Below are 72,089 nucleotides of genomic sequence, written 5' to 3'. Positions count from 1 at the left end.
CTTCAAATACCCACAGAATTTCTCCCATCATGTGGCTCATCGTACAGTATTTTAGCCCTTCTCTGTGAGGGCATCTCTATCCTCAGTGCACAGCCCAGCACCTAGTTCATGTCATACAGCTCCAGAAATATTTGTTGAAGTGAATTTAAATTGAACCATTGTTTATATTCTTAGAAACATTTCCCCTTAACCTTTGCTTTAATTATATTGTGTTTCCTTTTACCATAACCATGTAAATTTTATGTTAGAGGACATATAAAGATATTAATTTTACTTTTTTTAACAACATTTTATGAAGTATTTTCAATTTTACTCAGGCTTTATAAACTTCATTTTTAATGACTGCATACTATTCCATCAGGTGCATGTACTCTGATTAATTTATCTTCTATTGTTGGACATTCGAGATTGTTTTGCCTGCTACAATTTGTTAATAATTTTGCTATAGGTAGCGTTGCTTATTTTGGGGCATAAAGCTTTTTCATATTTTTAATTATTTCCTTAAAACATCCAATGTAAAATGTTAAATTCATTAGGCATTTAAAGTTCTTAATACATGTTGCTTAACTGCCTTGGCAAAGTGTTATTTTTCAATTCCTATTGCCACCAGCAATTTATGTGAGTATTCATTTCATTCACCCTCACCAAAGTCACTTCATTTTCAATTATTAAAAACTTTCAAAGAACATGTACCTCCCAAAGGCAGTGCCAAGAACACAGGGACGACATTTGTCCCTCTCCTCACTCTCTAACGAGGGCAGTGTCTCAGTTCCATCTTCAGAGTGCAGACTTGCCCAGTTCTCACCCCACTAGGGTGTATAATCATTCTGAGCATCTGCTTCCTCCTCTTAGGGGAGTGAGAGAGCTTTACGTTTGCTCTGTTTATTCTATTTCAAAACCTTTTAGATGGACCCAGGGCAACCTCTACCCTCATTACCGTCATTTCCCACCCTTCCATCAACACACACACACACCTCATTCATGAATAAGTTAAAGTCCACCTGAGGGCAATATCCACTGAGACCACCTTCTACTCACCCTGTCTTTTTCCTGGCTGTCTGATTCCTCTGCTCTTCCCTCTAGTTCCTACTCTTTACCTCCTTTCCTCCCTTCCTCCCTTTCTTCCTTCCTTCCTTTATCCAATTATTCAACAAATTTATCAAGCAACTACTACACCAACCATAAGTGCTGAGATACATAGAAAATAAGGCAGCAGTAGTTCTTGCCTTCATGGAGTTTGTATTCTAGTGGGGAAGACAGATTAAAAATAACAAGCAAACCTATACCTTAAAAGTTACACAGTGTTATGGGCATTATAAAGGAAACAGACAAAGGCTGAGACAGAGAATATTGGAAAAGATCTTTAGATAGAATAATACCTCCCTCCCTTCCCCTTCCTTCCTCCTTAACCCCTAACTGTGCTTTCTTTTCTCCATTTACTGGTTTGTTTACTATCTATTTCCCTCAACTCGAATGTAAGCTCTAGGAGGGCAGGGGTTTTGCAGTTCACTGCTGAGCCTGCCCCACTGCAGGTTCTCAGTAAGTATTTGCTGGACGACTTAGTATATGTGAAACTGGGGCCTGAGGATGAGAAAGAGCCACTGGTGAAGGCAGGTGGTGTCAGAGGTCCAGGTGGAGAAAACAGCAGGTGCAGAGGCTCTAAGGCAGGGAAAAGGGACGGAGAGCAGCCTAGAGTGGCTGAGTCAGGGTGAGCAAGGGGGCCAGCGACACCAAGTGATGACATTTAGCTGGCAGGCAGGGTCCCTAACGTGCCAGGCCTTGTAGGCTCTGGTCAGGGGGTTTGGATTTCATTCCAAGGGCAATGAGAAGCCACTAAACGCCTGGCTTTGCCACGACACTGGGATATGCCTCTCTGCTTTAGCAGAGTATAACTAAAATATTTGTGTGTGGTGGGGAGGTTTGAGATAGGGGTAATTCACATGGTGAGTTCTCATACAGATTTGTCCTCACCCTATGACCCATATTCTCTCTGTTGGGTGTGGAGGACCAGACTCCTTCCAAGCCTATTGTTTTGGGACCCAACAATTATCAGGCAACAAACATAAAACTACACTCCCCTCTAACATGTGTCCTTATGTTTTGATATCCAACTTCTGGTGGTTGACCCAGAGGGTAAACCTCACTCCTGAAGTGGGGTCCAGAGCTGCCATTTTTAAGATGACAGTAGATCTGATACAGATTTGGTGACCTGGGGGAACATCTTTTATATTTTGTGATCTTAACATGAACGTGGAATCATGGCTTTCCCTTGAACTCTGCCCTTTGGTCTGATGGAGTGGAATTTTGCCCAGCTTGGTTCATTTTTACCAGACCTGTTTGGGCTCTAGTTGAGTCTTGCTGTGAGAAGTCAGGCCCTGTAAGAGCAGGAGAGGCCCCCCACAAGGGAGAGCTTGCGAGCTGTGCTGATGAAAAGGCCCACTGCGTCCCAGCGCTTGTCATCTGGTGGCCTTCTTTGGGGGGTACCTTCTGTCTGGCCTCAGACTCCTGCGGCTTTGGTGCTCTCCCTTCAGCAATCCCCACAACTGACCACAGCTTTTGGCTTGTTCCACTGGCAGCTCTTCCTGTCACTGACTGTTTGCACCGGTTGTTTCAGTCAGTGCAAACAACCTCCTTCTCACCCACCTACTTGCTTGGATACTGTTTGCCTTGCCCTTCCCACTAGGGAAGGCCCGCCATTCCGAGGCAGCATTTGTCAGCTCCCCTCAGGGAAGCCACGTTGTCAGCTGTCTCTGAAAGACCTATTTCCCTTTGCTCAAACTGGGGAATCCATGGGATTGACAGAGCTGGAAGGGGTGTGAGTAGCATTAAACAGAAGGTGCCAGTGGACACTGGGCAGCTGGCAGACTCAGGAGACTATAACATAAGGCACATTAGAGATGCCATTTCCCCTCTTCCTGGAGCAGCCATGGAGATGGAGGGGATCCGTTTTCTCTTTTGATTGTGAGCAAAGGGCCCTGTGTAAATCTGATTACTGTATTTGAATTAAATTTGCAGCACATATTTAATAGAATACCTAGTTGTTACTGGGTTGCACGGCACTTAGGCACACCCTGTAAACAATTTACTGCTGTATCATTTCTTTTATTTGGCTAAACCGTGTTTTGTTTTTCTCATCTCACTTTATTTCTCTAGCATCTATAATTGGCATTGATGGTATTCCACCATGGTGCTATATTAATTTCACATGAGCACATCACACTTTATAGCCATTATTATCCTGCAGAGAAAATTAGACACAGAGTCCATACACATAATTAACAAGTGGAAGGGGCCAGTACTGTGCTCCGATCCTGGGGTTCTGACTTCAGCCCACATTCTTTCAACAATACTGTGAGCTGTTGCATAATCACTCTCACCCAGCACACCTGAAGGTCTTAGGACTTCATCAGCCAGCAGCAAGGGGAGTGGCTTGGGCAGGATAAGGACATACGTTCTTGCCCTTAATTGAAACAGAGCTTTGGATTCCAGGAGCCGGTGGTGTTAGGGTAGGAGGGTGGGAGGGGTGAAGTAAGGTTTAAAGGAGGTGGGGCTGACAATACAACCCCAGTGCTCTATATTTTCCCTACTCCCACTCCGTCCCTGCACCTAAAAAATGCAGAATTCCCTGGCCAGAGAATGCCCCCCTCTTACTTGCATATTGCTCAAAGAGATACAACATTTTATTCCAAAACTAGAGTAAAAAGGCAGAGAGGTGGGAAAAGAATATAAAGCATCAGCCTCTGGATATGTGACTGCAGGAGACTGCAGGGGGATGCCCTAGGAGGGTGGGGGGCAGGTGGAGCAGTTAATGGGAGGTGTGTCGGCAGGAGATTGAAGAGAAGATGAACTTCCTCACTCACCAATGTTGTGATGTGGTCCTGAACGTTACAGAAAGATTAATCTCCTTGATAGTCTTTGCTATTTTAGAGTGCCATGCCTATTCCTATGGGAAGAGGAGTTTTCTCCACTTATTTCCTACCATGGAACTTCCATTAAGTGGCTTGCCAAGGACAGGGGTCACACTATCTCCGATGGCAATCAGAATTGCTTAGTGGCCAAAGGAATAAGCTGCTTACTTCCGACAGATGGAAGAGCAGCAGGAGTTTGTACTCTACTTCGTGGCGGTCATGTGAACACTTTATTTTTCTTGGTCATTGAACCTGTATATGACTGCAAAGAAGGTGACAAGGAAGTGTGAAAAGATACTAAAGCCAGCTGAGCAATCTGTCCTTTGCAGGCTTGGGAGCCCCGAATAAAAACTACTTCAGAATAGGTCAAATGGTTAGCTGGCCAGCACACCAGTTGGGTTGCTATGGTAACCAACAAACTGTTTGGCTTTCAAAGGCCCTGCCCCGGAAGAGGATGATGGCTTTTGTTTTGATATTTGTGAACTGCACTTCATCTGTTTCTCCACTATTTATTTTCGAAGTTGTTAAGTAATGAATTACTCATTCATTACCTGCAGTCCATCTTTGCTGGGGTTTGATGCTACCCTGGCCCCCACCTCCCTGTCTGCTGTGGTCAGTGTCTGGTGTGTAGTTCTGACCTCTCTCATAGGCTGGCAGAGGTTTATGGGAACCACAGACAAGCATGAGGAGACCAGAGCTCTGCTGTGTGACTTTAACCACTGGGGCCATAAAAATATCTACCATACCCACCTTATGGGGTGTTTTGAAAATATATAAAGCTTTAGATGTAAAGATAATTTGAAAATGTTTAGTGCATTATATTCACTTAAATGGAGCATAAAAATTTAATGTCTCAATCTTCACACAGAATGCTTACTATAGATGACTAATATGTTTCCTCTTAAGTGTCAGTCCTAACTGAATGGTAGTGGCTGCCTCTGTGTTGAGAAGGATTTCAAGGCTGCACCTAAGCTCAGCTGGCAACAGTGCCAATCATTTAGTGATGTCTGCTATGCGTGCAGGAGGATGAAGTGGCATCACAAGTGCTATGTATCAGCTACCTTGATTTAGGACATTCCTCCATTGCTCCTTGTGCTGTATTTGGAAGTTGAGCATTCGTTACCGCCCTATAGCTTGTTTGGTGCTAGTCTGCCAGAACTGATTCATGGGAGATAAATACTAATATTTCAGGCTGAACTCTGTAATGATTTTGGTTTTTCAAAACAACATTTTGATTTCTTGCTGGTAAAAGTGAAATGTGTTTATCATTGGAAATTTGACAAATAACAGAGTAGCAGACAGAGAAAATAACAGTCCATAATCTCATCATTCCTGGGTAACTTTTAATATTTTGGTTATGGATTTCTTGCCTTTGATCTGATTTATTATTTTTAAATGATCATTGGTTGCTGTATGGAGAATGGATTGTAGGTAGGCAGTGTGGATGCAGAGAGACCAACTGGGAGGCTCTTACAAAAGTCTAGGGAAGAGATGCTGGTGTCCTGGGCTAAGAGCTGAGTGTGGAGATGGTGAAAGATTACTGGATTGAGCATATATTTTGAACATAGGGGCAAGGGGACTTGCTGATGGACTGGATGTAAGGAAGGATGGCAGGAAAAGGACGACGTTCAGATTTCTAGTCCCATTTCTGGCGAAATGATGATCCAGTTACAGAGGTGGAAAACAATGGGAGAGAAGTGTGTGTGTGGTAGTGGAAATCAAGAGTTTAATTCTGGATATGAGAAGTCTGAATGGAAATTTCACACCCCAATGAAGATTCTGAGTAGGCAGTTGGATATATGGTGAGAGCTCCGGGCAAGAGGACGGGACTGGGCATTTTAACCTAAGGATCATCAGCATAGAGAGGAGGAAAAAGAGATGACTGGTCTAGGGAAGTTAAATGCAGCTGGAGACGAAGACTGAGCACGGAGACCTAAGGCCCTCCAAAATGTATCTGTTGGAAAGAGGAGGAGGATGCAGCATAAGAGACCAGCCAGTGACTAGTAAGAAGTCTAGGAGAGGGGGCAGAGGTTGGTACCAAGGATAGAGGGTAGTTCACGAGAATGAAAGTGCTCCCTCTCTCTTTGCACACATAACACTTACATACATATATTACATGTATGTACACATGCATATTTTTCACCATGTATATTTTTACATAAATATAGGGCTTTTTTCATTTATCATGAGCATTTCCTCATGCCCTTAAAAAACCTTCTAAAATATTATTTCAAGTATTCCATCCCTACAGACGTAACCTTCAAAGAAACATCCTTGTATGTTCATCTTGCGTTCCTTTACATTCAATTCCCTGAAGTAGAATTACTGGTGGATATAAACATCTTTAAGGATTTTGATCCATGCTGTCAAAGTACCTTTCAAAAAGGTTGTACCAAGGCTGTATACTCCAACCGCAGCTAACTGAAACCAAGTATTTGGCAACAACTGTTACCATCAGAAAAAAAAAGAAAAAATATATAATGCGATGTGATTTTTTTTCCCATTTGCGTGACTTGATTAATGGAGGTTGAGCATGCTTCAGTGTAAGGCTTCTTGTGTGCAGTCTGAGTGGTGAGCAACTTGATCCCTGTATCCAAACCTTAGGTATGAAAAAAATGAATGTAAACCTCACCCAAGTCAGCCATTCAGGGCAAGAGGGCTGGGGAGGAGGAGCAAAGGTGGTTCCGGGATAGTTTCTCTGGTGAGGGGTGAGTAGATCTTGGTCAGCAGTACAGGAGATTGTGTGGTTCCCACAGCTCGCAAGGCTTCCTTCCCTCCCGGCCTGACTTCCTGTGGCCCAGCCTGGGAAAGGGCGTGGTCAATGACAGGCAGAAATGGGTCCATTTCCAACGTAGAGTCAACAGGATTTGCTCATAAGCCCGGCAGTGACAGCCCAGATGTGATAGGTGGTGGAGTCCCTGTTGCCCTGTGAACAATTGCCCAAATTGCCCAACTAAACAACAAACAGAGGGATGCAGGCAGCCTGCCCCACACAGTGTCCCTTGCTGACTGGGTGGAGCCATTTCAGTTCCAACAGGCCTGGTCTCTGTGTAGAGACATTAAGAATACTCCACCCAGCCTGTCTGGGCATCTGTCCAGCTGAAGTGGAAAGACCCTCTGTGTTGTGAAACTACCGTAGGCCTCGGCATCTTTCTGTTGTTCTGCTGCATTGCAAAGGACAATTGCACCACGCTGTTATGCTCTCGGTGTGGAAATTACAGATACTGAGGTGACAGGAATCCTTGAAGAACGTGTGGGACACAAAGATAGGTTGAAAATGGCGATTGTGGCAATCCAGTGTGCAATATCTCTCATTTCGTAACCATGCCAATAAGAACAGGAAATCTTAAAAAAAAAATGCAACCCAAAGGAAAAAATGAAAGATCACAGTCCTTTGCTTTCTGGATGGCACCGACACTTGTAATGTTTTCTATAGTAGCCAAGAAAGAATTCCTGAGACAGAACAACCTTGGAAGTTAGCGCATGCCCCAAACCCAAAGGAAATCATTCTGTGAGAAGTTAAAAATGAAAATGGAAAGCTTTCAATGGAAATAAGACTGGTACCCAGTTTCTTCGGATGTTTTCCTTTTTAAATTATAAAATAATATATGTCATTGTAAATCAACTCCGGGAGAAGTATATAAAGTAAAGCTGGTCTTTCCTTGCTCCCTCAAATGTCACTTCTACTTTCCAATAGTTTGGTGTATTTCTCCAGAGCTTTGTTCATGCCATTACAAACATTTATATAAGAGTATATTATATGGCTTATGTAGAGTATATTTATCAAACTGCCAGCATATAATTAGTGTTCCATAATATACACCCAAACATATAATTTTGAAAATGAAATTATACTATACAAATTCTGCAACTTGTTTTAAATTTTAAATGCAATTTCTTTTTGCCTCTTAGCAGGTGGTTTACTTTGATCCATGCTTTATAAAAACAAAACAGAAACTTTTTGAGCCAAAGACTACCAGATTCATTCATTCAACTATTTGTTGCCTGCCAACTATGTATCAGGCACTGTTCAAGGTGCTGGAAGTACATGAAATGATAAAGAGTGTTGTCCCTGTGAAACTCACCTTTTAGTGGAGGAAGGTAGACAATGAACAAGTAGAATACATGGTGATGTCAGACGTTGCTAGCAGGGCATGTCAGGCTTTGCAAGGCTAGGACAGGCCTCAGTGAAAAAGTGACATTTGAGCTGAGATCTGAAGGCGGGTGGGGTAATGCCAGGTGGATGTCTGGAGGAGGGGTATCCCAGGAAGAAGGAAGAGAAGGAAGGGTATCTGAGAAAGAAGGTGCGTGGCTTGCTCAGACAGTAAAGAGGCAAGAGTGGCTGGGGAATGGTGAGGGCAGGGAGAATAGAGGAGGTGGTTCGAAAGGATTGTGAGGGCCTTGTAGGCCAGCTGGGCCTTGGGCTTTTACTCTGAGTGGGACAAGATGTCACTCCGGGTTTTGAGCAGAGTACTCTCATGATCTGATGTAGGTTAAAATATGATCCCTCCGGGCTTCCCTGGTGGCGCAGTGGTTAAGAATCCGCCTGCCAATGCAGGGAACACAGGTTCGTGCCCTGGTCCGGGAAGATCCCACATGCCGTGGAGCAACTAAGCCCATGCGCCACAACTACTGAGCCTGCGCTCTAGAGCCCGCAAGCCACAACTACTGAAGCCCGCACGCCTAGAGCCCGTGCTCCGCAACAAGAGAAGCCACCGCAATGAGAAGCCCGCGCACCACACTGAAGAGTAGCCCCCGCTGGCTGCAACTAGAGAAAGCCCACACGCAGCAAAAAAGACACGATGTGGCCAAAACTAAATAAATAAAACAAATAAATTTTAAAAAAAAGATCCCTCCAGCTGCTGTTGAGAGTAGACTCTAGGGAGCAAGGGCAGAAGCAGGGAGACCAGTGAGGAAGCTACTGCAACAATTAAGGGGAGTGAAGATGAGCTTTGGGTCAAGGTGTTGGCAGTGGAGATGGTGGCATTGTTGGATTCTGGGTCCATTTCCAAGGTAGAGTCAACAGGATTTGCTGATGGATCAGATGTAGGATGTGAGACAGAGCAAAATCGAAGATGACCTATCAGGGCGAAGCAACACATGAAGTATTCCTAATGAGAGATTTACTAGTCAGTACAAGAAATAAAAAACAAGAGAGTATGGATGACAAGGGAGACCAGGACATGGAGACCTGGAGGAGCATTACAGATCCTTTCTCCTTCACCTTTTGCCTCCACAATATCATGTGCTGTGCCATGTATGTGTCTTGTCCATACTAGCATTTCTCAACCCTTACCCTAAGACCCCCCAAAGGCAGAAAAGAGTAACCAATCATTCCCAGCTGTCTGAGCCAGAGCCCAAAACTTGTGATGCCTCCCACTACAAGTAAGGCATTGCATTATTGTCTTATATTTTCAAAAGAATGTCAGTGTTGGATTCTACTCCAAAATATCTGTGTTTCTTTCAATATATTCATTACTTATAATCAAGTTAAATTGCTAGTCTTGTATAATGGGTCCCTGACATACACCAAGAACCCCTAAGGAGATATAAGGTTTTAAGATGCCATTCCCAGTATATACCCAGGGGAACCTCCTTCTAAGAAGTGCTCACTTATTCATTAATTGACCGGTCCCAGAAGCACCTACACGCTCTTGGGACCATGCTGTATACCTGTGCTGAGAAGAGCAGGTAACAGGTATGGGCACACCACCCAGTATTCTTCTCACCAGCTTGGGCTTTTTCATCTCTACACCACAGTACAGGCCCTTCCTTACAAATAGAAATATACCTTTCTTCCTTTCTTTTACCTGACAACATTTTACCCATCTTTGGCTTTTTAACCTTTTAGAGCCTTACTCAAATTTCACATCCTATTCATGATGCCTTATGTTACCATCAAAGTGATAACCCATTCCAGTGAATTCTTAGAGTGCTTATTTTCTATGCAGAGGTATTATACACACTGAGAACAGCAAAGTTTTGGAGTCAGAAGAGCAGAGCTTTGAAATCAGATTTACTGAAATTTTAATGCACGTGCTGCCATTACCTATCCGTGATTTTAGGCAACTTTCTTCATCTCTCAGTCTGTAAAATGGAGTTAAAAGCAGGGCAGGATGATTAAGTGAAAAGCATATGTGAAGCCCTAGCGCAATGTATAGGCATTTGGTAAATGTTAGCTCCCTTTCCCCCTTCACCTCTTAATTTGTCACTTTTAATATTCTACCTTCTACGATTCTACCTTTTGAATTGTTACATGTTCTGTCTCTTGAACTAGATAATAAACCCTTATAGGTTAGAAACTACATCTATTTCTTGACATTCCCAAAAGCATCCATCATGGTGCCTTGAACGTGGGAGATGATTAATAAATTTTTGCTGATAGATTGATTGATGGTTTCTTGGCAAGGTTAAAGCTGAAGGACATACTGCTCTCTGGAGTCAAGCACATAGCAATGAGCTTCAAAGAAGAAAATGAGCCTCAGCGTTCGTGGGGGAAGGTCATTGCCTAGCGCCTCTGGGAGACACGCTGCTGATGGATGAGGAGGATGCTGGACCGGCTCTGCTGTGCGGGTTGCAGATCCTGCTGGCCACTACGGAATGGTTACCCAGCCACACAGGGAGATCCTGATCACCCCACCACGACCAAATTCTTTTGGCAAAGCATTTCAACAGGCTGTCACAGTGGTACATGGATTGACTGATTGCACAGCTGTTATTGTGTGCTTACAAGGGAAATTAGGAGTAATTAATGGGCTGGGGATCAATAGCAGTACTATATCGCAGGGAACGATTTAATTTTCTTTCTGCGTTAAGAGGGAAGTGCAAAGATCTCACATAGTTAGAAGAGATGGATCAGAGTCATAGATAGGAGCTGCTAAATTTCTTGGCTTATATAAAAGTTTAAATTTTTAGTTTCTATTTACTTTTTGAAAAGGTAATGAATGCAAGCACATGGGAAGTCAATACAAAATGGTATAAAATGATTGCTCCCTAGAAGCAACCATTGGTAGTGTCTTGGGTGTTCTTCTATAAATGATGCCGTGTGTGTGTGTGCATGCGCACACGCGTGTCCCTTAGATAGAAGGATTTTCAAGAATCCAAGAACTTCCTGCAGGTCTGCTATGTCTTTTTGGTTCATCCCTATATCTCTGGTGACTAGAACAGGGGCCAGCCTGTACAGTCCAAAATTCATCGTCAATAATTATCTGTTGATGGACTGACTAGATCTATTTTAATCTATGACTGATTAGATCTATTTTAATTAGTGACTGACTAGATCTATTTTAGTTTTTAAGTGATTTGCATTAGCTTGGTACATCTTGTGAATTAACAAAAGACATACAATTTGACATGTCTAGAGAATAGAGCATTTTAATTAATTCTAATGTATTGGTACAATAATTTAAAACCACTGATGCAGAAACTGCCTGTTTGAATATTCTCCACTGACTGGAGGAGTTCCTTGGAAAATATATACCACCTGAGTTTAAATAAGGATTGGCTAATAAGCAAAAAAGAACATTAAAAAATATGTCAGAACACATGCAAATTAGTGTGCTTATTGCAAGTTGTTACTTTGGGAGACTGTATACTTTAATTGCCTCTGAGTTTATAAACCACATGTTACTATGGCTGCTGCTACATCTATTATTGCTATTGATACTACTACCAATATTACTATTTATTTAGTAAATAGTATGTACCAGCACCATGGAAGTATTTTACGCACACTATCTCATCACATAGCAACATTATCAGGTAGAAATTATTATCACCTGCATTTTATAGATGAGGAAACTGAGGCACAGAATGATTTCACAACTTGCTTATATTCACAAAGCTAATAAAATAGTGGAATGGGGATTGGGGTGCAGCTTGATATCAGAGCACATACCTCTGATCAATACTTCAAAGTCACATCTCATTTTTGACTAGCAATGGAGCATTCTTATTGATCAAACTTCCTATTTGCCAGATTTAGCTCCAAATGATGTTTGATTCTATCAACAAATGAAATCTGTCTTCAAAAAGAATGATGTTTTGTTAGCACTGTGGCTTTTCAAAAGATATGTATCAGTTGCTAAAATCAATTCAAAAAGAGGAACTCCCAAAATGGTTTGCATCATTAAAATAAGTGATCAGCTTCCTAAGTTTTCTACTTTGAAATGGGTAACACCCATTTGTGTGTATATACATGCGTGTTTGTTTTTTAAAAATCTGTCCTTATATTTATTGTCACATCTCATATATTTATTTAAATAACAGGGAATTTGGGGAGTTTCCTGTCAGATTTTTATAATCAGAAAATACCAAACTGCTTGTATTTCTTCCACTTCATCATTGGGGCTTTATGATCCAGATAGTCCTAGGCAAATCTGCAAATTATGCAAAATGTGTTGCCGCATCCCCTTCTTTCAGCACTTCCCTTTAATTATTTCTCCATCTACTCTTCTCCTCACTCAAAAATGCCAAGGGTTCAGAGAGCCTCAGCAGCCACGTGTAGAGCAAGTTCAAGGTCCCACCCTGTCCTATCCTTTCTGGGTGATCCTTTCATGTGCTGCAAAATTATCCTTCTTTTTAGCTATCTGACCAAAATTCTATTCTGACAGGATAACCAATAGCATGTAATTTTAAGGAAAAAAGACAGCAGAGGAAAATGAATCCACAGCAAGGTGTGAATGACTGATAAATCTAGCTAAATATAGAGGTCCTGGCACTAGCACTGATATTCAGAAAGAGAAATTTATTAGGCCAAAAGGAGTATATTCATTTTGGGCTGAATACCATTCTTGTCCTTCCTCAACTGTAACAGATCCTACATGGGGACCTTTCTTGTCCTCACTCAACTGAAGCTTATCTTACATCAATGGCTGGACATTAGTCTAAGATGACACTAGATACCTGCTTCCATTTTTGGAGTATTGTGGGAGCACTTACTTATTTTGGTTGGCAAAGGACGGGGAGGAGGAGGTGGGGGGAGGCAAGTCTTCCAAGGAGACCCTCAGGTGTGTCCATGAGAAATGCACTGAATTTATTATTCTGGAGAGGATTGTTTGTTGTGGTGGTGGTGGTTGTTTTTGTTTGTTTTTAATAGGAAGAAACTGAAAACCTTAAGTGGTCTTTACCTTGTTGCCTTTAACTATGCTTTTGATTTATAGGGTGTCTGTGGTTCCCTGACACACCAACTTTTCTGCCAGTTTCAAAGTGAAATAGTATTGGGGGCATGCCACCTAGTGGCGATAGCTTTTGGTTTATTGCTCATTGGAAGAAAGTAAACCAAGTCCTAGTAAATCAGTCTCCTAGGCTTGAAAGTCACACAGAGGCCATCTGGGTCATCCTTTAGCTTTTACGTAAGCAGGCAAGTACATCACCTTTTCTGTGGACCCGAGACAGAAAAGACAGGCAGTTCAAAGCCGCTGGGGCTCAGAAGCCCACTGACTCCCAATTCCCTGGTGAAATTTGAACTTCAGCGGCCTGCCTGCCTGGGGACACAACCCTGTATCCCCACAGGCTTTTTGGCAGTCCCAGCAACAAATGTTTGGAAGAGGACAAGGTTCTTTCTGGGTCCTGGCCTCGACTTACTGCCTGTCCTCTCTCTGACCTCTTTTCTTCCCTCTCCCTCCACCCATACCCCCCTTTCTCGGCTGCTGCTGGCCTGTCCACATTCCCTGCTGCGTTTACTGCTTTTCTTCCATGGTCATGCTTTATGTCCCTAAGAATCACCATATAATTCTTCTAAAAACTTGCCACAATTTCCTTTTTAAATTTCATTTTTACTTTTTCACCCGAAAAGGAAAAGGATTTATTCTTAATGTGGAACACTTAGAAAATGGAGAAAATCACACACAGACACCACACCACCATCATCTAGAGATAATCACTGTTAACATTTTGGCAAAAATCCTTACTGCCCCCTTTTCCTTATTTGTGTGTGCCTGTAGTTTTTAAAAAACAAAGAACAAAAATGATATAAAATACTTCTCACTTAGTGATAGATCATGAGCATTTTCTCATGTCAAAAAATGTTCTTCTATTACACGATTTTAGTAACTGCATCATAGGATACACCAGAAGGTACTTAATTACTGTTAAATTCCAGGAAAGTGAGAATGGTGGGGAATATTTTAAATTCATAGTCACATTCAGTTCATACTTTATTGCACATCTGTTGTGTGCTATGCTCCTGCACAAGGCAATTTTCATATTCATAATCACATTTAACCTTCACAGGGTCCCTATGACCACCTACGAAGCACTGCGATGACATTTTGCAGAAGAGGAAATTGAAGGTCTGAGAAGTTAAGTAGCTCGACCTAGATCACACAATCTGTAAGGGGGAGACACAGAGAAAGAAAACTTTGGTCCTTGGATCTACAGCCCCTCAGCCACTTCCTGAGGTCTTAGTAGATCCTAAGCATGAACATAGCTTCTCTGAGATTCTCTCTTTGTTCTCTTGATATGACTAGAGAGAACCTCCTACAAGGAGGCTAGCGTCAAAAGACCTTAGAGCCAAGATGGGGAATGTGAAATAGGGTATGAGAAAGTGGAAGGAGAGCCACCTAGGAAAGGACTCCTGGGTTTTCACAGCCCCAAGAACAATAATTGCTAAGTGCTCTGTATACATTCTCCAGTTTTATTCTCACAAAACATACTAATAGAATCTTATTTTAAGGTTAGAGCAGTAGTTGGTCCAAGGTCACCCTGCTGGTAGGTGGCAGAGGCAGAATTAGAACCCAGTTTGTCTGACTCCAAAGCCTTCTCAACTGCTATACAAACTTCCTCTCCATGTCAACTAGTTCTAAGAATTTTATAGTGATATGGTCACAGGTCTTATTACCCCTGGTTTTGAAGGTGTGTTTGAAGGGAGCTACGGGACAGATGAATGAAGAGGAAGAGACTGAGACAGAAGACTAAAGTGAAACAAAGCCCAGAAAAAATATAAAAAGCCTGAAAAAATGCCAGTTGCAATGAAAGTAACCTATGGGTAAGATGGACTGGTAATCTTCGACACAAAGTTTGGAAGGCAATGCTGACCCGTTGAAAATGCTAAAATTTTGGCTTTTCTTGTTTTGTAAGCAAAGGCGAAACATGTGAATAGTAGTTAGCAATGGTTTTTCCTCCATACAATGCTAGTACATTTTTCAAAAATGATTAGCTCAAAATAGTCATATTACTTATCATGAAACCAATGAAATAGTCTTTCATACTGATTATTTCACAAATTTATACTGTAGAATGAAAGATGAGCAGAAATACTACTTTTCAGGCATTGTGCCCATTTGGACTGCTCCTGTCTTGGTTTTTTAATCTCTGAAATAAAATGGATAATATTCTCTACTTCACAGGCATTGTGAAAATTAAAGAATAAATACTAAGAGCTTGGGGAGGGATTAAAGGGGTATGTTAGCATATGCTATCATTATATTCTCATTCCTATTCTGAAGTCATAATGCTCTGATGGTGACACGGTTAGTCATCACCATGGAAACCAATGATATATGCTATCTTTTGCTCTGGGGCCTCTCTCCATCCTCCAGGCAGTTGCAGAGACTGCCGCAAAAATAAGATTAACTCCCTCTTCTTACCATTTTTAAGTTCTTTCACTGGTTTACAAATGCCTTCTCTACTAAACTTTTCCTTGAATGCATTCCTATACCTCCACCACCATCTTTCTTCTCTTGATTATCCCCTACTCATTTCCATAGGCATGATTCTGGGCAGCATTTTTTTTTCTATTTCTTTGTTCACTTCTACATTGTTCTTCTTTTCCTCCTTCTAGGTGGGAGCAATCTTTGTTGATTCACCAAGTTGTTCCTTATCCCTCTCAATGTTTGCATGGAGAAGCCAAGCTTAATGCTATGAACTTTGTTATTGCAGCCAATTACTGCGATTTCAATGTCTGTGTGGTGTTTCGCTTTTCCCATCCTGCAAATAATCCCCTTTAAAACATTCTCTCACTTTGGTTTCTCATTCCCAGCAGGAGGCTAGCATCTAAGCGGCTGACATCTTGCTGCAGAGTGGCTGCGAGTATGTGAAAAGCACTACAAAACTGCAGGAGCGGCTGGCTAAGCCTCTGACAGGGAGGAAGAACAGGGAGCTTGGCTGTAAAGTGGGTGCTCTGAGGACAAGTTTTCCTGTCTTTAAAATCTCTGTACCTGGCCTGGTTCTAACTCAAGTTCAGGCCCGAGTAAAAGCAGGCCTGTGTATCTCCTGAAGTTCTGGGCAGCGCCCAGTGCGGGGGGCCAGTGGGGGTTGTTGGGCAGGACTTCAGGTGCCATCCTTCCCTTAGCTTGCCAATCTGGGGCTGGAAGTGAAAGCCTTGAGTTGACGTCTATGTCTGGCTTAACTCCCGGTGCCCACATGCACCTTCTCCCTCTGCCTGCCAGATGATCTTCTCAATGCTGGTTCTCATCCCAAATGCCAAGCTGAAGGTAGGATAAGTCATTGCATTACTCTCCCACACCCCAGCATTTGCAGGGGGCAGGTGACCAGAGGCAAGGCTGGCTGAAGCCTCATTTAGTCCCTCTGGTTTTGCAGGCACAAAGGAACTAGAATGAGTTGAATCTAAAGTTAAACTAAACCAGAGGACAGAAAGCCATTCGCTTGGTGTCCTCTATGGTAATCTGCCCTTTTAGAATAAGAGACAAGTGGGCGGCAGTGGCCCTCATGGCTCACAGCGGGCCCCAGGACCTTCAGCATTTCCTGCATTTCCCTCCCATCTCCCTCATTGCAATGAACCCTGTAACATGCCATGCCAGGCACTGTATTAAGTGCTTTACATACATCTCTTAACTGTATACCTACAATAATTACTATTATTATTTTAATAAACACTATTATTATGTGTTATTATTTCATTTTTATAGATGATGAAACAGGTTCCCTAACCATTTTGTAACTCAGGGCTTGATACATATTGAGGGCTCAAGAATGTTTGTTATTTAACTGAAAATTTGACCAGTTCTAGGGAGTTAGTCCCATCATGGTGGAAACCCTGGACTGGGATGAAGGCAACTGTTTTCCTTAAGAGTATGGAGATATTGACTCAACACTAGTCTCCAGGAGTTTTCTGAGGGCTACTTTCCCTTGACCCTCTTATAGTCCTTGGCTGGGTCTGAAAATTAAACTGAAAAAGACAGATTAACATACCAAAAAAAGCATACAAATTTGTTGAATATGTTTTATGTGATATGGGAAACTTCATAAGGAAATGAAGATCTGAAGAAACAGTTAGACCTATGTAATTTTATGCTAGGTTTGATGAAGAGTGGTCAATGTCGAAATATGATACGTTAGGGAGTATGAAGCATGTATAGTAAACTGGGGCAAACTTAACAAGGTCTGTTTGTTAGGATTCTTTAAGGGTCCATTTGTCTTCGGAGGTAATGGTATTCCTTTCGCCTGGGGTATAGGGAAGGTACCTCTCACATGAGGGTTTTATGACTTTTCTGGGGAGAAGGCTGTGGAGGGAGAAGGTGAGGGTGACCTTCCTGTTTCTGCTGTTTTCTCAAACTCCTTCAGCTGAAAATATTCAATATGCCAAGATGCCATATTTTGGGGTAGCAAGTTCCGAACCCCATCAGGGTCAGTCAGCCTTCTCTTTGCTGCTACTTGATTACAGAGTGGCTAGAAAAATCCCTTCCAATTACTTTGTAATGCTCAGATTTGTTAGGTTCTATTTCAGCACGCCACAATGTGTTGACAGGTGCAGCTTGTAAAGACATCTGTGTGGCCCAATATACTGGCTTCAATCAGGGAAGACGGTTTCTTCACTGCAGGGCATCCTCCAACCTTTAATATGCTAACATGCATTGAGTATCTCCTAAAGGGGGACATAAATGTTTCATCAATTCTAAGCAGCACTTTCCTCCCACATTTTGTCATCTCTGAAGCTAGGATGTTTCTTATGGACAGAGGCATCTTCCAGTGGCTGTTCATCAAGCAGCAGTTGTGCAATGGTAGACACTGCGTGGGCACATATGAACTTGGTCAGAGCTGTTGTCGTCATACGTCAGTTGAATTAGGAACATTCTTAGAACAACATATGTGATGTTTAATTGCTCTTTAAAATGTCTTTATAAAGATGACACCATGATTTGGCGCTGGAATGAAAAGTTACTGTATATGCCAAGAGGTATGGAAACAGAGCAGTGGGCGTGTATGTATGATGTTATAGCAGCCAAAATTCATCATGCCGGGTTAACAGCCATGCCATATTTTCTTGCAAAACAATAACCAAGTGCTTGATAGAACTTAAGAAAGGACAATACCCAGTGGTTGAGGCTATATTGTGTTATTGAGGTAGGTGCAAAATGACTGCCCACCACAGGCCAGAGAGCAATGCAACAAAACTCAGGAGAACTGCCAAATCCCTAGAAGAGCATCGTGTCCTAGTTTAATTGGCATTGCTTTTTCTTTCTTAGTGGTATGTAATCGATAGTTTATAGGTTTGATGAAATATGTTAGTGTAAAGCATTTCCAATCTTATTTGACCACAGACTCTTGTTTCCTCAGGAACATCTCTTGGAACCAGTGTTTTGTGGAATATAATTATGATGATACCTACCACTTATGATCGCCCAGTCACTTTAAATACTTCACCTATATTACTGAAATGAATCCTCACTACCATCTCATGAAGTAGGCACTATGATTATCTATCTCCACACTGCAAATGAGGAAACCAGGGCATGTGGAGATTGACAAACTTGCCTAAAATCACACAGCTGGTGTAGTAGAGCCAGGATTCAAACGCAGGCAGGTGGCCCCAAAGTGTGCGTACTTTACCACCACAGCAACGTAGTTGGGGAAACTCTGTTCTAGCCACAGACTGGAGGAGGAGAGTGCAGCCAATCTGACCCATGGTTAAAAAATGAGTAAGTACCACAACTCCCACTGACTCTTAAAATATTCAGCAGGAACCTACAAGGGGAAAAAAAAAAAGATTTTCCTGCTCTTTGCTGATACTGTGAATACATTATTTCCTTTTGTATATACCTAGACAATCTGCATTCCCTCCAGGTTATGAAGATTAAGAAGAAAGTCACTTTCAGTGGAATACTGAAGCACTACAAATGTAATCTGAATAAAATGCCAGGAACAAACCAAATAAATATCAGCCCCAATTCAGGTCATACCTGAATGCTCTGAAAGGGTCCATTACCTTACAGGTTTGCTGCTCTAGTGAAGGGTAAGCTAGTGCTTTTTTTCACGGGGTGAGGGGTGGTGGTGGTGATTTACAGAAATAAGACCACTTTGTGCCACTCTTCCCATCTCTTTTGACTAGCTACTATTTGTGAGATAAATTTCAGTGAACCAGATGGACTTAACTGATAGGTGTAACAATCTCCTATTAGCTCAGCCCCTAGGGAAGAGGCAGGTGACAGAATGATTTTGGCAGTGAAATGAAACTGAGAACAAAAGGTGGTGTCATTGCTTGGAGCAGCAATGCTCTTCAGGCCCCATCAGCTCAAGTTTCCCAGGCAGGTGACTGTGAGGACGATTCTGCATATTCCATCTCCCTAAGAGGTTTTGAACTCTGCAATGGGCTTTCTCCACATGTGGGTTGCTTCCTGAGATTAGTTTGGCCTTCCTGAGATCTGTCTGGCCTTATAAAAGCTGCAAGTGAATACAACAACTAGTACCTATGGTAATTTAAGGAAATTATACTCTTCAGGAGACAAAATGCTGTCCAATTGCTCTTTATCTGTGCCAGCTGGGTAAGAAAGGAAGATGATTCATAGCCCAGTCCAGTGGGACCAGTGGAAGGCTTGATTACACCTTGGTTCCAGGCTGTCTTGTGGAGCAAATGCCTTGGCGTTTGTGGGGTCCAGAAGGACTGTAATGATTAAACCTAGTCCAAGATTTAGCTTGGCATTGGCTTTTATGAGAGAGAACACACAGGTGTCAGACCAGTTGTGGACAGGATCTTTTCTGTACATCACCCAAGAAGGATGAAAGATATGGATTCCACTTTAATATGTGAATTGTAGCTGCAAAAGAAATCAGATGGAGATGGCTATCTTTATGGCAGCTGGCTAAATGGCAGCTGGCTAAAATAAAAACAAAGGAGACATTACAATTTCCGGGGTTAAGAGAAAGCTAACAAATGGAAAGTTCATTACAATAACTCATCCTTGTGTACAACAGCTGCTCCATACATATATTATGGTACAAACCAATTGGTAATAAAATTTTGACAGGGTTCATTACACTAAGTTTATAAGTCAAGCGTTTGGGCTTAAGCATTAGGGACACTTTTTGTTCCGGAAAGCTGCAAACTAGAAGGACTTGATAAGAAAGTACTAGAAAGAGTCCACCTGTTAGATATTATTCATGTTTCCTTTGAACATACTATACAAGGCATGTATAGTTACAGAGAGAGTATCTGAGGAGATTAAAAACCATGGTTATATTAATGCACGCCTGTCTCAGGCGAACTGTATTCACTTTTCTGTCACAATGTATGCTTCCTGCAGCTTCTCTGCTTCATCTGGCAGGTTGCCTTTGGAATCTGTAATGCCTCAAGTCACTTTCAGCAGTGTTGGACGATAGAAGCCATTAAGGCAGAATAGATGCTAGAGGCAAGATAGCGAATAATCCACTTGAACGCCAGTCAGGAATGCCTGTGGCAGCTCAAACCTCCTCACACGCAAATATTTTTCTGGAGGTAGGATGACATATAACTAACTACTGTTTCAAAGTGCTATTAATTGTTTGTAATAAAATGAAATGTGAAGTTTCCCACCTGTATGGAAATCATCTGAGCTTAGCAAAAACATATTCAAATACTAATGAGGTGGTATGAAATATTAATTATATTACAAGGCTTCTTAATTCTCATTTCATTTTTTAACTTACTACTGTAAGCAAAGATAACCATTTCAAGAACTTTTTAACCAGGTCTGCAAAACCTGTGTGGCAACCAGGGCAGATCCTCTGAAGGGCCAGCCTCTTACTGGGCAGAGCTTTCTGAGGTAACAGGCCACTGTTTTTCCCTCCTCTAACAAAAAGCCAAGAGGTACAGATTCCTATTCAGGCCACAGAAAATGACTGATTTGTTCAACTCTTCAACTCACCACCTTAGTTGTGTGCTGGAGACAAGCTACAGTCTTTCCTTCATACACAGGAGGTGATGAGTGTCGTGGGGAGGGGAAATCCCAGCTTTTGGGGATGGTGCTTTCAGTGTTAAGAGGGCAGGCTCTTCAGCCAGCCATGGAGGGACCACTTGGCCCTATTGCACTCTCTTCTGAAGAGTGAAGACCTAGAGTTCAGGTAGGTGTGGGCGAGTTGTTATTTGCGGGGAATACTTAACTGATTTTCAGACACAAGTTAATACAGCCCTTCATCATTTGTATATATACAAACTGTTCCTTGTGGCAAGATAAAGAAAACAGTACGTGACTTTCAGAGCATGCCATGGAACATGAGCCTCCTAGGGCAGGGCAATTGCCAATTTACACAGTTGTTATTTCATAACAACTGATGGTTTTGGTTGGGTGAGCTCTCAAAGCGATCCTAGTGACCTCACTTATAAAATGGGAGTGGGGAGGTGGAAGGTGGGATGAGATGCTTTTTCAGATCATCTCTGTGATTCATTTAGAATCAGAAAAATAAAGAGAAGACAAATTGCATCATTGTTTTTTAAGTGGTCCCTATTTATTACTTTCCCTTCACAACCCAGAAATGCAGTTATTATATTTTGTATAACAAGTGAGGATGAATCCTAGGATTTCTTTTCCTTGGGTATTCAATGTATTTTCTACAATATAGTCTTCGTAGATTATATTTTGCATTCCTTCATATATCTCCATATGTAAAGATTACTCTGGGTCAGCAATTAATCATGGACGAGTTACTTAATCTCTCTGTGCCTCAGTTAACTTGGTTGTAAAATGGGGTTAATAATATTTCTACTTTATAAAATTATTGTGAGGATTAAACAAATTAATAAATGTAAAACTCCTTAGATGAGTACTTGGTATATAATGTGTATTATTATTATTACTATTATTTTATATTCTCATCAAGGCTTTCTGAATCTTTACCATTTACTTATGTCTTCCCTATGTGTATAGTAGGGAAGAGGTGGAGCAGGAATGCTGAAGTTTAGGAAACATTACAACCTTCCAGGATCTTATCTAATACACACAAAATATGACATATTTAAAACTACATGGAGTAATATGCTACAATATGTAATCCGAATCAAATGCTGGTTTTAGGTGCTGCAGTAACACAAAGAATGAGATTAAGTGGGTTTATGCTCTTCAGGGAGAGGGCTGAGTTTGAGCTGGGCTGAAGAACAGGTAAAACTGAGTTGGATGAAGAAAAGTGAGGAGGGCATTCCAGATGAGGACAACATGCAAGAAAGCAGAGGCCAGAAAGAGTGTGAGATGGTCTTGGGGCAGTGGGCAAAAGAGCTGGCAAAGCAGAAGAGTGGAAGGAAATAAGATTGCACAGAATGGAGCTTCATTATGGAAGTTCTAGACAATTCTCTCTACTTAGAGGACTCTCCACCTTATGGAAGTGGAAAGAGAGGAGAACAGCAAGCTTCTGAGTGAAGGACAGAGCAACAGACAGAGACTCTTAGAAGATTTCCAGGGCTCGGGGGTTGGAGGCTGAGCCCGTGGAGACTACTGAGGAGGTGGCTGCTCTGGCTGTGGCAGTGCGAGGACATGGGGGCCAATGGGGGCCAGTCCAGGGCACAGCAGAGGGAGGGAGAGGAAAGAAAAAGAGTAAGTGGCATTTCGAGGAAAAGTCAGGCAAGTTAGCAAGGCCTGTCTGTCACTAACTGGATAAAGGAAATTAAGTAGCAGGTAAGTCAAAAATTATTTCCAATGTTCAAATCGGTGGGTCTGAGAATTAGAGACCCCATAGAAAACTGGAGGAGAACTGATTAAAGGGGGAGAGAAGCAAATGAGTCTGGTGTTGTATAAATATAGCTGGCAGTGACAGTATGACCTCCAATAATGATAGCCGATGCTTATTATTTACTATGTGCCAGGCACTATGTGTTTTACACATATAAACTCATTTAATCCTCATGGAAACTGTTTGAGATAGGTACTATTATTATTCCCATTTTATGAAGGACAAGAGGTTAAGCAGTTAATGCAGTTTACAGAGTTGACTGGGATTTAAACCCAAGCTGTCTGATTCCAGTGCTTGTGCTAGACCACCACTGTACTTAGTACTCTCAGGAAGTCCAAACTCTGACAGGAAGTGAAGACTGAAAACAACAGTTGGGAGTCATCAGCACAGAGGTGTTAATTGCAGTTATGGAAATGGATTAGCTTTCTGAAGAAGGCAGGCAGATAGGAGAGCAGGTGGCCAAGAATGCATCCTGGGGGAGGCCCACCCTGAGAAGTCGAGCACGGGGAATGTGCAGAGCCCCAGTGAGGGCAAACAGGCTGTACGGGGGCCAAGGGTAGGAGCCAGGAGACCATACCAGTTCAGGCGAACATTATCGGTGGCTTAGAGTTAGTATAGTATCAGTGGAGATAGTGCAAAATGATCCGATTATTGATAAACCTTGAATACATATCAGACAAGACTTGTGGATGAATTGGATGCCAAATGTAAGAGACACAGAAAAGTTAAGGATGAAGCCAAGGTTTTCAGCCTAAACAACTAAAAGGATGGAGGGGGAAACTCTTAGATGCAAGGGTGAGAAATTAGGGGTCATTTGGATTGACTAATATTAAGATGCCTTAAAGACATACAACTGGAGATATCACATGTATTTCTTTGCTAAATAAATTTAGGGGGGCGAAATTGCATGTTCAAGTTCATTCTCATCAATACAATGCATCTATCTCAAGGGCCAGACTAGTGACCAGATTTTAAGGACCATTTCCAACCCTGAGACTTGACAATCCAATAGCCCTCTCTTCACAACTAAAGTAAAAGCTATTGATTCTCTCCTTTTAAAATTCCTACAGGATCTTTTCTTCCCCATATGTATTCCCTTCCTTTGCCACATTGCATATACCACTTACACTTCCTATACCACTTACAGTGGCTCTGTTTTCCTGACAGAACCATTCTGATATAGTATATACAGTCCTAAGAGATGTAGCAAGCACTCAATAAATATTAGACAATAATAACACTAATCAGAAAACGTATGTTCATAATAAACTTGAGACTAACAGATTAATGATGTTAGAAATGGGTGGGACTTCCCTGGTGGCGCAGTGGTTAAGAATCCACCTGCCAATGCAGGGGACACGGGTTTGAGCCCTGGTCCAGGAAGATTCCACATGCCGCAGAACAACTAAGCCTGTGTGCCACGACTACTGAGCCTGCACTCTAGAGCCTGCGAGCCACAACTACTGAGCCTGTGTGCCACAACTACTGAAGCCCGCGCACCTAGAGCCTGTGCTCCGCAACAAGAGAAGCCACTGCAATGAGAAGCCCACGCACCACAATAAAGAGTAGTCCCCGCTTGCTGCAACTAGAGAAGCCCGCGTGCAGCAACAAAGACCCAACACAGCCAAAAATAATAAATAAATTAATTAATTAATTAAAAGAAAAAGAAAGAAATGGGTGAAGGGGGGCAAAGGTACAAACTTCCAGTTATAAAATAAGTAAGTCATGGGGACGTAATGTACAGTATGGCAACTATAATTGATAATACTATATTGCAATTTGAAAGCTGATAAGAGTAGATCTTAAAAGTCCTCATCAAAAGAAAATAATTTTTGTAAGTATGTATGAGAATAGATGTTAACTTATTGTGGTGATCGTCTTGCAGTATATACAAATATCAAATCATTATGTTGTGCGCTTGAAGCTAATATAATGTTATATGTCAACTATACCTCAATAAGAAAAGAAAAAAGAAAGATTGTTAAAGCATGTGAGTTCCACTGTTTAGGAACAGCAAATACGAGGAGTCGTATAAAAGGAGACCATTCTTAATACCTAATAACAAGAACTGCTCACGCTTCTATAACACTTTTCAATTCACAAAGTGTTTGCACATACCTTACTGCATTTGGCTAAGATGAAACACATTTTGGAAACAGACACTTACTTTCTTAACAATAAAAGCCCACGATCAAGAGAATAGCACAACTATAATAACAAAGTGGCTTATATTGTAAAAAGAACATTTGTTTGAAACATGGATTTGTTCCACAGAGTTTTCTCTCATCAGAAGAGAATGAAGCTGCCCTCTGGCTCATGTGTTCTCTCGTGCTATGGTGTGAGCCTTGGATCACAAGGAAGTAGTAAAAAACCCTAATGACCATCCACATTTCAATAATTGCAGAGTTTAGCTTTCCAATTAATTTACTGAGCACACACTTGATGACATGTATGGTAGTAGCCAATTTATAAATGACTTTAAGTAGAATTAATTTTAGGGAGCCAGTATTTTTTCTCTTTTGGCTCACCAATATTGATAATTTTCCTTAATACTGTGTTTTAGACACCTATAGGTAGAAAGACAAGTTCTGGGCCCAGATGCTCAGGTCCAGTTTCTGTTTTCCCTGCTCCCTTCTAGAGTAGGGGTTCCTGTGCTCGTCTCAGCTCTGATTCCCATCCTTCTTTTGCCTTTTGTCCAATTCCCATCAGCAGGATGTCCTGCTGGCCCTTGGATCCAGCTCTCCTAATTGTTTGCTTGGCAACAACTCTACCAGAATCTCTGGAAATACAAGGCTACGGATGGTCTTCTGCAGAGGCCCATTATAACACCATGCCACACGGTAACGTTGAGGAGACCAGCAGAGGGAATGAAAGGGCACAGCGAAATTCAGGCCTAGTGCCTGAAATGAAGGGCACTAGTGCTGACAGGTACCCATCTTCACTCCTGAAGGTTTGGGGCCTAAGACTCTAATGGTTGCACTGAGACTAGCCCCCAATGGGAACAGAGGTTTTTTGGTCTATGGCTTCAAATATATGCTACTAGTTGGGAACACCGACTGCGTAGTAGGAAGATGCTTACAATGATGCGCTGTCCAAATCCTGCTGCTACTGGCTGTGCTCTCTGCTATCATCCCCCTTAGGGATCACCTTCACTGCAGACAGCCACCTTGCCCAAGGCCATGCCCTTCCTAGGGAAGCCTATTATGGCCCAACGCAGAACAACTCTGACAGGCCATGTTAGTTCTGGACTCCCCAGGGGGTTGCCTGAGGCTGTGGTCAGGCCTGCCTTGCATCTTGACTTCTGCTCACTCCTGCTCCCTTGCTCTCCCTCCACAGCTATGGACCCCCAGGGCCCCCACTAACAAACATTCAGCACATGCAACTACATCCCGGGGTCTGCTTCCCAGAGAACCCAGTCTGCCACAGACTGCTCTCTATATGGCCAGTATGTGTTGCTATCTCTATTTTGCCATTGTTGCCTCTGCCTTTCTCTTTGACCTTACCAGTTTGTACCTGTTTTCCTCATTTATTGTCAGTTTTTAGAGTTTTAAGAGGGACTGGAGGTAAATGAGAGCATCTAACCCACCACTGTGCAAGTCAGAGTTAAACTGCAGAGAACATAATTTACTCTAGCAATTCAAAACAGAAAGGGTATTTTCAGAGTATTCAGTGTTGACACAGATTTATTGCAATAATGGCCCCAATTTTTCATTCCTCCTTTACCATGTGAGTTTGTAACTCCTCACATCAAGGGATTGAGTCTATTTCCTTACCCCTTGACTCTTGCTTTGGCCTATGGAATGTGGTAGAAATGGTGTGCTGTTTGTAAACCTAATCCTCAAGAGGCCTTGCACACCTTGCTCTTCCTCTTGGATCTCTATCCAGGCTAGCTTGCTGGAAGATGAGGGCCCACATGGAACACTGATGAGTTGTCCTAGCTGAGGCCATCTGAGACCAGTCACCCTCTAGTTAGCCCATCAGCTCTCACACCACAAACACATGAGCAAGCTCAGTAAGATCAGCCAAACTCAACCTGGACCAGTAGAACTGGCCAGCTAACCAAGAGATTCATGCAATAATAATGGTTACTGTTTTCAGCTGCTGCATTTAGGAATGTTTGTTATAGAGCATTATTGTGGCAATAGATGATTGATATGAGTAGCTTACAGAATCACTGGTAAGTCTGAAGAAGTAGACTCTGGGGCCATGTTACATGACAGAGTCACTAAAGTCATGAAGTTGTCGAACCAGGAAACTCCCTGCTAAGTTGACAAGCCACTGTTACAAGCTCTGGTTCCAGAACCCTGTCACTTCTCCTGTAATTAGGAAGCTGCTAACTCAGAACCAGGCTGCTGCTGTTATTGCCATGATTTACACCATCATGGTAGATGCCTGTGCTTTGCCTTTCTTCCAATTCATTTTCTTCCATCTAATTCATTTTATGTAAGTGCTTCTTGTCATCAGAATGTAGGTTACACCTGAACTTCAGCTGCAAAGGCATCTAGGGTCAAAGGGATTTTTAGCTTTCTAGCTTCTGCAGGACATGAGAAGGAAGTTGGAATGGATTTGGAATGAGTCAGCCTCAGTATCTACCACAGCTATGATTAACTAAAACAAGCATTAGTCCTAAAACTTATTTCATAGGCATATGCTCAATGATACTGAAAACAACTTCTTTAAATTCATACATTCAGTGTATTTCACAATTGGGCATATCACTCTCTACACTGTCAAACATCATTAATTCAATTAACAGAAGTTGAGAGTAAAGGATTAACAACGTAGTACTAAGATTTTATGAACTCATGGCTTCAGCAAAATTCAAATAAAAATTTCTTAAGGGAACCAACAATTATAAGTCAACTAAGGAGAGGAAAACTGATTTATGTTCTGAAAAATTCTTGGTCCCTTATCATATTTCATATAGCAATGCTAATGGAAAAAACAGTGATTTCAGAAGGAATAATAAGAGCTATTTGGTCTTGATCTGCAGTTATAAGGTGTATATACACAACTATGTGATAAAAGAACATTTCAAAATTTATTTTGGCATAGAGTAGATACTTACAAGGTTCTTAGGAAGGCAGGTGGGTAGTGTCCTCTGATCTGACCTTAAACATGACATCTGGTTTTAAGTGGTGAGACAATTAAAGCTTCCAAATCTGCCGAGTTAGCAACTCTAGAAAAATCTGTAGGGGTGGTGATTTAAGACAATGAATATTCAGTGAAGAAAAGGGAAGATAATTCTTAGATAACAGAATCTTCAACAGTGAAGGCCTTAAAATGAAAGGAATTTTGTGCCCCCAATATTGTTCTGTGTCTTGTTACATGGAGACACAACATTATTATGATATGTAAGGCTTGCAGTGGTTTATGCCTTACTGAGAATTACTTTACTCACTATAGCCTTGTATGGCAAGGAGTCCCACAGCCTCACACACACACAAAAGTCTGTGCTGTCAGAAGCTGGAGTCCCTCCAAAAGGTGCCCCACTGATTCAAAAGCCAGACACTTCTTTGTTAACAAAGGCATGGGGGCTAAAAGTCTGGAGGGCAAACTGCACTTGGCTCATTGGCAAGTCTTAATCACAGACCCTGTTTATTTGTTTCTTACTGACATTAATGTGAAATGCCAGAAATTTTGCTTCCAAGACAGAATCCATTGGCTTAATTTTCTCACTTTTTTTTTTCAGTTGTGCAATCAGAAATTCATTCATATGAGGAAAAGGCAGTTATTACCTATGGAAAAACGCCAAAGAAAGCAGTGGTCAGACTGATTGCTTTTTGGCAAAGGCTGAACTCAAGATTTACCAAGGGAAGACCATATAAGTGTGACCTGAGGGGAAGTTACAAGTGCCAGAGCATTGCTGAGCCTGGAAACTGGAATTTCAGTTACCTTGTAAAGTATTTCAGAGTAAATTATACACATGCAAACGCAAGGATGACGTATCACCATGTTGCTAAAACGGTGATTTCTAAACCAGCTTTACTCTTATTTCTGAAGCAGTAAGGGAAAAAAAGAGAGACAACAGACAGCAAGTAATTTACCTTTTGGGGAAAGAATCTTGAGCAAGTGTTCGTTAAAATCTTCCTGATCTCTGGCCTGGATTCAGCTACCTGGGGGCATAACAAAAGAGAAAGTGAAAGGTCACCTAGGTCAGGTGTTTCCCAGGATGGAATTTAAAAGCAGCTGCCTTATCCTGTCTGCTCTTTAGTCCCCAGGCTTAGATCAAACTTGCTGGCTCTAGATTTAAAAGCATCTTCAGAATACCAGGGTGCTCACATTTAGCCCCTTCTTTGCTTCCTTCTCTCTATCATTTCCTGTGTTCTTTGTGTACGCGTCTGTTCCCTCATCTGATTGCAATCACATTTGAAGGCAGAGGCTGTGTGTTACTCACTGTATCTTCTTTCTTCAACTTTGTTATCTGTATAAGATTTTGCTTATAGATAACATATTTTTGTTTGTTAAATGAAAATATAGTTAGAGGCAAATACAAATTCTCCAATCTTTCAATTCTTACCGAGAAAATGATGGGAGATTGTTAGATTTGTGAAGTGATCGACTTTCTGTTTTTAATAGAGTGAGTAGTATATTTACACTTCAAGTACAAATAAAAGTTGCTTTAAACGATTTTGATATGCTTTTGCCTCTAAAAGAAGCAACAGCCCTATTGGGATATATATAAATCAAAGTGACTCTAGAACGGGTCAATGGAAAGCGTCATTTTAAATAGGAGGACAGCCTTAATAACTATCAATACCACAAAATTTCCATGTATTAGAAACTATGAATAAAATGCTCATCTTCATAGCTGCTGCTAATGTAGTTAGACTCATGAGGGTAAAAATGTCTGTGAATGATGCCATCATAACATCATTTTTATTTTTTTTGTCTGTCTTTTATCCCAGCTGACGGTATACTACACAAGCTCTTCTACAACTTGCCTTTTTTTTTGGCAGGGGGAGAGGGGGGAATCATTCCATGTTAGCTCAAGGAAATGCTTCTTTCTTTTTAAGGGTTGCATGGGGGCGTTCAAGTTAATAAGCTATTGTCTCAATTCTAGTCTCACCCTTTGGAATCTGCAGACCCCTTGGATCCTGCTAGCTCCCTGTTAGGTGTGCTAAGACAGACTCTAGAGACAGGAATGCTCTCTTTTACTAGCTTTTCCTCTCTGCAGCCCCTTAGCGATGACCTTTACCTACATGGTGCCAGTTGGTTGCAGTCTCCTCATTCCCCGCCCTTCTGCCTCCCTTTTCTTTTTTGGGGGGCAGCCTCATTTTGTCCCCTCAGAGGCACCAGCACCACTAGGCAGTGATTCCTTCTCAGAGGTCTGACCAACTCCCATGAGGTGTCTCCAGCCAGCCTGGAGCTGTGCTCGAGTAACCTCAACATTTTCCCTCTGTTCTTCCAGGCCCAGGGTATGAGCCACTTCTTGGAATTACTATGCTCTCTTTCTCCATTTAGCTTTTTAGAGTTCTCCAACAGCTAACCAATCGCTCATATTAAGTTTTCTCTGTTGAAATGCTTCTGGTAGTTTCTGTTTTCCCTACCGCACCCTGAAGGATATAGTGTGTACTTGACATCTGCTGGGTCAGAAAGCCCGAAGGAACAGAGCAGCCTGCACTGCCGTCTGGACCTGCTGCACCGCCTGTTCCTGCTCTGGTCCCTGGAGGAACCATCATGTATTTAACTAGTACCCTGCAGATGGACATTTAAGTTGCTTCCAACTTCTGTTACTATAAACAATGCAGTCAACAACATTAAATGAATTGGTTTTTCACATTTGGACACGTATATCTGTAAGATAACTTACAAAAGTGGAATTGCTGGGTGAAAGGCACTGCCAAATTGCCTTTTATAGAGGTTGTATCAGTTTGTCTCTCACAGGCAATAAACAGAAATCTATTTGCATGAGAAACAGAGAAATCAAGAAAGGGAAGAGGGAGCCAGTTGTGACACCCTCATCTCACGGAATTCGATCTATCATTTGAGGAATTACTTTCTGGCCTAGACCCAATGGACTTCACCTTGAGTCCTTTGGAGAGAAGGAAGGCTAAAGTACAAGTGGAAAAGCTCTGTAAGACACTTCGGTACTCATTCGATAGAGGGTAACACAAAAAATGTACGGAGGTGATTTGCCACAGATTCCCGCCAGGGTTGAATAGCCCAAGGAGGTTCCATGCTGCGCCTGTGGTAACTCAGGCCACAGGAAATGTTGGTGGCCAGCAAGAAGAGTGACACCTAGAGATGTGTGGCTATTGGAAGAAGTGGCAGTGCTGCTGGGCAAACTATATGTGGTAGCTGTAAGCACAGGTGAGACACTTCCTAGGCACTCTCCAGAACACTTGGGTGGAACTTTGTGGGGTACCGGCTCTGCTGCCTACAGTAGTGGAGAGTGTTAGGAGCTGGTAAAACACAGGCCACAAAACTCTCCTTTAGCAACACTGTCGCTTTTTTCATTTCTGCATCTTTGGCTCATAAACTGAAATAGGCTTTTCTTAAAAATAACAAAGTAAACTATTCGTCTTCCTTGAGTCCTTATAACACATCTCAGCAAACTCAGGTTGTGACTAAGTCATTTTTTACCATCTGCTGTTTGGTTTTCTTGACATTTGTTCCCTGCTCAGCAGAGTTCGACTATAGTTATCATTGCCCTTGTTTGGCAGACAGGCTACATTCTGTATACTTACTTTTACTGATTTCACCTTAGCATTATGTGGTAACAAAGCTTTGTGTACAACCAGATCTGTGTCTTTCCTATCCTGTAAGATCTGGGCTGCTTTCCTGCAGAGGACTTTTGTTTTATGTTCCACTGTGTGTTTGTGCCATTCTTAATTTACACGACAGAGATGCTGTCATCACCAATTAACATTTATCAAGGGCCCTCTGGATGCATGGCTGCATAGGGACTAATTTAATATTCTCTTTGTTTCATATATCAGATGGCTCCTTCAAATGAAATTTTAAGTATCTCAGTGATGATGAAGAAGAACAGAGACATCAAGTAGGATTCAGAAGACAAGCCTCTGCAGAAAGGATTAATAATATTTGAAAGTTTAAAAGAGGGTATCCTTTTCTTCAGTCAACAAATGACAAAAGTAAAATGAAACTGCATTCATTGTTCTGGAAAAAGCCTGGCAGCATTCCATTCAGACATCTGCCCTTTGATTGTCCCATTTTCCTCTTTACTTATTTCAGTTCTTCTAAACTTCAAGGCTAAGTCTGAATATTTCTTCCTGAGGCTTTTTCTAACCATCTCTGACCTTGGGGATGACTCCTTCCTCCAATTCGTTTATCATTCATACCTCTCATTTGGAAATTTAGCACATGATACATTGTACAATAGTACTGAAAAAATATATGTTCATTCTCCCCAAGCATATTAGAGAACTATCTGGACAATTTATGACTTTTCCATCGCCAGGGTCAGCACAGCGTTCTGTCAATGGTAGAATCTCAAGATATACTGATGATGGCAAAAATCTGTAAAATTCAAGTGGAATTTTATTTTTAAAAAGGGTGAGAGGAGAGACAAGGCTGAAGCTTTGGAAGCTGAGACTCACAAGCATCATTAACGAACGTTTCCTAATCTAGGAGCTACATGTACATCTTTTTGGGCGGAGGCGGGGTGCGGTGGGGGTTGTGGGAGGCAAGAACATCACTGGGAAGTCAGCAGTTTGTCTATCGATTCAGTAAAAAAGTTTTTTGGCCTGTAAGCCATATTTATTTTCTGGCCTCTTCCTTTTGACGTGACAGTAAATAGTGTAGCACGGTTGTCGGTGGCAGGAATTGATATTCTAAAGAACAGACCTGAATATTTTCATTTCATACAAAGAAACATTCCGTTCTGTCATACATGTTGGAACTAAAAACACACCTTCCTGTTTTATGACGTGAAGAACCTGGGTGCAGCGAGGCCGGCGACTCACGAATCCCAGCGGCACGCACACCCATTGGTGCGCAGAACGCGACAAAGCAGACGCCGTCGAGCTCTCCTCAGGACGAAGCTCCCGCGGGGCCCCGCCCACTCCGGGCCTGGGAGCCTCATTGGCCGGCCTTCCGCCCGCCATCTCTATCAATCCCCGGGATTTGGCTGGGGAGGCGGGTGTTCTCCTTTCCAGCACTGATTGGTCGAATCTTAATGACGGTGCGGGGCTCTCCGAGTCTCTACTGGTTTTCAGTCTTCAGAATGGGCGGGGAAAGGCAGAACGACACGGCTCAAGGAGGCAAGCGCGGAGTGCGCCGGCGCGTAGTCGGGGACGCTGGGCCGAGGCTTTTGCTAGGGAACCTCCTGTTGTCGCCCCGCCCCCTCCGGGCTTTTTGTCCCATTAACTGTCGGAGTGGCTGGGGCTCCAGCGCCGGGCGACATGCCGGTGCGCTTCAAGGTGAGGCCGGGGTCCCCGGGGGCCGAAGCCTGATGGGGGGAGCTGGGACAGGGCGGGTGCAGGGCGCCGGAGCCTCACTGGCTTTCTGGGCCGCGCCCCTTGGCCCTGCTGAGCCTGTCAGCTCCCGATCCTGCCTGTAACCATCCTAGAGGATGCTGCTCTTGTCCTCTTACCTAGCCCCCTCTCCGCTCACACTCACTTCCGAGTTGCCGAGTGGAATAGTTAGATGGTTTGAGGTGGATTTATTTGGGTGGGTGGGGGCGGGGAGAGCTCAGAGGCGTGTAGATGGAGGGCACTTTATAATGGGAACTACGGTGGCTTCAGATTGGGACACCTATGGACCACATCACAGCTTAGCTTTTAAGACCCCTTCCCTTTAAAACTTTAAAGTGTGTTATGTCTTTTAAAGGCTTGAGAAATGGGACCCTGACAAGATAAAGACAGGGTATAAGAAATACACATTCTTCACAATTGTGCCTTTGTTTAAGGTTTGTTAATAGTTCCAGGTAGCTGGTAGCTGTCATGGTCAAGCACCCTTCAACATAACAGTTGAGCACAGTGTTCCACAAGCCCTGACTGTCTTCTTTTATCTTGAGGGTTTGCATCCAGAATGGGAGGGAATTTGGCTTTTCTTGGTTGACTTTACAAAACTTCAAAAGGGATTAGGCATACTATATTATATTGTGTACTCGGTGAGAACTTCGTTAGTTAGGATAATTATAGTGATGGGGATTTAGATTGCCACCCATTATCAGACAAGACCTCAGGCTTTGGAATCAGACAACCAGTAAAAGGGTAGCCACTCTGAGTCTCAGAGTCCTTGTAACATCTGTCTCAAGTGGTTGTGAGGATTAAAGGACATAACACTATGAACTGGTAGCACAGGGCTGGGTCAATGTTGGGAGCTATTATTAAGGACCTCTTCTATGTTTAATTATCAGTCTTAAGTCTTTCAACTCTTTTTAGAGGTTCAGAAATGATTTTTACTGATGTCTACCTTAAAACAACTTTCATTAATTACGTTTTACTCAGATTGTACTTTGCATTACAGGGGTTGAGTGAATACCAGAGAAACTTTCTGTGGAAAAAGTCATATTTGTCAGAGTCCTGTAATTCCTCATTGGGGAGAAGGTACCCATGGGCTGGACTTAGATCAGATCAATTAGGTAAGTTGAACAGCTAGTAGTCATTATAAGTTGAATAAACCTCGGGGTTAAGTTTGCAAAATGATTTATTAAAAATTTGTGAAGTGGGATTCCCTGGTGGCGCAGTGGTTGGGAGTCCGCCTGCCGATGCAGGGGACACAGGTTCGTGCCCCGGTCCAGGAGGATCCCACATGCCGCGGAGCGGCTGGGCCCGTGGGCCATGGCCGCTGAGCCTGCGCGTCCGGAGCCTGTGCTCCGCAACGGGAGAGCCCTCAACAGTGAGAGGCCCGCGTACCACACACACACAAAAAATTGTGAAGCATTGTTCAGTTGGCCTGGTTGATTTACTCGTTTGTTTAACAAATATTTATTGAGGGTTTACTGTAGGCCATGACTATTCCCCTCTTCTAGGGATATAACTTTGAACCAGACAAAGACCCTTAACTGTGGGGAAAACAGTAAAAAAGTAACTCAATAAATAAACCAGGGGATTTCAGGTTGTTATATAAAATTGTAGGCTGGTGTGATAGATAACTGGAAGGAGGGGTGGGTTGGAGGGAATACACTTTAGAATCAGTGGTCAGGAAAGGCTTATTTGAAGTGGTATTGGAGCTGAGACATGAAAGCTGAGAGTGGACAAGCGTGGGGAGGGGTACTCCCAAGGTCTTGAGGAATGGAAGCTTAGATAGATAAAGCAGTTTGCCCAAGGTTCACACCCATAAGTGACAGAACCATGATTTGAAATCGAGTCTGTGTTGTTCAAAGCCTGTGAGTTCAGAGGCCATGTTCTTGTCATCACACATGCTTCCTCCCTGTATCTCAGGGAAGTTAGAACCCTCGGCCAAGGTTTCCCAGAGTGTGGTAGAGGGGGAAAGAGACAGACTGATTCCATTCAACCTGCTTGCTTAATTCTCCCTCACGAGAACATAAGATCTCTGAGAGCAGGGCTCTGTCTGTCTGTCTTCACCACCTTGTTCCTGCTTAGTACATGACACAGGGCCTTGGCATACTCTGGAGTTTATTAAACTTCATTTTTGAATGAATGAATAAACCTGGGTTTGAATCCACATTTGCTGTGTGACTTCGGGCAAATTGGGCCTGTTTCACCAAGTGGGAGTTGGGAAGCCCATTGCAGAGGATTCCTAGGAGGGATGAAGTGAGATGTTCCTCTTAAGGGCTAGGTGCATATATACAGATGAATGCTTGGTGCCCAACCTGTGACATGTGTGAGAGTGCCAGATGTGTAGTATATAAGTTCCTCTAACTTAGATGTTTGAAGCCAGGAGAAGAAAGACTTACATGTGGGGTGGCAAGCCTGGGAAATTAGTAAGATGAGAGTGTTTCCAGGATTAGGTTTGGAGAACAAAGGGAAAAGTGGATGAGTGTGGGTGGTTCTTTTAAGATTCCTCTGAATTGTCAAGATCCTTTGCCCAGAGCCTGGCTTCAAAGACTGGGTGTCACTGCATCTTGGGCAGGGTGGTGCTCATAATCCTCTCCGAATGACCAGAAACTCCACAGATTCGAGGCTCCATTAGATTAAGAATCCCAACATAAATCTCTCAAAATGTAGCTAGCCCACTGAGGGCCTTGAGGGATGTTATGACACGGGGCATTGGTTAACCACATAGTTGCCCCCATGTAACATTTTAGCTTAGATCAGCTACATGTGAGGGTAGGGGTGATGAAATGAGACTGCGGGAGCAGAGCCACTTTGGAGTATGGTACCTTGTGAGGAAGGAATGGTCTAGGGGGAGCCCTGTTAACAGGGAGGTAAGGGGGAGGGGCAGAGTGAGAACTCCAGGTTGCTCAGAAAGGGAGGTGGGGGCCAGGAAAGAACAGCAGCGGTGTTACCGAAGGCTGGCTGGGCGTTCTGTGCTTATTTTTCCTCATAGTGTATTTTCCACGGTGCTAGGAGACAAGGGTGGACCACTTGAGAATCTTCCCTTTTCATTTTGCTCTTCTTCCACCAGCCCTGCTCGGTGTTAAAGAGAGAAGTCTGGGGCAGTGGTCTTCAAGCTTTTGTGCTTTCATACCCGCTAAAAGAATTTAGAAAGTCTTATCTCTCTTCACATTTTAAAGTTGATATTTAAGTTCTTTTTTATCAAAAGTGTAATGAATAGTTTCAAAGGATATGATTTCTAGCATATTGAATATTGTGTATATGTTTTACATGTCTTTTGTTAAAATTTTGGAGCTAGCGATTGAGCTCAGTTTATGGTAAATGTTCATCATTTAATTGGTAAAGTCAGTCCTCACTAGAAAACTAATCATGTAAATTAGAATTATTTTCTGTGAGAAAAAAGTCTGACTTTATTTTTTGGTCCACATAAATGTATTAATATGCATATATGCATTTCACATAATGACTGTCTTACACCTGAATTTTAATTCTAAGATAGGTAGATGGAAAAGGTGTTGTGCTGGATAAAATAAGGCACTGTTCTTTTGTTATTTCTAATCTCTGCCTTTGTTGCTTTGCTGTCAAATACTCTTCCTCAGGAGTTGTGCTTTCTTGAATTGTTCCTTTGTTTGTCCTCCCCACCTATGACAATTTTTTTATTCCATAGGGTGGTTGAGAGGCGTGTCTTTCTTGTATGAAGTGGGAAGAGGGTGATTATGAAGGGAGTGGTGAGAAAGAAACTACAGATGGCAGATGCAGCCCTTAGGCTGTCAGGAAGTAGCACACATGGAAGTTAGGATCTGGAAAGTGATTCCCTTAAGCTGCCCATTTCTGCTCCTGCCCCCCCACAGAATGTCTTTCTGTGCCTCCAGATATATATGCACCCAGTTTGAAGACCATGGTCTAGGGGAGACTTGTAAGGGTGGGGACCCTGGGTTTGATGGCCAGAACATCCATGATAGAGGCTAAAGGGCTCTGGTTTTACCTAATGCCAGGTTGTCTGTCTACCTTCCCTTCTCTTCCATTCTTAATCTTTCTTCTCTACCCCACCCTGCACTGTCTTCTTTCTTTTTAAAGAATGGCTCCAAACTAGGGCAGTATCTCAGTGACTGTCATTCCACAGAGCTCCTCTTACCTGGGTAGAAGGTTAAGTTTTTGGACATTTGCTTGCCAGACAGAAATATAGAGAAATAGTATCTTAGGTCTTGTCAAAAGGGTTCATTCTCTTTACTTCTCAGGAACTCAAGGCAAATGTAGAACTAAGATCCAGCATAATGACATCTCACCCCTTCTCATCTTGGTCTGCTGTACATAAGAGAAGCTTTGTGAAAAGTTCCAAATTTTGACAGCACCAGGGCCCTTTGTTCTGTAAAGTAGCACAGGAAAGTAATTAGAAACGGAGGCAACACATTCCACCTGGCTTGCCAGGTCCATCACGTTGTGATTCTAGCAACTTGTGTTAGGATAACTCGAACATTGTGACCTCAATTTAAAAATTATGGTCAAACGTTTAATATTTCTTTAAAACAAAATTAAAGATATTATGTTGAAAAACTGTACTTTTTTTAATCCTGTAACTGAAAGGATATTGTGTATCTCAACTGAATTTTAAATTCCATTTCTCCTCTCATACATGTGATTAAAAGTTTTCTTTGTAGCTTGATGCTTTGGTATCTGCTATTTTTGTATATTATATTTTGTAGGAATCACAAAAGAGCCAAGTTTTATTTCCAAAAGAAGAGTCCCTCACCATGACCCACAGATTTCAAAATCTCTTGAGTGGAATGGAGCTACCTCAGAGAACGCTGTGGTTGTATCACCAGAACCCGAAGCCCCCAGAACACCAGAACCAGAACAAAAAGAAGATGTTAACCAAGAAAGGGTTCTTGCACTAGATGCCTCCAGGGTTCCCAAGAGAACCAGATCTCACTCTGCAGACTCCAGAGCTGAAGGGGCTTCAGAAATTGTGGAAAATAAGGAGGATATAGTAGCAAATCATGTACCAGTTAATGAAAATGTGGAGCTGGAACATTCTACCAAGCTTCTTTCAGAAAACATAGATGGTGGGGTAGGTATATTCACTGTATTTCCTTTCAGAAGCATAGAATTCTTTGTAAATTTCATCATCATTTCAGTAATATTACATTTTGTGCTTAAATTTTTCCATTATTTGTTTCCTTGTCCATTGTCTGTAGAAGAGTTGATAAGAGGCTGTTGACTTTAGTTATTATGACTTAGTTCTCTTCTTAATAGTTGCCATTTTGTACTGGTTTTACTAAGATATCCCTTCGTTGGGTGCACAGCCTGCCTCTGGATTTTATTTATCATATATCAGCACCTGAGTCCTAAGGGACAGATCAAGTTGAGACAGAGAAAGGGAGTAGGCCATTACCTCTGGCAGGGATGGTGAGCTGACTTATACCTAGGCCCTTTTCAATTTCTTATTGTGTACTAGCAGAAAAAACAGAGTCTCAATTGACAAAATGCAAAAGAAAGGAGAGGTCTGGCTAGATCTCAAAAGATCTTGCAGTTCTGCTCTCTTATGTCCCAGCTGGCCTGCGGCAGGTCCCTGCGAGCACATAAGCAGACGCTGCAGGGACCCGTGCAGACGCCTCACTGCTTCCCCATTTTTCTCCACTCTACTGCTTCCTCCCCATCTCATGTCCACCGCTGACTGGAACCACGGAGAGGCATTTAGAAGTGTTGGAAGACCAGGGGGCATGGGAATCAAGGAAGGTGACATGTAAGTCTGGTGGGCAGAGGAAGGGGTGTCCCCAAAGCAAGCTGTGGACGAGGTAATGTGCTGTTGTTTCTTAGTAATATATTCAATTATGCATAATTGGTAGGAAGGGACTGAGAAATGTTATCTACACTTGATCTTAGCCAAAAGGCGGAGATGCAATGAGAGAAATGTTATCTTTTGCTGGGATGCACAGTAATTCCTTGACGGTATTAAGGGAATTTTAAAGAGTTTCACAATTTAAAGGACGATTAACAATTAAAGAAAGGTTTCTGTATGACGATGTGCATATAGTTAATGATACCTTACTGTACACTTAAAAATTTGTTAAGAGGGTAGAGTTTTATGTTCTACATTTTTTACCACAGTTAAAAAAAAAAAAGTTTGAATAGAAATTTTTAATAACTTTGAGTGGGATTTTTTTTTTTCCCTAACAGTTGGATAGACTTCTACAGAAAAAAGCTGGACTGACTGTTGTTCCTTCACATAATGTCTTGAGAAATTCTGAATATCAAAGGCAGTTTGTTTGGAAGACCCCTAAAGAAACTACTTCAGCTTTTGCAGCCAATCAGGTAGTTTAATGGATGCAATACATTTTTGAGGAATATCATCTAATCTAGTGTTGCAGATTTACATAGAACTAAGAACTGAAAGAAATTAGATACTTAAGAAGGCCTGAAGGTGGGTTCTAGAAACGTGAAAATGAGAGTTTTGCTAAAATCATCCTATTACTTCTGATTTATAGTAGTAATATTATACTGTCCTAGGCTACTGATGAGCATTGTTGCCAGATCCATCACATATACTAAATATGAGACAGGGTAATGAAAACTTGAGGACTGGTAAGTTTTTGCATGCTGTGAATTTTTTTTATTTATTAAAAAATTGTTAAATTGATTGTATTCTGAAATGTTGAATTTTGTTGACTAATATATTGCATGTTTTCTGTCTTCTAAGAAAGGTGTAACTGCGTTGGATATTTATTTTAATAAGTACAAAATAGGTTGAAAGTGATGCAAGATATATCATTTTGTCCTTATATCAAATGAGCAGTGATAGGAATTGTCAGTTTAACTATATTTATATATTCAAAAGCTATAATGGTAACTAAATGTGATATTAGGTTTCATTGTATCCTCACACAATTTTAGTATTAGACTACCATTACTAATATATACTCTGTTGTTTTACTACTATAATTCTCCAGACAGTTCTTAGCTCATTTATGTTCTTAACCATACTCCTAGGCTTAGGCAGGAAATACTTCCATTTAGAATATCCCCAAAGGCTCATGACAGCTTAGTCTTTTCTTTCTCACTCACCTATATACTTTATACACCCATAAGGACCAAGAGGATAATTAGATTCAGCAAGACAATAACATGTCTTCTTACACTAAGATAGTACCAGTGTTATCCTACAAATTGTAGCAACTTTAGGCTTGCTTACTTGTTATTCAGTTTTTAAAAAACTGAAATTTATTTTAGGGACACATAAAATAACATAAATCAATACATACCCTTTATAAACCTAGTGAATAGAATCAGTACTTCTTTTGCTGGCTCACAAGTGTTGTTGGATAGAAAGTGTACCTACAAAATTACTTACAGCCTAAAAATCGTGACTGTTCAATTTTTGTAGAATATCTTACCTTTAAGGTAGAGGTGATTCAAATCAAAGCCCTATTGACAACTTCTGCATACTTCAGTGAAAGCATTATGTAGAAATGTTCTTTTGATAGTATCAGAAGTATAACATAAAATAAACCACTAGCAATACCTTCACTACTAGCTTTATTGCTTTCATTAGTGAGGGTTTCAGAGAATTTCTTTTGGAAGCAAATGCTCTTTGTTAGTTGAAAGCATATCAGTTTTGGGTCTGTGGATTGAAGAGCTCTGTGACAGAAACTTTCAAAGCTTGTTGATAGGGAACCTCTAAAGGAGCTGTTCCGTTCTGTTTTATCAGACACCTGTTTTCTGAAAGGATGTCTTATATTAATATGTAAAAGAGAGCAATTTTTGGCAGAAGAGTCCTTGAGGTTATACTGTACTTAAAAAGATATACTGTTTGGTTGTGATCTGTATGAAGGTGTATTATTCAGCGTTGTGAAGCAATAATATACCTTATTTGAACTCCATATCTTTTCTATTTGCTTTCTCTGTAATCAGTGGTAATAGACCATGAAATGGAAACCATATTATGAAATATTAAGGATAAAAGAAAACATTTAAAAATAGAAACATGATAATTACCTGTTTTTTTCCTTGCTTTAAGCTAAAAATAAGCAAAGGAAAAAACCTGAGCAAATGCATATGTCAGATATTCAAAACGTTAAGACTTTTTTATTGTCAGTTCACGTCAAGGAGGAAAAAAACCCTGCAGAGCTGACAACAGAGTTGCTTTGTAAAGCTAATGTGTATTTTCATATTATTAAAATCTGCCTATTTTACTATTCTCATTACCAAACTAATAGGGGGGTAGGGAACTTGGGGGAGAAAAGATATGGTTCATTATTTCTTTTGGCTTAAGCATTATTTGATTACAATAACTATTATTCAAAACATAGTAATGAGTAGAGAAAGTTGACCTTTGGATTTTCTCTCCAGCTTTACTGAGGTCTAATTGACAAAAATTATACATTTATGATGTACGATGTGAAGTTTTGACGTATGTATTCATTCTGAAATGATTGCCACAATCAAGCTAATTAACACATCACCTCACATAGTTACCATTTTTTGTTTGTGTGGTGAGAACACTTAAGATCTATCCTTTTAGCAAATTTTAAGTACATAATACAGTATTGTTAACTATATTCATGCTGTACTTCAGATCTCCGTAACTTATTTATCCTGCATAATTGAAACTTTGTACCCTTTGACCAACATCTCCCCATTTCTCCCACCCCCTGGTCCCTGGCAACCACCATTCTATTTGCTGCTTCTATGAGTTCCTTTAGATTCCACATATAAGTGGGATCCTATAATGCAGTATTTGTCTTTCTGTGCCTGGCTCATTTCACTTAGCATATGTTCTCCAGGTTCATCCATGTTGTTGCAGGTGAGAGGATTTTTTTTTTAAGGCTGAATAATAATACATTTTCTTTATCCATTCATCTGTCCATGGACACTTAGACTGATTCCATATCTTGGCTACTGTGAATAATGCTATAATGAACATGGGAGTGTAGATATCTTTTGAGATACTGATTTCATTTCCCTTGGATATATACCTAGAAGTGGGGTTGCTGGATCTATTTTAAATTTTTTGAGGACCCTCTATACTGCTTTCCATAATGGCCATATCACTTTATATTCCCACCAACAGTGGACCGGGGTTCCCTTTTCTCTGCATCCTTGCCAACACTTGTTACCATTTGTATTTTTGATAATAGCCATTCTAACATGTGAGGTGAAATCTCACTGATGTTGGTTTATTCCTTGATGATTAGTGATGTTGAGCACCTGTTTGTGTACCCGTTGGCCATTTGTATGTCTTCTTTGGAAAAAAGTTCCTTTGCCCATTTTTAATCAGATTGCTTTTTTTTTTTCTATTGAGTTTTATGAGTTCTTTATTATTTTGAATATTAACTCTTTATCAGATATATGATTTGAAAATATTGTGTCTTGGTTTGATGTAGTCCCACTTGTTTATTTTTGCTTTGGTTGCCTTTGTTTTTGGTATCAAATCCAAAAAACCATCATCAAGACCCATGTCAAGGAGCTTAGCCTATGATTTCTTCCAGAAGTTTTATGGTTTCAGGGCTTACGTTCAAGTCTTTAATCCATTTTGAGTTAATTTTTATGTATGGCACAAGACAGTGGTCCATTTTCATTCTTTTGTGTGTAGCTGTCCAATTTTCTCAACACCATTTATTGAAGAGACCCTTTCGCCATTGTATGTTCTTGGCTCCTTTGTCATAAGTTAATTGACCATGTGCACGTGAGCTTATTTCTGGACTCCTTATTCTGTTCCATTGATCTATATGTCTGTTTTTATGCCTCTTTGCCCATTTTTTAATTGGGTTGTTTTCTTGCTGTTGAGTTGAGTTCCTTAAATATTTTAAATATTGACCCCTTATGAGATGAATGCAGATATTTTCTCCCACTCAATATGTTGTCTCTTCACTCTGTTGATTGTTTTCTGTACAGAACTTTTTTAGTTTGATGCAATCCCATTTGTTTTTGCTTTTGTTGCAATGGATGTTAATTAGACATGTGAAATGAAATTACAGTCGTATATAATTTTCCCTTTTTTGTATCCTATGATTCAACTTCGTATGTGAAATTTTTTAAGCAATTGAAGAAGTTCTGTATATTTAACAAAAAACTAAACTAAAGTAATTTTTTTTTAAGGTTTTCCACAATAAAAGCAAATTTGTTCCACAATTCAAAGGTAACTCATTCATCCATGAAACTGAATACAAAAGAAATTTTAAGGGTTTATCTCCAGTGAAAGAACCAAAACAAAGAAATCATTTGAAGGAGAACGGAAATTTTGAAACAATATCTCCTGAAAAGAAGGTATTTGTCAGTTCTTTAAACAAAATAAAATCCTCATGATTTGAAACGCTCCACATTTTCTTTTACTTACCACCATTTGGAACTTTACAAATTTCCTTTTACTTATCACCATTTGAGATTTTGTTTTTAGTTAGTTCACTAATTTGTTTATTTATTCACTAAATGTCAAATGTTCATCTAGCACCTGGTAGAAACCAGGCACCAGGTAGGTACTGAGAATACAGTGATAACTACACTAAGCCCTAAGCAGTTCTTGGGTCAGTGGGGAGACAGATCTAAATAATTAAGTGTAATACAGTGCAGCAAATGCTTAGCAATACAGCAGGTAAGTCTGCTATGTCTAATATCAAATGATTGTCCTTATAGTAATGTGAGCTCCAGGGGTCACAGTGGTGATAGAAACACATACTTTAAATTAAATAGTGGAAATCAGATAGAAACACACATACACACATGTATTTTAAACCATAGCTTTAGTATGCCAAATTATAGCCAGTATAATTCACACGATTTACCTTGGTATATACAAACATGTACTTCTCTGTGTGAAATTACAGCTGTTTCAGTTACAGCATCAGGTTAAAATTATTGTAAATTATAGGTAAATCAGGGGTAAGTCCTATTTTTTGATCTCCTGGAATGTCATACCTGAAATGTTATGGGTTCTAAGAATAAAAATTAGATGACTAAAAGTAAAATAATTTATATATATATAAATATACATATATAAAAATTATATATGCATATATATGTCATATATATATATTATATATGATGTATATGTTTAATAATATATATACTTGTTGGACCTATGATGTTCTTGAAAAAAAAAGAATTAAGTTATTCAGTAAAGCTGTGTGCTAACTTACAATAATTAAGTGGAAGGTCCCAATGAGTAACAATTAAATGTAAACTTAGAATATCAAGGGAAAATGTAAGACCAGTGTTCAATAGGTCGTTAACATAAAGTTTATTTAGATGTTTGTTAATTAAAACTTTTTCCTAGGCAAGTATCTAAAATTTTTATTGTTAGAAAATGAAACCATATCCTGAGCTATATACTTCAAGAAACTAACCAGATATACTAGTTTCAAAACTTGCTTGTTGATTTTTTATGATTTCTATGTTATCTTTAGTAGTTAAAGCTTACTTTTAGAAACAGAATTGTAATTCAGTATCCAGCTATACTTTATAACATCTGTGCTTTCACTTTAATGTATAACATAAATTGAGCATAAAAAGTTTAAATTATTTTCATTTTAGTATAATAAAACAGATGATCCTTTAAAATTAGAAGCAGAGATGGAATCAAAAGACTTAAACCAGCCTAAAAAGAAACTTACTCCTTGGAGACATCAAAGGCTTGGGTATGTATTTTGTAAGAAAAATATCATGGTATTTAGATGATCAACATGGTGAAATATTTACTCTCATTTCATTTCTGTTAGGAAGGTGAATTCTGAATATAGAGCAAAATTTCTGAGCCCAGCCCAATATTTATATAAAGCTGGGACTTGGACACGTGTGAAGGAAAACATACCAAATCAGGTGAGTATATAAGCTCAGGAAGCCCACATGTTCTTTGGCACTATATCAGTTTGATTTCACAATAGTTTCACCTAGTAATAGAGATGACAGTATGAAAATGTATGATGCGGTAATAGCACTAAAAGTATCAGGAACTTAAATTGTATGTATGAGGTTATAGTTTATCAGTGTGTTTACTTTTTTTTAAAATACTAGCTTAGAGATTAGTATTATTATAAGGTCTTTAAAGTTAAAAATCAAATATTTATGTTAATGAAGTCAGTTTCTAGAATTGTAGCATTATAGATTTGATTATTTTATAACCTTCAGACCTCTACTCTCTCAATTCAAGATTGATTAATTTTTCAAGATTAGTTTATCTGACTGACGTGCCCTGTTAGCATGTACTAATAGTGCAGTCTGCAAGCACAAGGAAGGAGTGGCCTCTGTTGATAGAGGTTTGAGTTCTAGTGTTGGGATACCCTGACATATGGGAGAAATTCTGAGGATCCTAAAGAAAGGTTGGAAGAAAAGGGTAATTCTGGAATTGGTGAGTGCTAGTTTAGTACTAGCTTCTTATAGCCAAAGGATAAACGGTGGAGCTTTTTTGGTTATTGTGTAGTTAGCATCTTTTAAACTACATCTTGATGGTTTGCTCCCCTTTCTGTGTGAATAAGCTAAATGAGAACATTTTGGATTAGACATTATAAAGAGAGGGGTAATTTGGATGGGGAATGAATCTTATTTAGCTCCATACTTTAAACCATGGCTAACAATTATGTGTAATCAGCCTCTGACACTTTGAGCTTCTGGCTCTTGGCTCTGGCAGCTCCCAGACCTATGTCCTGGTGATGATATTGGGTTGGCCAAAAAGTTCGTTCAGGTCTTTCCATACGACGTTACAGAAAACCCGAACGAACTTTTCGGCCAACCGAATATTACTGGGGGCAAAATTCCTATACTCACCTTGGTGAAATCAAGATAAAAATGAGAACATTGAAAGCAGCCATGACAGAAGAAAGGAATTGAGTCAGTTTTGAATTCTTGAGCAGTTTCTGACCATGCCAGACCTCCGTGAGGATCTCTGTGCCTGAGGAGTCTGATGGGGAATGGGGGAAAACCCCAGGCAAAGGCAGGAACAGAGTGTGGCCATAGAGGGCGTGTGTGGCCAGTTGATAGGTGTCAGCCACTGCCCTCTCGTGTTCCGGTACTTCGCTAGGTTGGGTTCATGAGAAGCTCCTTGTTTTGGAAAGATTATCCCTTAGTCTGAGACTTGTTTGAACTAAGATGAGTTGGTATTTAGGCCTCAGATGTAAACATTTAATGGACTCAGAGGACTGTTATGTCTGGAGTCGTGATAATGTGACAGTCCTTATCCTGCCCTTGTGGAAGAGAACATTTTTGTTTTTGTTGTTAATTTAAGATCGGTCTTTAAGATTTCCTATTATAATATCTTGGTAATGTGACTTTTCTGAAGGTTTGTTTTATTAATTGCTATAGGTGGTTGAAAATGTTTAAATTAGTAGAATAGTTTGCCTTAACTTCATGGTCAAAATCATTCAAAAAAACAAATTGGAGTTAGAAAAGAATAAGAATTTTTAGTTACGAGGTTAGCGATCACTGATAGTGATAATAGTTTTAGTCGATCAGGTCATAGACATTTAATATGGGCCATATTTTCTTATATCTTACATTTTTTTCCCTGGAAGATACTTACTGTATGTGGCTGATTTTGAGGTACCTACGTATAAGGTACTCCCTCATTTTCCTACTCCTAACATTTCATGGAATATTATTCACACTCGTCAAATGCATTTGGACATCAGCGACTTTTTTATCATTAGAATATTAATGCACTTTGAATCATGTTACAGTTTTCTAGTCCATGTATCATCTTCATTTCCCTCTTTCTTCTTTGAGATATTGTACTTTTTTAATCTATTTATAGTCTAGTCACTAGATATTTTATCCTGTGTCCCAAGTTCCTATTCACATAACATTAGGGTAGTTGATTTCATTTGTCCAGTGGTTGTACATTTGTTATCTCTATACTATAACCAGTGGCTCTATTCCTCTTTAAAATGCTCGCTTGAAGGCTGTTTTTTAATAATAATCAGCAACTGCAACTGTTAAGTCCAATCCTCAGAATAACTACTGGATCTGTGTTAAATGTCTTTTTTTCCTGATTGTTAGGTAGTCTTCTAATCCTCCCAACTGCATTGGTTGAGATAATTTTTTTCTAATGTGTCTTCCAGAAATAGGACTTTGTTTCAAGATGAAGTGCCACATTGAGACATTCTGTAATTTGACAGACATTGTAAGGACTTTTAGGTATAAGATGACTCTTCATTTTCAGGGGATGATTTTGGGAAAAGGAGTATTTTATTCCCCAGTTTTCTGAGTTTGAATTTTTCACATATAAATTTTAAACAACTTAGTTGAATTCTTAATTTGGGAAAAGAAATCCAGAAAGGAAAACGTTCTACTTATAGCATTTAATATTATGTAACCTGATGGTGTTACTTGACCTGAAAAGGGGTGTGTGTGTGGCTTTAACTGAGTTAGGCATGGTTTATTCATATCATTTTTAGTGGCTCCTTTTTTTGGCTGTAGGGATTGTTTTTAATACTGAGTTCACACCATTGATTTTTTTTCTCTTTCTAGTAGAACACCTTACTTTGGAAATATCAGCATCCTATTTTTTCATCTGAGTTTAGGACTACAGAAGTTTAAAATCATGTATTTGTAAAATATAACAGTACTAAGATTATTAACAAAGATTGCTGATAAAGTCAATTTAAAACATTGAGTTTTGAATGTCAGTAACAAATAGAACTGAATAAAGTTTTACAGAATTTCTGTATCTCCCCTCCCTTCTTTAAAAAAAGTTGATGTCAGATAAAACTAGGTCACTGTGTACATGGAGGGGATGTTCGTCCATCCTCTCATTCATCAATCAGTGAGGTCCTCCCGTATGGATAGAATGCAGCCTTCTCTGCAGCTCCTTCCTGCTCCACCTTACACACAGTAGGACTGGTAGGACCCCCTTTTGAAACCACTCCTTCAGTTTATATCTCATTTGTTTATTATGGCATAGATCGTACCAATATTATGATAATGATTTATCATATACGAGAAGGTCAGCCTGCTCCACCAGATTGTGAGCACATTGAGTGCAGGAACTTTCTTGCTTATCTTTGCTACCAGCCGTCTAGCTCAGGCCTAGCGCTTAGTCCATACTCAGGACAGGTTGTGGAATCAATGTTGAAAGGCTACATTCTCCCTCACCTCAAGGAGTTCATAGGTTAATGGGGAAAAATGACACAAGCAATAATTCCAGAAGAATGAAATAAGTACTAGTGGGGATATGCACCAAGGGCTTTGAGAACCCAGGGGGGAGGAAGTGATCCTAAGGCACGAAGATTTTATCATGTAGGTGATGGAGTGACCATGACACATTTGAAGCATGGGGGTACTTATTAGAAATAAAATCCGGATTATATCAAGGCACTTTATTACAAGCTTCCCATGCATTCAGAATACACTGGTTAAGAGTTCAACAGACTCAATACCTATTAAATGCAAAAACCATTATTAGTAATTTTCTTTAAAGTATAAGAGTTGAAAAAATGATAAATGAACATGGCTTAATTTTCTTAACAGTGAAGAAAACAATATTTTGAATTATCTTTTAGGAATGTTTCAGGTTTGGTTCATTAGAGCAGTAGGACTCTGTTGGGATTATGTGTTTTCTTTTGCCCTGGCAGGCGCTGTCCTTTGCTTTGTCTGATTCCCTAGAGATGTAGCACTTGCATCTCTCTGCATCAGTAGTATTTCCTTAAGGAGCTGAGGATATGTTTCTCCAGTTGCTTTTGCAATGCCAATTTTCATTATTTGCTTTTTGCCCTTAAGTGAGAGAAAAGCAGTTTTTTTCTTTGCTTTTATTTTTTTAACTTTTTATTTTATATTAGAGTATAGTTGATTAACAATTTTGTGATAATTTCAGTTGTACAGCAAAGTGATTCAGTTATACATACACATGTATCTATTCTTTTCCCATTTAGGTTATTACATAATATGAGAAAAGCGATTTTAGCAGACAGTATCCAGGTATCCTTTTAAGGCTAATATTTGTATTTATGATAGGAAAAAATTATACAGTTTTTTGAGAATAAATTATTTTAAGCAGATTATTCAAAACTTTTAAGCTGCAACTTAATTTTTTTACATTGTGGAATTGTATTCAGGGAAGCCAGAAGGTGGCAGTATGATGTATAAAATGAAAGGGTTTCAATGAGTATAAAAGACTCCTTTTCACGTGAAAATATGTTATTTGCATATTAGGGAATTCAAGTCACCTTATATCAGTAGTTCATCAGAACTTTTTTTTGGTATCCTGTTGCTTTGTCGAATATATTACAGTTATTATTTTGTGGGATATTCTTTTAAATTATGTATTTAATACTGGTTTTGCTGATTACAAGGGAATGTTGAGGAATGTGGAGAGGAAAGCCTCATGACTCTCTCAGTGGAGCTTCTGTAGTAGTAGCAGCAGGTGTATATAAGCCTAGAAGTAAAGACTGGGGCTAGGGGTTTCTGGCATGTCAGTACTCTTCCAGAGGTGGGGAAATAGTAATTAGGTTACCTTGTTGCGGACAGCATTCCACCCATGCAAGAACGTGGTTGATTTTCAAGGCAATGTTAAAGTATCTTGGTTACTGAATTAAATGCTACTGAAAATACTAAAAAAAAATTGATTGACAAGTTTTGTATATATTTAGAAGGAAAAATAATAAGGTGTTTCAGTGATTCCCATTAATATTCAATTATGGCATTAACCTGTCATTAAGTATGTTTCTGTATTCCTCCCCTAGGGTTCTCTAAATGCCATGTGGTATGCGGAGGTTGGTTGCTTTTGAGTTTTTAAATCTGTAATAATGCATAGAGTACTTGTGTAATTTCAGTTGAAGTAAGAAGTAGGTGTCGATATTTTTCTTAGCTGCTGCAAATTTCTCCCTGCCTGCTGGCCTGAAGTAAAATAACTGCACTGTGCATCAGCTTGACTGTTTTAATTTCTGCTTAAAAATGCACATAGTGTATGTGGCTACTTTTGCCTTTCTTTCTCCTTGGTCTCTGGCTGTATTTGTACAATGTCTTGGATATGCTACTTGGTGATGTTTGCAAAGGAGCATTTACAATGATACATGATATCTCAACTCTCCTGCATAGGTTAAAGAACTCCGAGAGAAGGCTGAGTTTTATAGGAAACGAGTTCAGGGAACTCATTTTTCTCGGGACCATCTGAATCAGATTCTGTCTGAAAACAACCGCTGTTGGGATGTCTCCTCGACCACGAGCTCAGAAGGAACCATTAGTAGCAACATTAGAGCACTAGATCTTGCTGGGTGAGATGTTATTTGTGGATGGTGGAAAAGTATGTTATAGATTATGTAGATCATGGAATTACATAGGAAAATAATATGAAGACTCAAAAGTCATCTAGTCTAATGGAAATATACCAGCCACTTATTACATTTCATTATTTTTAGTTTATTCTCTGTGAAAAGTAAAGCTATACATACTTGCTTTACACGCTTGGGTAGAAATAATACATAATTTAAATCTGGAAGATTGGATTTTATAAAATTCCTTCTTAGCAATTAAGAGTAGACTAGGGATGACTATACAGTAGATGTAAAAAACTTTAAAAAGTAAAACAAAAAGAAAAAGGTAACAATAATAAAAACTTAGAGAATATTATCTATTAGTACATTTCCATTATCATTCATTAATGGATTTTTGTGGTTAATATGGAACTTCCACCCTGATTCTATGGAAGAATTCTCTGCTATTTTGGGTTTTAAAGTGAACACAATTAAACTGTTTCTAAGAGGAATAGCACATCAATTTGTAGCAAATAAAATAGTTTTTGGTTTTTATAGTGTATTAGTGTAGCCATACATACCAAATTAACTATAAATTCTAATTATGTGACATCTGATTTTAAAAGTTCATCACAAAATCTGTTCTTTAACAGTGACTTGAAAAGATTAATATATCTAAAATATAAAATTGGAAGCAGCTTATTTGATCCATAAGTACACATGAGTTTGTGCACAAACCCTAATTGAGTAACTGAACAAGTTAGACCATGTGAGGGGGTCCTAGTTTATGTATGCAGAAGCCACTCGAGAGATACATGTGAGTTTTATCAGCAGTGGTGCAGGCATGTATGTGTGATGGGAGGAGTAGAAGGAGATAAATATAATTTATTTTGGAATATTTTAATAGATTGTAACTTTAACTTCTATTGTAAAATGAACTCTTAATTCGATATTTTTCTTCAGTATCTGGGCAAGGCAATATCAGTGGGAAACAGAGTTGTGAACCATGGAAGGCAATGACGGACTTATTAAAATAAGTATCAATTAGAAACCTCAAACTACTCAATTTAAAATAAAACTTATTTTTGTTATGCAGAGATCCTACAAGCCATAAGACTTTGCAGAAATGTCCTTCAACAAAACTAGAAGAAAAAAGACCTATCTTGGAAGAACAGCCCCAGAAAACTACCACAGAGAAATTGGGTGTGTCAGATGCTCCCATACCTGTTAGAAGGCGTCTGGCTTGGGATGCAGAGAACATCACTGAAGACACACACAAACAGCCAAGAGAGGAGGAGGAAGAGGAGGAAAGGGACAAGCAGGTTAACATGGGAGAGCTAGAGAAGTTGGAAGTACAGGAAAAATCTAAAGCAGACAAGATAAAAGAAGGGTGAGCGTTTTAAATTAATCAGTATATAGACGCATTATTGTTCACAGTTAATATGTATTTCGTTTTGTCACTAATTAATTATAGTGGTTTACACTTTGGTTTTATGACTAATAAAGAGCAGATTTTATTTTAATGTCACGAAATAGGCATTTCTTTATGGTTTATATAATTTGATTCACTCAGGTATTTGAGTCACCACTACTTGGTAATTGAACACTTGAACATTGAGCTACTTGGGGAGGAAGTAGTTAGGGTTATTTTCATTTATATCCTCCTAATTATGATTTTCTAGATATCTCTGGAAGTATGACTTTGTGACTTGAAGAAAATAACTGATATTCTTTACTATCAGATGGTTATACTACCAAAAAGAAAGAAAAGATGTTTTGTAATATTAAAATAAGTGATTTCCTACCAAATGTAAAATAGATAGCTAGTGGGAAGCAGCTGCATAGCACAGGGAGATCAGCTTGGTGCTTTGTTTCCACCTAGAGGGGTGGGATAAGGAGGGTGGGAGGGAGATGCAGGAGGGAAGAGATATGGGAACATATGTATATGTATAGCTGATTCACTTTGTTATAAAGCAGAAACTAACACACCATTGTAAAGCAATTATACTCCAATAAAGATGTTAAAAAAAATTTTTTAAATAAAATAAGTGATTTCTGCAAATAGCTAATTTCCATTGATTTATATGCAGAATGCTTTGGGGAGTGGTTCTCTGCCATTGGTTATGGTATTTTTTTGTCCGTAGTCCAACGCCCTTATCATTCATTCGAGAGTTTTGCAGCTAATATGGAAGTTAGGTTCTGATATAATGGAAGAATTCTCTGGTGTGTTGCTGACTTGCAGTGATCTCACCTCTTTTCCAATATTCAGTTACTCTTAACTGTGTAGATTTGTTTATTTTTTTCAGAAACAAAATGGCCTTCTCTTATAGGTTTATAGTTTAATTGCATAATGATGGCAAAGTATTTTTTTATTATATTTTCTGGAGGACATGCTTCATAATTGTTTTAATTTGTAGGTCGGAGTCGTCTTCTGTGTCCTCAGGAAAAGGAGGCAGGCTTCCTACTCCGAAGCTAAGAGAACTTGGTGGAATCCAGAGGACTCATCACGATCTTACCACTCCAGCTGTTGGTAACAGGCAAACACTGTGCAGTTCTTATTTCACCTGCTTTCTCTACATGATAATTTAGTTTAATCAAAATATAACATCTTTTGCATTTTTCCAGGTGGTGCTGTTTTAGTGTCTCCATCTAAAATGAAGCCTTCAGTTGCAGAACAGAGAAAAAGAATGTCCTCTCAGGATGGCTTCGAAACTTTTAGGAAGGTAAATATTTATATTTTGGAGAAAAACGTCTCTTCAGGAAGTGATTATGTTAGTCACATGCAATAAGTGAATGAGAGGTTCAGATTTTAGAAAATTCTGCCTATCATATATGGAGATGATGCTCTTAACTTACTTTCAGAAGGCAAAGGCATTGAATTGTTTTTTTGGGTAGTGGCACTGTATTTCTGCTGTACTTTCAATTTTTGTCAGTAGTGACAACAGGAAGAGAGAGAAGAAAAACAATACTATTGATTGAGCATCTTCTGTGGCAGTTTTGTTCCAGATGCTGATTTAACACTAGAGATGTAGCAGTGAAAGGAGCAGGTAAAAATCCTGGCCCTCACTGAACTTACATTCTAGTGGAGGAGAGAGACAATAAACAGGATAACTAGGTAAAATGCTTAGTATTTTAGATAGTGATAAGAACTAAGGAGAAAAATAAAGCAGGGGAAGTGAGTAGGAAGTGGCGAGGGAAGTTCTCACTGAGAGGGTAACATTTGAGCAGAATCTGAAGCAGGTGAAGGACTGACCCATATGCATATCTAGGAAGGCATTCCAGGCAAAAAGAATAGCAAGTGCAAAGTCCTCCAGGTGAGAAGGTACCTGATTCTTTGAGGAACAGGCAGGAGTGGAGCTGAGAGCAAGAAAGGGAGAACAGGGTGGGCAATGAGGTCAGAGGCATAATGAGGAACTAAATTGTGTAGGGCCTTATAGGTCATAGCAAAGACTTTGAATTTTATCCTGAATGAAATGGAAAGCCTTTAGAGGGGCAGAGGAGTGATATGATTTGACTTGGGTTTTTCCAAGGTCACTCTGGCAACTGTATTGGGAATAGACAGTAGGGGTGCAAGAGCAAGGGCTTGAAACTGGTTAGTCAGTTACCATATCCAGGCAAGAGGTGATGGTCATTTGGATCATAGCAGTAGCTGTACCAGGAGCTAGATTTGGTTATTTTCCATTGTCTACCCCTTGGTTGCTGGTAGGCAGAGGAGTCATTAAACTCACTGAACACAGTCATTTTTTTCCTTTGTTTTCTTACAGAAGCTACTATTATAATAACATTAAATCTGTAAGTCATTCAGTTTGCAGTGAATTATCCCTGTCACTCAGTTGCCCTTGGTTAATATCATCCTGTATCTCTTTTTTTTACCATAGGAATTAGGAAGACTATATTATATTATCCAGAAATATTTTCAACTTGAATTGTGGGAGTGTTGTGGGGCAGCAGCAATTTGGGGAACTTCTGTGGGGATGATCATAATAGCTAGCATTTACTGAGCACTTACTATGTTCTAGGCTCTGTGCTAAGTACTTTACATGTGTTAATTTGTTCAGTCTTCATAATGGTGGAGTAGGATTTGTCCCCAGGCCGTCTGTTCTCAGAGCCCACATTTTTAACCCCTAAACAACACTGTCTCACAAGACTTGAGAGTAGAATTCTCATGATATTGATTTGATAGTCAAGTACCATCTGTACATTTAAAAAATGATATTAAAAACCCAAGTGTATGTTAGCTCACTTCATTCATTGAGCAGATGTTTCTTATCCATTTACTTACATGCTAGATGCTGTGGTTGTGATAATGAGCAAAAATAGACATGGTACATGATTTTGTTGAACCTACAGTCTTGTGAGAATCACATCCCCCAAAAAGTAAAATTAAAACTAATAATAGTTTCAAAGAAGTATATAGTGCTGTCCTGGAAGGAATTGACCTAGTCATGGAGATCAGGAAGCTTCTTGAAAGTCAAGGATGCTTCTTTGAAGAAGTCATAATTGAGTTGAGATATAGAGGAAGAAGAAGAGTTAACCAGGTAAAAGGGGAGTAGAGGAGAAGCATAGCATATGCCACAGTCCCATGGAGAGAAAGGGCATAGAGTTTTTTTGTTTTTAATTTTATTTTTGATGTGGACCATTTTTTTTTAAGTCTTTATTGAATTTGTTACAATATTGCTTCTGTTTTATATTTTGGTTTTTTGGCCACGAGGCATGTGGGATCTTAGCTCCCTGACCAGGGATCGAACCCACACCCCCTACATTGGAAGGTGAAGTCTTAACCACTGGACCGCCAGGGAAGTCCCATGGACATAGAGTTTTAGGAAACAAAGACCAGTACAGTGTGTGGCAGGGAGCAGGAGCAAGATGAGGCTGGAAGAGACAGCAATATTGAGAATTTCTTTCATCTCAAGTAAAATGGAAAACGACTGAAATATTTTAAATATGAGAGTGTTGTGATTGATTTATGTTTTGCAAGATCTCTCTGGCTGCCGTGGAAGGCAAGAGTGGACTGTGGATACCTTTGAGAGCCCATTGCAGTAGTCCAGATAGGAGCTGTGATAGCTTGGACTAAAGAGGGTGGGCATAGACGTGAGTGAAACTGAAGAATTGTGTAAGGGGAACAATGTCAAGTCCTGGAGCTGGGTTGGATAATGACTTCTAGGTTTCTGACTTGCCCAGCAGGATTGATGGAGAGTGCCACGCACTGAGTAAGAGAACTCTGCACGAAAGCCATCTTTGGAGGGGAATATCAGGAGTTTCATTTTCATTCACTCAGTTCAGAATTTACTGTGCTCTTACTATGTATCAAACACTGTTCTGGGATCTGGGGATTCATTGGTGATCAAGATAAAATTCCTGCGATCGTGGAACTTACATTTTCATTGGGAGAAGTAGACAAATGATTTTTTAAAAAAGAATTTCAGATAGTAGTAAGTGCTATCAATTAAATAAAACTGAAAATGACCTCCAAGGGGTGGGTGAGACTGCTTTAGTTTGGGTCATCAAGACAGGCACCTCTGAGAAGGTGACATTTCAGCAAGACCTGGCTGATTAGGGAGGTGCCCATGCAGAGATCTGGGCTGGAGATTGTTTTCCAGGTAGAAGGAACAGCAAGTGCAGGTGAACAACAGTGAGCGTTTCATCGAGAGTGAAAAGGTCTGTGTGACTGGAGCCTGGAGAAAGCAGGGGAGAGGGTGGGGAATGAGGGTGGAAAGGGAGTGGGCAAGGGAGCTGGGTAAGGAGTGGGATGTTCTTCTAATGGCACTAGGAAGCTCTTGGAGGATTTTAAGCAGTAAAGCAAATATAGATCTCTGATACACTTGATAACTAAAATCACTCTGGCTACTCAGTGGAGAATGGGCTATACTGGGGGAGAGTAGAAGCAGTGAGGCCAATAAGGAGGCTTTTAGGTTCAAGAACAGATCATAAAGTCAGATTAAACCTGGGAACCCCATGTATTACAAATATTCTATAGATTTAATTCAGGTTTTAACAGTAATGAAACCAATTTGACAGAAGTTCCAAATTCTACATATATGTATACAAAAAGAAAAAACCAAAAGAACGATTTTCATAAGAGATCTTTGTAATTAAAAAGGGAAGCAGGGGCTTCCCTGGTGGTGCAGTGGTTGAGAGTCCGCCTGCCAGTGCAGGGGGCATGGGTTCATGCCCCGGTCTGGGAAGATCCCACATGCCGCGGAGCGGCTGGGCCCATGAGCCATGGCTGCTGAGCCTGCGTGTCCGGAGCCTGTGCTCCGCAACAGGAGAGGTCGCAACAGGAGAGGCCACAACAGGGAGAGACCACAACAGTGAGAGGCCCGGGTACCGCAAAAAAGAAAAAAAAAAAAAAGGGAAGCAAGTGGAAAATTTGTGGTTTTATCTTAGATCTTGATTTTAAAATATTTGTTTTTTGGATGAGACCCCAGGCTATCTCCCCTTTGAAGCAATAAGCCCTCTAATTGCAGAAAATGATGCCTAAGGTCAGAAAGCAATGTTTTGAACATCACATTGATAAACTCAAAGTTAATAACTAAAGGCAACAATTACAAGGGAAGTTTGGGGCTATATTTGATTTTACTTGTTTACATTCTCCTAAAAAGTAAAATTATACAGGGACTTTTCTATTCATGATATATTATCATTGTGGAAAAATAGAAAATACTGAGCAAACCAAAAAAGAAGGTAATTCATACCTACTGTTCAGAAACATCCGTTGTTGAATTTGAGTTTAGATATATAGTGTATTTGTTTATTATACTGTAGATAAGTTTTCATTTTTCTCACCTAGCAATGTATTGTGAACATACTTCCATACCATTAATTTATAATCTGATTTTTAATTGTGATATGATGTGCGATCTGTAGTTATACTATAGTTTTTTTTTTAACTAGATGCTCATTGTTGAAATGTATTTTTTGAAACTAGATGCCTATTGTTGTTATTTCTTAGTTTTACTTTATTTTGAAAAAATGCTCTAAAGAAATCCATTCTTTACCTGCATTTTTGTTCATATTGTTGTTACCTATTTTTATGTAAATACTCCCTAAATATTAATTGTGTGGTCAAAGAGCCACAGTATTAAGGTTTTTGCTATATTTTGCCAGCTCCCCTGGAAGGTTGTCCTACCAGTAACACTGGATAAGAGTGCCAGTTTTCTGCATCCTTGTCAGCTCAGGGTATTATAGTTTGTTTGTTTGTTTTAATTTATCTTTGTAATTTAGTAAGTGAAAAATTACTACGTCATTGCTTTTATTTTGAAATTATTTGATTATCAGTGAGGTGTGGAATATGTTTGCTATTTGTAATTTGTATGTATATGAATTGCTGATATGTATCCTTTTTCTACCTTTAAATTAGGTTTATCTTACTACTTTTAAAGAAATATTTATGTAACAGTGATAATAATTCATTGTCCGTCCAGTAAGTTGTATATTTTCCCCAAGTTTGTCATTTTTCTTTCATTTTTTAAATATTTACATATCTTTTGTTTTTACTTAGCTAAATATCTTTATCTATATCTGTTGTTAGGCTTATAAAACCTTCCCCACATGGAGGTTACATAAATTTTCCCCATATTTTTTCCTACTGCTTTTATGGTTATATACTTTTGTGTGTTTAAATGTTTGTTTTGTTTATATATGTACACACGCATATATGTATTTTGTTTTGTTTTTGTCATTTAGAAAGAAAGTCGTGCTATACCCCTCCTGACTTCTCCAGCTGCTGGTCTAAAAACAATTGATCCCTTGCCTTTGAGGGAAGATTCTGAACCCAATATCCCCAAATTTGCTGAGACAACTCTTCCAGTTTCAAAAATTCCAGAAAATCCAACTAACACACCTGGGCAGTCTCCATCTCCACCCTGTGCCCCATCCTACTGGCATCCTTCCCGTCGAATTCAGGGCTCCCTGAGAGATCCAGAATTTCAGCATAATGGTAATTACTTGGATTTTAGTTTTTTGTCTATTAAAATGAAAGTGTTATACTGATAGATACAAAGGCTCTGAGTATATACTATATATTAATAAGTTGTGTTATTTAGTTTTTTAGTTAATGTAATAGATTTCTTTAAATAGAAAAAAATCTCATCTCTGGAACACTCAGTTGTGCTGTACCCAAGTTCACTTTGGTCTAAGTGTGAGGTGTCTCTCATGTTCTTTCCCATAAACATACAGGCAACCCACTAAGTGCCATAGCACCTCTTCCCCAGGCGTGACAACCAAAGATGTCTTCAGACATTACCAAATGTTGCCTGGTTGTAGAATTCAAGGTCATAAAATATTTTCCTTTGGTTTGTTTTATTAGGTGTTGCTCTGCTGTTTTCTAACGTCCACTATTATGACTGAGAAGTCTGAAGCTCTTTTTATTTTTGATCTTTTGTATGTGGCTTTCTTTTTTTTCCTGGCAGCTCTTGGCATCTTCTCTTTATACCCAGTGCTCTGAAATTTTATAGTGGGTCCCTTTTCATTCATTTTGCTAGTACTCACTAGACCTTTTCAATCTGAAAAGTCATGTTCCTCAGTTCTGGGAAATTTTCTTAAGTTATTTAGTCAGTGATTTCTTCCCCTCCACTTTCTATTTCTTCCTTCCAGCACTACTATAATTCAGATGTTGGACGTGTTGAACATGATATTTTCTTATCTTACCTCTCCTATTTTCCATCTCTGTCTTTTTGTTTTAATTTGAAAGGGTCACTAATTTTTATCTTCTACTTGAGTTTTTAAATGATATTTTGCTATATTTTTAATTTCTAAGATTTTTTAAACACTACATACTCCTTTTATACAGCATCCAGTTCTTATTTCATGGATGGCATCTTTTATCTGTTTGAGGAGATAAATGATATATAAAATACCCCTATTTTGAATATGTGCCCCCAGTTGAATCCGGTATCCTTCAGTCAAAGTAGCTCTGATAAACCTTCTCTAGCAATGAGACCTCCATTCCTCTTTTGGGAGAGTTACCCTGCTGTACAAAATTGAAGAAGGATCTGGCAGACTTTTGTAGAAAGACTTTCAACTAGATTCCTGACTCAGTTTTACCTTCGCTCCAACTTTCAGTGGTACTCAGAACTCCCAAAACCCCAGCCATCAGGGGAGCAAATTGGTTGCTTCTTGGTATCCCTCCTCTGCTGCCAAGGATTCAGCTCACTTGGCTATGATGACCACATACTCACTGCCCTTCCATTTGCTTCCCACTTTCCAAAATTTTGTTGCTATTTTCTTGCTTCCCATTTTCGCTGTCCTGTGGGTTTATATCACTTTTGTAGATGTGTGTAGTCCAGCTGCCATCTTTAAAGAGAAGCTTACTGTATTTCTTTAAAGTTAGAATAGACCAGTATTTTCACTGAAAAGAATCCCAGGAGATTATCCATTGTTTGTTTACATATTTGCTAAGTACATTATGAATTAATGAATGGCCCTTTGGCAGTAATTTCTATTAAAGTTATAAAATTAATAAATTTTCTCACAGCCTACCTTCACTTAGAGTTGACTATAAATAAGATACACTGTTGGGTGGCTTTGAAGGATAATTTCTTCTGGCTTTTTTTTTTTTAAGTGGGAAAATCAAGGATGAACAATTTCCAGTTACCCCAGCAAGAAGCCTTTAATGATGAAGGTATTTTAATAGTCAAAGAACACAAGATAAAAGTATAATGTTTTATTATATAGTAGTTCATAATAGTATGATCTTACATTTGGTTGGCACTTTATAGTTTACAAAGTACTTCCACAGATGTCATTTCATTAGAACCTTGAAGCCCTGTGAAGAGGGTGAAATTATCCCCATTTTTTAAATGAGTAAACTGGAAAATAAGCCTTGAAGAATCTTTTTTAAAACAAACAGTTGGCAAGAGATTGTGCCTAGCATCACACCTAAGGTCAGTACTCTGTTTTACAGCCTGGGTAGCTGGTGGCTCAGGAATTCAGCCTAGCATTATATCCATCATTTTTTTCATATGTCTGTATATTCTTAAAATACATATAATTAGGGAAAATGAATTTTTTTTCTTTCGTTTTGACAAATTCATTTGCTTCTAATAGTGGCAGGAGGAATTTTGAATTCTCAATGTTGAACAATTGAAATTACTATTTTAAATGCACCCTAAGAAGTATGAAATTACTAAATTTATAAATTTTGAATTTGAAATTTAATTTGAATTAATACTTTATGTATTATAGCTTCACACACATTAAAGGTTTTCTCTTAGCAAGTTTGAGACTTTTTTCAGAATTCAGTGAGCTGGAAATCAAGTTGCTATGTTTTGAAATGCCAATATCTGGACACTTTGAATCCAGTTCTGTTTTCTTTTTAATGGAAGAACAGTGTTTACAAATAACTTGATAAGAGATTTACTTGCTCCGATTGTGGAATTTCACTAATAATGAAGGGTAGCGTATTAAAGTCAGACATTATTTCTACATTAAGTGAAATTATTCTAGAAATGTGATGTGAGTACCATGTTAAGGTATGGCATTTCATTTTTAAAACATTAAAGTTCTCCTGCTTGAACAGCTGTGCTTTTTAAAGTAGGACAAGACAATATGATGATGAACTGTTTCCGAGTAATACTGAAATCACAGGCCAAGTGTTTAGGTAATGACATAGTGGGATTTCAGGAAGGAAACAGAATGCTCATTTAACATTAAAATGTTTGATTTCTAAATATGATAAACTTGGAAAATTACTATGAACTATCCTAAAAATGTTGATATCTTATATTTTAATAGATTACTGGTTTCTGACAGAGTCAATATTGACATTACAAAGCTTGATGCCTTTAATTTGCTGTTAATGTTTTGAAACAATATTTTTATAAGACATATTTTTTGCACTGAATATAATTCTTTCGTTGCAGATGAGGACAGATTATCTGAGATTTCTGCTCGCTCCGCAGCTTCTAGTCTCCGGGCTTTTCAAACTCTGGCACGAGCTCAGAGAAGGAAGGAGAATTTCTGGGGCAAAACATAATTAGACATACACCTAGTTAAGTTGCTTTTATCTAGGGGAACCACTGGCATAATCTTCTTTATTGCTTTACTATGTTAAGACTACAAGTGTTTGGATTTTTTTCTAACATTTCCTACCTAAAAAGAATTGTTTGATTTTTCAATAGCCAATTCAATTTACTTGGAAAATTTTTAACATAGGTTCATAAAAATTTAACTTTTGAAGAATTCGTTTTGCATCTGTCCCAAAGTACAAAGACATAGAGTATATAGTTCTTCACATGTTCTAACTTGTATTAGGTGTCAGGGGTAGCTGGTAGAATTGTGAATTTCACCTATCCAGAGAATATTCTTAAAAATGAATAAAGTGAAGTAAAAATTAAGATATAAGTGTGAAGTATACATTCCCCCCAAGATTGGCTTTATGTATGTTTACAGTTGTAGATGTCATAAAATGAATTTGTTGTTCCTTTAACTTTTGCTGTGGTGTTTATTTTTATTTTAGTACCTTCTGTATATGGTTACAGTGTTAAAATAATTGTTCTTTAGATTGAAAATACCAGCTTTTGTATATACTTTTCTTATTTATGTAACAAAGTTTGCTGAGAGAATATGTATATTTTTGATCTTTGTGTGTATTCTGTTTGTATAAGGACTTTGGCTTACATTTGAATAATGTCTGAATTTTGAAAAATTATTTGTAAAATGGAGAATTATAACTTTGTAGACATTTTGAAATAAAAATTGATCAAGTGTTTCAGTTCTGTTTGTTTCAAGGGTTTCAAGGGTTTGGCTTCTCTAGAAAGTTATTATCTGGAACAAATAATTATTTTTTAAAAACATTCTACTCACAACAACTTGAACACATCATACTTCTTTTGCAGCTTGGTCCAAATGCAGCAAAACTGAGTCCACAATGTTTTTGCACAAATGTAGGAAAAATGTAGAATTTCCAAGGCAAACTCATTTTTAAAAAATTTAACACAAACTTTTTTTTTAAAAGAATTTTGTTTTTAATATATTTATTTTTGGCTGCACTGGGTCATTGCTGCACATGGGCTTTCTCTAGTTGCAGTGAGCAGGGGCTACTCTTCGATGCGGTGCACGGGCTTCTCATTGCGGTGACTTCTCTTGTTGCAGGGCACGGGCTCTAGGCGTGCAGGCTTCAGTAGTTGTGGCTCGTGGGCTCTAGAGTGCAGGCTCAGTAGTTGTGGCGCACGGGCTTAGTTGCTCCGTGGCATGTGGCATCTTCCCAGACCAGGGCTGGAACCCATGTCCCCTGCATTGGCAGGCAGATTCTTAACCACTGTGCCACCAGGGAAGTCCCTAACACAAACTTTTTGACTATACTTCTTTACTCTTAGGACATGTTCTGTGGTCTTACTCTTTATCTCGCAGGTCATGATAAACTTAATTTTCTAAAAAGTATGGATTTCATAAAATATTTACAATAGATAGAAGGTACTGAAGATGATACACAGAATATTCATGCCTGTTGGTTAGAAAGCAAGTGAACAGTCTGTTCTAAAGTGCTTAATTTGGTCGAGTGCTTTTGCAAATCACTGATTCACAATAAGTCTTGAAGATCTTATGTTACCATGAGGTTATAAAGAACTGTGGTCATGCAAAGTATTTGCTTACATTTCACAGACCTTTTAAAAACGTTTGTTGATTTAAAAACTAAGGCACTAAAGATGGAAATAAAAACTAGAAATTAGTGTATAATTGGATTTTAGAACACAGAACACAGATCATCTTGGCTTCTATACAAATGTGTACTGAGGCATATCAGTTGTAAAATAAATTTGAAACATTATTTCTCTGGAAGCTTAGATGTATCATTGTCTTCTTTCTAAAAAGCTTGTTAGTTTAGTTGGTTAGCATAGAGTTTTCAATGGCTGACTAGTGATCTACAGTAAAGAGAGGAATTATAGCTTGCTTGCAGGGAATTGTGCATAACACACAGTCTGTTTTATCTAAGCCACAGAGTGTAGAATCTGGATATACCCTTTGGATAAGTCAGACCACATGAACTTGGTCTATCAGGTGTTAAGATGGATTAGGGTATGGTTATCATGAGGCTGAGGTCATTACCCCAGCCTCCGCATGACACTTTAGCTTTGCAGTATACTTCTGACTGCCTCTTAAAAGCCCTATTCAGAGGCCCAAGGGAGAGAATAGTGTTGAGGGATCAGTACTATTTCATCATTCTCCCTAAAAGAGCAACTCAAAGGACATGCATTTGAGTTGGTGAGTGGTTTTAATTACACAAGAAATGCTCCATGAGATTTGCTGGCATCTAGGAGTTGGAGTTGTTAATTCAATTTTTTATCAATTTTATTAAGGCATACTTATGTATAATCTGCAGTTATTAAAAATTTTGCAGCTCAATGAGTTTGGAAAAAATGTGTACATCGTGAAACCAACACCACAACCAAGATACATTGTATTTCCATCATGGAAAAAGTTTCCTCATTTCCCTTTGCAGTTCAGTCCATCCCTCCACCCCTGGTCCCCAAGGCAATCACTAATCTGTTTTCTGTCAGTATAAATTAGTTTACAAGAATTTTATTATTTATTTATTTTTGACTGTGTTGACTCTTTGTTGCTGCATGGGCTTTCTCTAGTTGCGGAGAGCAGGGGCTACTCTTCATTGCGGTGCGCGGGCTTCTCACCACGGTGGCTTCTCTTGTTGTGGAGCACGGGCTCTAGGCTCGTGAGTTTCAGTAGTTGTGGCATGTGAGCTCAGTAGTTGTGGCTCCTGGGCTCTAGAGCGCAGGCTCAGTAGTTGTGGCGCACGGGCTTAGTTGCTCCGCGGCATGTGGGATCTTCCCAGACCAGGGATTGAACCGATGTCCCCTGCATTGGCAGGCGGATTCTTAACCACTGTGTCACCAGGGAAGTCCCACAGAATTTTATATAAATGGAACTAGCTTTTATATATGGCTTTCACTCAGAATGTTTTTTAGAGTCATCTATGTGTTGGGCACATATGTTTCCTTTTAATCCACTCATCCACAGTGGACTTTTGGGTTATTTGCAGTTTCAGATTATAATGAATATTTGATATCTATGTGCAAATCTTTGTAGACATGTGCTTTAATTTCTCTGGAAAATCCTAGGTAATTCCATTTTTATTCATCTTTAATATAACTTCTACTTTATGTATATGGTACACACCCAAATCACTGTTATAAACTGGTGGTTTGGTCGTTTTGTCAAAATTGGTATCTCACAAACTAGACGGGGGAGCAAATGTCAGGATCACAATGGAAGTAGCACACCTACTGCCTCTGTTCTTCCTTACCCCCATCTTCACCCCAGATCCTGAGATTCTCATGTGTCCCTGGCTGAGAACCCAGATAAAAATGCACAAACACACATATATGGGAGACTTTCTTCAATTCAATTTCATACACGTGTATGGGAAGGCATGTTCATGTTGGATCTCATCTCGATCTCTGTGTGGGAGTCTGAACTCCAAGTTAAGCACTCTTAAAGGATGATTTTGAGGATTAAGGGCAAAGAACATGATAAACATGCTTAGTACATGGCAGGAAATGTTACCATGAGATTTAAGTATAAATATCCTGGTTTTACCGATGGGAAAACCCTCTTAGGTTAAATGACTGGACCAAGACTTGACAGCTGGTGGAGTAAATCTAGGTCTTTTTACTTGAAATCTACCCACGCTGCCTGCTCTAGAGTGTTTATACTAAAATTGTGAGTCCTACTGTGATTCATTTCTCTCTGGTTGATTCATTTGGGAGTTAATTTAACTTTGTCATCTTAGAAGATAAATTAAACATCTTTATGTCTAGTCGGGAAAAAGAGTATATGGGCAATGAGTTATTGTACAAATGGACTGAACCAGAGTAAAAGTGAGTTAACGTTCAAAAACAGTTTGTTCTCATATAAGTAGTGTTGCAGTTGGCTACTCAGGGAGCTCAAGGATGGATTATGTACCTTTGTTGCAGTTGTAGACACCCCCAAAATATCACAACTTCTGGAAGTTTACCTAAGGAACAAATAATCTAAAACGGTAAGTGATCTTAGAATCATTTACATTTGGTTTGGGAATATGTTTTTGGTCCTTTTCCATGTGGTGGCATTAGTCACGATAGCGTGCTCAGGGCCCAGTCTTTGTCAAACTGCCAGCATTGCTGTTTCCTAAGATGAGTCAGTGGCACAAAGGCTACTCCAGGCAAAAGAACAGCCTCTGTCATTGGATGAGCAAGGGTTGTGCCCTGCCTGGGAAACCAGCCTGCCCCTCTAGCCTAACTCATGGATTAAAATCAAGCCAGTAGTATCTTCACTATGGTATCTTCGCTAATGTTGATCCTGTACTCTGACTTGGCCTTATGCGTGTTTCTCCTGTGGAGGCACAGAAACACCCAGCCCTTTTTGGTCCTCTCAGATTCAGAGCCAAGCTCCCTTAAACTCTGTTTCATGTGTCATTCCCACCTTGTCCTGCAAGGCCTGCTAAGGATAGAATCCTTTCTCAAGCAGAGGGCGGCTCACCTGCTGTACTGCCCCTGCTATAAGGCAGGTAAGAAGAAAGAGTAGTCTTCCTAAAGACGGCATCCACTTCTCTTCCACTAAATGCTCCCTACCCACTAGTCCCTTCTGCGGCTTCATTACTCCCCAGGCCCATATCAGAGCATGTCCTTGGAAACTGAGTGACAGATGAGGAGTGGGGCCACTGAGGTCCCTTTGGAAGTCAGAGCAGGAGAGCAACAGATAGACTGATGTTTGGGGAGGTCACAACCAACTCGGACCACGCGACTAATTCGAGCCATGTAGTGGACAATATCGATAATGTTGGGAAATTGTTCAGTTCCCCCCTATGTATTTTATACCCAGTAGTATCCTATCCTGGAGCTGGCTTTTGGGCCAATTGTTAAATATTCAGAACTTTTGTGAGCAGGTTGTTAAACCATCAGTAGTTTGAAATTGACAATTTTGAAAATGGTGGGAGTATTTACACCACAGAAATTGGCAAATGCTATAGACTAGGGTTTCCTCCCCATTACTTCCAGAGGCGGTATACAAGCTCACCATGGCAGCCACTACATCAGTCTCTGCTTTTCTTTCCATATCATTTGCCTGATAGAGAAAATGATCCATTTCAGGAAGAAGAAAAGAGCAGCTCAAGATAAGCTATGAGATTTATTAAACCATTCACATCTTCCTTGGCTTATAAAAATAAAGTACTTTGGTTTAATTTCCTTTCTTGGCTGAAGTCTACCTAGAAAATAAAAATAAGCCACAAATAGCAGATACTAGACTATACTGGGACACTACCCATGATCCACCCACAGAATTATCCAGAAATGGAGCCTGGGAATCTGTATGTGTAATCCTCAGGTGATTCTGATATTCAGGTAGTTTGGGAACCACTGGCTTTGGGGTTATAATAAGCTATGGTTGAATCCCAACTCAACCTGGAGTAAGCTGGTTAAATCCCTTTGAGTTTGTTTCTCATCTACAAAACTTATGATTAAGGCCTGTAAAGACGTTTCATGTATGTTACCCAAATGTCATTCTGGAACCAAGCAGAACCTCCCTCCCCCCCAAGTACAAAACTGAGCAGTTAGTGATTAGGACAATAGAGTCACAGACTCAGTGTCTGATGCACATTCCTGAGCTGTTTTACAGATACTATAACTGCCACCAAGGGAAAGAAAAACAAACCAAAAAAACCTGCCTGATGACCAGACTGTAGTCATGATATAAGCTTCTTCGTCTTGAGTAGTTCTGAATCTATGGCTAGCACAGTTCCAAGAAACTGGCCTCAAGAGAATGGGATTAACATTACTGCTCATAATAATCTATATCTTTGTGGGCATCAAAATAATTGTAGCTTGCTCTGCCCATATATGTAAGCGGGCAACTAAAATTGTCAGCAAAGAGATGCTACAGACCCAGGTTGACATCTTCCACTCTTGAGAATATGGTGCCCTATGTCAGTATGAAGATGTTACAGAAGATAGACCTTCCCCCTTAATCCCTTGGAAATGGAATGATGCTTGATAGTGGGGAATTGAAAGCAGCTCTTTGCCCCTTTTCTGTTTGCCCATTTCTGTTCCCCTCTAACCTTAAAAAAACCTAATTATAGGAATGAGATCACTAAGCAGTTGAAACTAACTCCTGACTTATGCTCTCCTGAACGTACACCATGCCTTGCCTAAACTATTGATTCTTTTCCTAGATAAAAAGAAGTAAGAATGAAGAAATAAGCAGTTAAAAAATGATTAGCTCTCTACCCCCAGCAGCCCCCTAAGCAATCCTGCAGGCAGATCACACAGGTAAGACAACTTCTGAAGAGAGAGTCAGCTAGTCTACACTCAATGGAGAATGATATAGAACCTAACCTCCTGCCTCGATGAATCACTGAGATTCTTCCCCGCCCCCCCATTTTTTCCTTTAAAAACTGTCATGGCTGAGCAGAATCTTTGGAATTTGTCTCTGGACATGAGTCCACCATCTCCCCAGATTGCTGGGTTTTCTGATTAAAGTATCTTTCCTTTCTACTGACATTTGCCTCTCAATTATTGGCATATGAGCTGTGAACAGCCAAACCTGGATTCGGCTACAATTCAATTGGAAATGTTAGTTCTGTTATTTTGAAGGCAAATTTTCATTAAAACAATGGTAGGGGAAAGGTGTGTTTTAGAGAGGCTGAATTTAAATTAAAAAGCCAGAGGCAGTGTATCCTGAAATCGTGGCATCTCGCATCACAGCCCTGTGTGCGATGACCTACATTCAGCTCACACAGAGGCAGTTTGGGGCAGGGGTGCTGACATGATTTGTCTATTTCCGTTATGTGGTAAAGCAAAGAAGTCTGTGACTACAGTGTTGTGACTCAGCGATTCTAGAAGGTGGAATCAATTACTCGGTATATGCAAAGTGTATTAGAGGAACCATGAATTGGAGATGTTATCAGGTATGAGCCAGACATGCAGAGATAAAGGACCCACGATAATTACTGATGAAAGGAAAGATAGGCAAGGTTGGTCTCTGAATGAATGCACAGTCAATATCAAAGATTTCCTACTTTTGCTACAAGTTATTATTTTTTTGGAGATGAATTAAATAAAAACTCAGAGTTTTGTAACTTCAAGAAGGAAATATAAACTAACCTAAATGCCACACACTATGGGAAAATGTAGAAACATTACACTCATAAATTCAATTACAGTCAGACTTTGAACATGTCACCCAGGAAAATTTTGCCCACAATGAGTACCTTAGCAGTTAATGTTCCCGTTAAAAATTATTCAGGTCAAAACAGTTAAGGTTCTGGAAAAAAACCAAAGAAAATTGAAAATAGGTTTGTATGACAATACTCACACTTTTGTTCCATAAAGAACCAGTAATAAGGTTTAACTTGTAATTTTGCAAAGATGAAACGTCCAAAGTACTATACTAATTTGAGAGTATAACCTGGCATTAACAAACACTCCAGCCTGATCACTTTAATTACTGTGAATTGTAGCTGCCAAGACTTTAAAAACATCACAGGTCAAGGCTCTAAGAACATAATCAGTTTTTTTCATCATTCAGAATCAACATGTGAGGACCAAGAAGAAAAATTTTTTTAAATTTTTAATTTAGGTTTGTGTTTATAATTTGAATATAAAAAGACAGTAAAGACTAATATCAACACATACAGTTCTTTAATTATTTAAATAATATGTTAGAAAACCTTAGAAGCAGAGCACTTTTGATTAGAGAAGCTCCTAAAAATCTGGCAATCCTTATTTTATAAATTTAGCGACTATATTCATTTATTCATTCATTAAAACTGCATGCAAAAATTCCACAGATATTTTCTGCTATGCACAATGTTAATCCTAGTGTCTCTTTAAGATTAAACACAAGTCACAGTTGCAAGTTACAAAATAATCTACCAGACATCTAGATATTGGTTTTTTGTTAATTCCATATAAGGAGAAAAATCATTTTCCACTCATGATTCATGGATTTCAAATTTTCTGTAACAATTAATTTCCGTTTCCTTCTCTGGAGGGCATTGTAACCAGCCAGCGAGTCTTCCTTTTTCCTGTGTCAGGTTCCCTTTGTTAAACTCTTTCCTAGTTGCTAATAACAAATTCATCAGTTACAGTAAAATATGGTATGAGTGGTTTGTGTGTGTACCTATGTGTTTGCATGTATGTTACTGATGATACCAACACACTACCTCAGTTACTTTATGCACACTAAATAAGATAGAAATAACAAGTCTTGCATCTTTTTTCCTCTGTCAAATCAAGCTGCTTTAAAGAACATTTGCCCTGTCTCTGCCTTCTGGTTTTCCTGGGCTCCAAGGTGCCGGTTACTCTAGAACTCACCTTTTCCTTGGCCTTTGCAGGCCATCTCAAATCCAGATGCAACAAGGACACAAGGTCAAATGTGTTGGAGTATATTACCATATTTTTCTCTGGGTGAATGGTGCAATCCCCACGAGTCTTCCTACAGTAGATTTTCTTTAACAATTGTAACAAGACTACAATGAAGCTGGAAAAAAGAAACACTCCCAAATATTTGTTTTAAACAGAGCTTATGCTCTTGGGTCAGGCGAGAGGATGTTTGAATCTTGGTTCTGCCACTTGTTAGCTGTGTGATCCTGGGCAAGTTACCTAATTTCTGAGCTCCAGTGGATGAGTATGTTAAATAGGGTAATAAGCATAAGTTATTTCAAATTGTTATTGTGAAAATTAAGTAATTCTGTGCACCTGAAGCACTTAATGCTGCCACATAGAACTCGAAAATTATAATGATTATTTTCTCCTTCACTTCCTAAAATTGCTCAGTTTTATTGGAAATGGGGGTGGCTGGGAGGAATGAAAGTTATTCTCACTTAGCATTTAAAACATTTTTAATTAGCAAGTGAGACAGGAAGTCAGGGCAGTGGCCCAAGGGCCAAGGAGGGTCAACCTTAAGAGGTGCACAGCAGCTCATTGGCATCTCTTTGTCTGGACCTCGAACATGGTCTTCTCTGACTCCTTTCTACCACCCACCCAAATGGGACTAGAAAGAGAAGTTTAAAAAAAGAGAAGAGAGAGGATGCTGTTCACACGGAACCCTGCAACTACAGCAATGCACCTACCCTGGAGATTCAGAGAAACATCCAGTAAAGGGGTATATTGTTAAACCAGCTACCATGCTGGGTGACTGGAGCTCAGCACAGCTGGGAAAACTCTGGGAGCTCGTATCTGAGCGCTGAGGGTCGAAGGAGTTCCCAAGGAGTCACTGACTGAAGGAGGCAGGATGGAGAGGAAAGTGAATAAGCATCAGTAGCATCAATGCTCTGGCAACTCCTGTGTGGAAAGGATGAGATAGCCCTCAGGCCAAGGTGTGCACTTAAGAGGTGGAGGGGTAGGTAGAGGGAAGCGCCTAGTGTCTGCTGCAGTGCTGTGTTCTTCTGTCCTCTGTCCTGATTCCTTGAAGTCAAGCTCTACAAGTCTGAGTCCTGTCCCACAAATACCTGCCTTGTCAAAAGTGCAAGTCTTTTTCAGTTGGCTTGGGCTGCCATAACAAATTACCCCAGACTAGGGGGCTTAAACAACAGGAATTAATTTTCTCACATTCCTGGAGGCCAGAGGTCTGACATCATGTTGGCAGCAACGTTGGTTTCTTCTGAGGTGTGTCTCCTTGGCTTGTTGATGGCCACCTTCTTCCCATGTCTTCACATGGTATCTCCCTGTGTATCAATCTCCTCTTCTTATGAGGACACCAGTCATGTTGGATTAGGACCCACCCAGATTATCTCATTTTAACTTGATTACCTCTCAAAACACTCTCTTTCCAAATACAGTCACATTCTCAGGTACTGGGGGTTAGGACTTCAACATATAAAATTTTGGTGGGTGGGGGAGAGGAACACAGCTCAGCCCATAACAGGTATATATCAAAAAAACATGAAGTTTGGGGGTCAAAGAATGTATACATTTTATATTTATTGATTGGTCGTATTGCCATCCTGAAAAAAAAAAAGGTTAATCTTCATAATCGAGAAAAAAATGAAATTGTGTTTCTTGCACACCTGAGCTTGTAGCCTGAGCATCTACTGAAACCCACATCATGCCTGCATCACCTGGGGAATGGGTAGGGGGTATAATCCTTGGCAGGCAGTGCTGGTGGGAGTGTAGGAGGTGAGGAAATTCTCTGTAATGTAGCGAGCTATTATTTTGATATAGTAAATATAGATCCTTCCCACTTCCCCGCCCCAACCGGGTATTTTCTGTTAAACTGTTTTTCTCCCAATTCAGCACTAACTAGACCATAAGCTAGTATTTCCTATAAAGATTGTCATTGAATAATGGGAGTAGTAGAGTTATTTTATTTTGGGTTTCTTCAAAAGATAAAACTGAATGTTTTTAGCCCCTGAGAGAGACTCAAAGTGGCCAAACTGAGGATGGAAAAGGGAAGGAGAGGGGATGGAGGTTGGGGGTTTCCTGAGGAGGAGCCCCTCCTTGAGACTCTCCTAGATGGAGCCCTGGGTTGAGTGAGTGAGTGAGGATTGTGGACATTTGTTAGCTTGGGGCAATGGTGTGCTGGAGCCGCTGTACCTGCTCATGAGAGCCAATGGTGGCATCTCTTCCCAACTCCATGTTCAGTGCTCTCGCGCTGACAGCTTGGAATCGGCCACAGTAGGAGTATTTACACTGCAGAATTGGCAACTGTGACAAATCAAGGTTTTCCCCATGGAGAACCGATTGTTAAACAATTACCAGCACACCACT

The 72,089-nt window shown here is 39.7% G+C and overlaps 1 protein-coding gene across 5 annotated transcripts; it reads left to right on the top strand.

The window, feature by feature from the left end:
• The first annotated feature begins 32,953 nt into the window (after nucleotides 1-32,953).
• On the top strand, nucleotides 32,954-62,096 carry SAXO6 (stabilizer of axonemal microtubules 6). Of its 5 annotated transcripts, none has more exons than XR_016394972.1 (15): nucleotides 32,990-33,169; nucleotides 34,221-34,335; nucleotides 37,918-38,282; nucleotides 39,392-39,526; nucleotides 43,310-43,477; nucleotides 44,741-44,844; nucleotides 44,926-45,025; nucleotides 49,879-49,908; nucleotides 50,234-50,409; nucleotides 51,485-51,778; nucleotides 52,806-52,918; nucleotides 53,014-53,111; nucleotides 58,075-58,327; nucleotides 59,951-60,272; nucleotides 61,251-61,325. XR_016394972.1 is itself a non-coding variant. In XM_022571592.2 (15 exons), the coding sequence occupies exons 1-15, from the start codon at nucleotides 33,152-33,154 to the stop codon at nucleotides 61,361-61,363; spliced, it is 2,142 nt and encodes a 713-aa protein (XP_022427300.1). In that variant the 5' UTR covers nucleotides 32,991-33,151; the 3' UTR covers nucleotides 61,364-62,096. The 5 variants fall into 5 exon arrangements, 4 of the variants coding, with proteins under 4 accessions (XP_022427302.1, XP_022427300.1, XP_022427301.1 ...); XM_022571592.2 differs by having other exon boundaries at nucleotides 32,991-33,169; nucleotides 59,951-60,010; nucleotides 61,251-62,096; XM_022571593.2 differs by lacking the exon at nucleotides 49,879-49,908 and having other exon boundaries at nucleotides 32,991-33,169; nucleotides 59,951-60,010; nucleotides 61,251-62,096.
• Nucleotides 62,097-72,089: the final 9,993 nt, after the last annotated feature.

The sequence above is a fragment of the Delphinapterus leucas genome, chromosome 11, assembly GCF_059928025.1.
Source record: "Delphinapterus leucas isolate spDelLeu-1000000601 "Yukka" chromosome 11, BTC_Dleu_Yukka2, whole genome shotgun sequence".
NCBI classification, from domain to species: Eukaryota; Metazoa; Chordata; class Mammalia; order Artiodactyla; family Monodontidae; genus Delphinapterus; species Delphinapterus leucas.
This window is presented reverse-complemented; position numbering and strand designations above follow the sequence as displayed.

What these genes read in the sequence shown, in the direction of transcription:
- SAXO6 (XM_022571592.2), top strand. An exon ending in GCTTCGAAACTTTTAGGAAG is followed by an intron (nt 53,112 to 58,074) that starts GTAAATATTTAT and finishes TTTGTCATTTAG; the next exon opens with AAAGAAAGTCGTGCTATACC. An exon ending in TCCAGAATTTCAGCATAATG is followed by an intron (nt 58,328 to 59,950) that starts GTAATTACTTGG and finishes TTTTTTTTTAAG; the next exon opens with TGGGAAAATCAAGGATGAAC.